The sequence below is a fragment of the Taudactylus pleione genome, unplaced genomic scaffold, assembly GCF_031769625.1.
Source record: "Taudactylus pleione unplaced genomic scaffold, aTauple2 ptg000195l, whole genome shotgun sequence".
Classification (NCBI taxonomy): Eukaryota; Metazoa; Chordata; class Amphibia; order Anura; family Myobatrachidae; genus Taudactylus; species Taudactylus pleione.
This window is the reverse complement of record NW_028284597.1, coordinates 6,566,217-6,638,305: the sequence shown is the minus strand read 5'-3', so window position 1 is coordinate 6,638,305 and position 72,089 is coordinate 6,566,217.

The window sequence follows — 72,089 nt, the reverse complement described above, 5'->3', positions numbered from 1 at the left end:
CAGTACATCGGTTATTGTAGCTGGCACCAAATCGTGTAACTATGCAGAATTCCTGGTAAATGCTGTGGAACAAATTCCCTTTATATACAAGAAACCTCCTAATTTATATGGGCCTTTTATGTTTTATGGGAGGATTTCTTATTTCTGTATTTTAAAATGGATTTGCACAGGACATTTTTTATGGCAGGATATAACATCCATATAATTAAATGACTGCCAGCTGAGTTGATTGAAAAAGATCTGCAGACTTATGCGTAGCCGTGTAAATATTCAGGGGGACTTTGATCCAATCTAAAAGGCAGGGTGAGTTATTATCCTTGAGGCTGGTTCAGGATTTACTAAACACGTGAGACAAGTGTGAGCTTTGTAGGTGAGGTCATGCCATTTGGAGTGTGAGGCCTTCCAAATAAGGAAGGAAACATAAAGGTGTTAAAAAGAAAAAATAGGAAATATGTGGGTAAAAGGATGTATTACTGTAAAAATCATATTTATTACTTTTATATTGTAAAAAGTCCTGATTTCTGGGGAAGGGAGATCGAAGTGTTAAGGCATTCTTCTGTATCATTGACGGTATGCAAATTTATCTTTAAAATCAACACAATGACTTTATTTGTGATAATCTATATACAGATGTGTCCTCATACATCTGGCGTCTTGACGCTTGGAGCCACTAAGATGCCACAAGTGTACTTTTGTATCTTGGGGGCGGATTCAATTAGAGGCGAAAAGTCGCAGCCGGTGAAATGCATTTGCCGCTGCAATCTTTTTGCCTTCATTGCATGGACGCAAAGTTTTTGTGTTCTTTCACAATGCGCGCTCCCGCTTTTCACCCTATTCAATTCCAAAACAGGAATGGGCGAAATTAGCAAAAAGGACTGCTTACTTTGGGGAAATCAGTCTGTACCCCATAAAAAGCCTAACTGACTCTGGAAATCAATATAGAAGTGTATTAATAGCCCTAATACAAGTATTTAGGGTACTAAAATTGAGTCAAAGGGCTGTTATTTGCATAAGTGTGGAAAAATGTTCTAAAGCAATTTCTTTTGTGAAAATTAATTGCTGTAGTTAAATTGGGGGTACATTTAAATTGGTGCTAGGATATTTTTGGCTCTCAAAAAACACCTCCTGCAATCCTAAAAACACCTGTCCCATACATACAGCACCCCAAAATACCTATCCCAGTACGTTATACCCATTTTCAAACACTTTTTACATTCTCATCCCAATAATTACATTACTTTTTTAGGGGGAATCAAGATAAATAATTTTTTGGCCTAATTAGTCATTAGGGGGAGTGTCCAAAAGGTTCTGAACCAAATCCCCACATTTTTAGTCAAAAATAGGGATTTTGCACATCTTTTCTCCTGCCTTTGGGTGGAGAAACTTTTTCGCCTGTTTTTGCCTATGGAGATTTCGCACATGCGGAAACATCCTGGAATTGAATAGGACGTTATGCGGGAATGTGGCGAAAACCACGCATCGGCGAACGCTTTTTGCTGATCAGGGAAACATTTACAATGCAATTACCATAGGGGTCAATTCACAGTTTTCTGTAGTTATTGGGGTCTGTTCAAAAAGTATACAGTTGCTGTAGTAGTATTATTATTATACTTTATTTTTATGGCACCACAAGGGTTCTGAAGCTCCTTACAAATGAACAAAAAAAGAAAACAGTGACTTATAGTACAAAATAATGCAGGACAAGGACATGGTTTATAAACATTGCGGCATCCACACTCATAACACTCAAATAAGCAGTGGAGACGGTAACAACCAAGGGTTAGGTGTCGTAAGGAATATGTACAGTAATTGTATTAGTAAGGGAAAAGAGAAGCAGAGGGCCCTGCTCGTGATAGCTTCCATTCTAAAGGAATCTTTTCTGTCTAAAAGGTGAAGCTGAAGTAAACTCTCTACTGGCTCCACACTGAATACTTTGGGGGAGAGTTAATAAAGCTTGGATAGAGATAAAATTGGAGATAAATAGCACCAGCCAATCAGCTCTTAACTGTCATTTTTTAAACACAGCCTGTAAAGTGACAGTTAACAGCTGATTGGTTGGTGCTATTTATCTCCAATTTTATCTCTCTCCAAGCTATATTAAATCTCCCCTTTGCTAATCATATATTTATTGTAATTATTCAGTTAGACAGCGCACACATATTCCGTAGTGCTTTATAGAGAAATGTTACTCATTCACCTCAGTCCATGCCCTAGTGGAGTTAAAAATCTATATCTCATGGACACACACTAAAGTTATTTTTTCTGGCAGAAGCCATCAGGGCTGGCACAAGGCCGATTCCAGCTAAGCGACCATACAGGGGCAATAGGGAGTGCAATGCCCGTGACAATCCCATAACATGCCCATGAGATGGTACTTTTTGGTGCCACCACTAAGGAACGCCCATCTCTTTGCCGCCCCATGTCTGGTGCCGTCTGTCCCAATCGCAACAGCTTCTTTGTGCGTACACTCTGTGTAACGCATGCATCATAGGGGTTTTCAGGACTGTTTGAGCCTGCGCAGCGGCAAATAATCGCTCAAGTACATGAACATCGGCATTGGGTTTGTATTGCCTGCACCCCTGAATCTGGTCCTCCGAGTCACTGAACCTTGGTCAATTGAAGCTGAGGATCAAAAGACTGTCAGAGTCCTCACTGGAGAAGCTCAGAGCACTATAATAAGGGTGCAGGAGAAGTACCCCTATGGTATGAGCAGTACTATGTAAAGTGCGGTCCCCCCTTTCTGTGCAGAGCAGTGGGATGCGAAACATAATTCTTCACAGATCCACAAGATGTGGCTTCCCGGCTGATTCAGAAGTTGTCACTCTATGCTACTCTCTCCTACAGGTTCTTCCAGCTTTAGCTACCTGCTCCTGGCTTCCAGGCTCAGCTATTGCTTAACTGGATCTATTCTTCCCCAGGAAAGCTGGGCAATGAATGAAGCAGCTCTGACATTAATGTAATATAGTTAATGTATTATATTAATTAATTAAAAATTTAATAAATTGGCTTACATCCATCAATGAGTCTCAACACTAAATTAATAACTACAATATGTTATAGAGAAACCTTCATTGCATTAATTGCCCCTACAATACATTTACAGTACTGTCAACCCCACAATATATGAATAGCTCCCGGTTTTAATCAAGAGTAAAAACATGACATTGTGTTACCTCCCACCACCACATTTAGTGAAAGGGTGTGGAAAGAAGGGGACGGACAGACTGCCAATCTAGGAGGGGGGGGGGGGCAGCCACTGGGAATTACAGCAATGGGGTTACAGTACTAAATAGCCAGCATACAGTAATTGTCTCCGAGATCAGATGCCGGGGAACGTCTTACTATGTTCTGTTGTGTTTACTGTATTTTCCTTCTTGTCTGTCTTCTCCACCAGTACAAACCCAGTAATCTCTAGAACTGGTCAAAAATTGAATATTGATAGTGCGTTCTGTGTCTTGTCCTTTTGGCATGCTGTATGCTAATCACACACAATTGGAGCTAATATCAGTCATACAGCCCAATGTAACAGCACGACTGATTAGAAAATAATCGCCATGACCAATAGTAGTGGATAATTTTCAGGTATGTTGGTCAATGTCAGAAGATAATGATTGCAGCAGGTCTCTGTGTACAGTTCAATGACACTAATATGCCACAGCCATTCATTGTCTTGTGTTGTTTGGCCACTTACACATGGGTCCATATTGCCCACCGATTCTCTCAATGTCATCCCATGTACGGCCAATCTCAGCAGGTTTCCAGCGCCGGGATTCTGACCGCCGGCATCCCGATCGCCGGGATGACGACTACATCCCATCTCATCAAATAAGCCTAGATATCATCTATCTTTCTAGCGGTCTACCAAGCAGGATTATTTCCTTGTATGTGTTATATTGTCTCCCACTTAATTCAGTGCAGAGAAATATGTTGTAGATTTATATATTAAGGTCAGCAGTAATGGCCTGTCTCTTCTCTTCTTTCACAATGTTATAAATGATATAGTTACATAGTATCATCCATTGAAATGTGTTATACAGGCGCTATACCTGCACTTGCTGGAGGTCACTGTGAAATCGTCCCCCCAGGAGGTTTTCTCTGGGCATACAACATTCTGAAAACAAAAGCAGGTGTGACAAATGGTGGCCACAGACTGTGACAGCCGTGGGAATTTAGACTAACAGTTGTTACTAACACCGCTGTTACAATGATTGCTTTCCCCTATACCTCTTGTTCATCACTTTGCATTTTAATAATTTAATGTGGCACTTCCGAGTTACGGGGAAGGGGGACTGGTTCTATGGTAATGAAGGTCAGCGCCTGCCTCTTGTTATAGGTTCTATGCAGTTGCAGGGAAGAAAAGAGACTTGTATTTTGGAGGGGAGAACACAGTGGGACTTCCTGGAATATGTTAGGGATGCTCACATCTTGTTCACCTTTTGCCTCTTCATTATTAAAATGACATTGAAGAAAGTGAGAGTTATGTGCGATGTTTGGAATGGCGCAGGCAATGCTTGTTAACTATTACAACACATGGTAACACAGGTCTAGGTTTATTTGTGTTAGCTGTAAGTACTTTGCACCCATGGTGAAGCATTGGACTGGAGAGCTTGTACTTTGATGCCCATGAGAATGGGGTTCAAAAAGACACGGGTAGCTGTACTAAGCCTTGGAGAGAGATAAAGTGGGGAGAGATAAAGTACCAAACAATCAACTCCTAACTGTAATTTTTCAAACACAGCCTGTAACAGTTATGAGCTGATTGTTTGGTACTTTGTCTCCATCTACTTTATCTCTCTCCAAAGTTTAGTACATCTCCCCCCACAGACTCGTGTCAGAATGGGTCTGTCTTCTGGACAGTGCTGACGCATGGTCACAGCTCTGGTTGATGAAGGTTCGATTGCAAGTTCATCGTGAAACATCCACAAACTGTTGTGTGTTCCAGCTAAAAGCTGGTGGTCTATATTTTCAGTCCCTACCACGTGGATAGAGAAGTGAAAAGAATGGCTCAGAAGCAGGGATCCCATTGGCTGTCACATCTATAGATAAACCATTACTGAACCTAAGGGGATGTAGTTATCAGACCAGCGGACGTCATGCCGTCAGTCTGAATCCCAACTCTGAAAGTCCGATACAGGATTTAAGATAGGCGTTGAAATACCAATGCCTATCTTAATCCTGATGCCGGAATCCAGAAGGACGCTAGCCCGAACTAGGAAAGCTGGGGCGTCCTTGGCGTTCGCCGCGGGGGGGGGAGTGTTAGGTTTAGGCAGGGGGTTAGGTACCACTAGGGGGGAGGGTTAGGCACCATTGGGGAGGGGGTTAGGTTTAGGCACAAAGGGAGGAGACTAGGGTTTAGGCACTAACAAGAAAGGGTTAGGGAGCGGGGTGGGGATGGTTAGGCTACAAAAATGGGGGGGTTAGGAGGAGAAGGGGGAAGGGTAAGCATACTTCCCCAACCTCTGTCGGGATACAAAGCATCAGGATGCCGCTGTTGGTATTATGACAGGAGGCGTCCCGACAGCCGTCTTTACATACCGATTCCACCTAAGGATAAAGCCAGCAGAACAAGGGGTATATATGTACGAGCCACCGTTCCTTTGGTTGGCTAAACAAATTCTAACCCAGGGGAGGGAACTGTTACTGAATCAGCCATTTTGTTCATATCAGAAACACTGATGATTTTCTATCCACATTACTTCAGATCCCTCCCAAGGGGCAGAGGACCTCATTCAGAGTTGGTCGTTGCGGCCGCACGGTCGTACACCACCGATGTTCGCTAAACTGCGCATGCGTAAAATTCGCTAGCTATTACGATCAGAAATTGCTCTCTCCTTCAACTTGGCCAGGTCGTTAGTTTGAGTGACAGGATGAGGCGTTTGTGGGTGGTAACAGGGGAAGGTGCTTGTGAACGGGGGAGTGGCGATCCGAACGCAGGCGTGCCTGACTATGCAAACGGCGTTTTATGGGAGTGCATAATTAACTAAGTAGTGTCATGGCACATGTGACATGAGAGGTTTTTACACTGACTTGATCGTAGTGCTTAAGAGAGGGTATGGTCAGCCTTAAGCTCTACGACCAGCTCCGATGGTTCCCGATGGTCTCGATTAATCCTTATATGTCCGGAGATGATGTGTAATGCGAACGAAAAGGGGGCGTATTTTTAGTCTTACGGCCGCATCCTCCCCTCGCTCGTTCAGCTAACCTTCCCATCTTAACGACGCAACTTGCGAGCGCTTCATTTGCATATCCGGACCCTTTTACCTTACGACCGTGCGGCCGCAACTACCGACTCTGAATGAGGTCCAGAGTTCCTATAAGAAGCCCATAGGCTCCTATTGGGTAACACCACCTGAAGGTGGCATTACCCATCGGGACAAAGTTTGGGGAATGCGCTAAAACTCCCAAAAACTGCATTTTCAGGGGTATTACCACATTTTTGGCCTTATTACATCCCGCCCGTTATCTTAATGTACAGTAAACTGTGCTTGTGTCCAAGTCACACTGTGCATGCATCAAGGTGCATTACTGTAGTCACGCCGCAGCGACTTTTTACTCGCAATGTGATTGACAGTCAGGTAACTTTGTGGGAGGTAATTCTGGCAAGTAGCAACTGTTTTCTGGGCCTGTCGGTAAGTATCCTAACCCTTCTTCTACCCCTACCCCTCCTTCCCTGGTGCCTAAACCTAACTTCCCCCCCTAGCGCCTGAACCTAACCCCCCTCCCCGCACATTAAACCTAACCCTCCCCCTAACCTGCTTCCTAACTGCGGGATGCTGGTGCTGGGAACTTGACAGGTGTAGGGATTCCGGTGCCGGAATTCTAAGCACCGGCAGGCCATGTGCCGAGATATTGACCAGATCCCATATCACCCACACGGTTTGGGTCTGAGTAAGGTAATGAACCTCTTATTTCTAGCTTACATGCCCTGCTTTGCTCAGGATATCTCAGTATTTGATATTTCTAATAAATAATCACATAGCATAAACAACATGGGCCTAATTCATATCTGCGCTCAGTCCGGCAAATATCCACCTGTATTCAAAGCAGACCACAATCATAGGCGCATTTATAATGGGTGCCCACTGCCGGGTGTGCTGTGAACACGGGCACTTGGGTACAGGGGGCCCCACACCACACACTGCTTGCAGCTCTCTATTAGGTCATCAGTAAGCAAGCAGTAGTGTCTGTCAGTAAATTTTAAATAGTCAGTAAAAATTATCAAAGTTTTGCAGCCTTGTCTTGTTAACAGTATAAACCAACGGGATAGTTCACTGTTCATAATTGTAAGTAACGTGTTTGCTCTCCTGATAATTGCTGTCTTTATACCATTACTTTGTATATTTGAAAATACTGCATTATCTGGATTGTGCATGATCACTCCGAGACCATACTCTGTACGCACCAATATCTTGTTAGCACAAAGCCGGGGAGTACTCTGCTACGCTAAAAATAACATTGTATGATTAACCTGCTCTCACATGACTTCTCAGGGCTCAGTTCTCACTGTTAATTATTATGGCATTGATTTATCCTAAACGTCTATCTGTGTCATGTACACCGGGGTATTCCTCACAGCGAATGGAAGGGACAAGCCCCTGTATGATGCCATGATTCCAGCTTCCAGGCAGGTGGAAGTGACACAATATCTATTGTTATTTAAGAACAACAGTTCCCAAACTCATTTTTATCTGAACAAAGTGGATGACCAGTTGTCAGTGACAACTGCCGGCGATCATAAAGCCATAACACTGATATTGATGGTCACCATTTTTATATGCTCGGTTTATATTGATTCCTTAAGTACAGTAAGGTGGCGATTAGGTAGCCGTGACCTGTCATCGAGGCGAGATACAGCCAGCCCTATAATTCATTACTGGCTGAAACTAGAACATCAGACCTATGAGCCAAACAATGAGTTTCTTTCTAATGATTAATTACCAGCAGCTGCATTATTTTCTCAAACGTAGCACAGTTTGTCTGTATTGAGGATATCTTTGTGCACAAGATTTAACCCGTGAAATGCTTGAGTCGACTTTCCCCTTCATGCTGTATGCAGTGCAATGCACCTGTTCCTGGCATGCACAGCCATAGATTATATCGGCGTGCTTAACACTGGATGAATTGAAACTGTTAAATCCCATAAGAGTTGCAATGCTAGACAGAAACATCAATATTGGTAGTCGTTGTATGCGCGCCTTCTCCAGCAATACATTGATGTCTTAGGTCACTCTCACATACTCGGCGCGTATTTCTCAGTAAGGGCTTTTAAAGTTGCCTCCATCACTGGAGAAAGCGGGTTTTAAGTGTTTGTAAGTATTTACAAGTCAGGAGTTCAAGGCAGTATGTAATAAAACACAAACACAAAAAAAGTATATTGATTTCTGTGATTTTTGACTGACAGACTCGGCAACTGAGGATAGCAGTGTAAACAGTAGTAAAAGGGGAATTACTTTTACTGTTTATAATGTATATCCTTTGGTTCTGTGCAACCCAACCTGTCGAGAGTGACAGGTGAGTTTCCTGATATCTGTATACATAGATCATTCCACCTGTGCAAATCTCAATAAGTTTGGAACTTATGTACAAATCGGGGGTGAACGTTCAATAAAGTGTTAAACTACATAAAAATAAATAGGAAACCAGTGCTACTGTAAACAATTATAAAACCAATGACGGTTTACCATATAAAAATAAACATTTATTAAAAGTCAGAATAAAATTCAACAAGTACATAACATTATAAGGCATAACCACTAATGGGGCCACTAATAGGTTTAAAAGAAAATAAAACATTTATAGAAAAACTGGCTCCTGTATCGACCAAAGTTTATATTAGGACTTTCTCTCCTATGTCCATATACGATCCCATTAAGCAGCAGGATATTACCATTAGGTGAAGTTCTGTGTCCAAACAGTCCTTGGCAGCTAGTGGTGCAGATGGATGGTTACACCAGGTTTCCAAAGCAGCCGGTGGTGCAAGTGGATGGGCTGGATGAGTACACCAGGTGTCCAAAGCAGCCGGTGGTGCAGGTGGATGGGCTGGATGAGTACACCAGGTGTCCAAAGCAGCCGGTGGTGCATGTGGATGGGCTGGATGAGTACACCAGGTGTCTAAAGCAGCCGGCGGTGCAGGTGGATGGACTGGATGGGTACACCAGGTGTCCAAAGCAGCCGGTGGTGCAGGTGGATGAGCTGAATGGGTACACCAGGTGTCCAAAGCAGCCGGTGGTGCAGGTGGATGAGCTGAATGGGTACACCAGGTGTCCAAAGCAGCCGGTGGTGCAGGTGGATGAGCTGAATGGGTACACCAGGTGTCCAAAGCAGCCGGTGGTGCAGGTGGATGAGCTGAATGGGTACACCAGGTGTCCAAAGCAGCCGGTGGTGCAGGTGGATGGGCTGGATGGGTACACCAGGTGTCCAAAATGCCGCATATTAGTCCAGGCAGAACACAGAGTCCAATAAGGTCTATTATAATTAGGGGTGAGCGGGTTCGGATTTCTGAAATCCGAACCAAGCCGAGCCCCCCCGATCCGAGTCCGATCCGAGTCAGGCTCGACTTTTCCCGCCTGACTCGGATCTGAAATCGAGGCAAAACGTCATCATCCCGCCTTCCGAGTCTCGCGGGTTTTGGATCCTATATAAGGTACCCGCGTCGGCGCCATTTTCTCACTCGGCTGTGGACAGTGAAGAGGGAGGGTGGGAGTTAGGGCTGTGTAGTGTAGTGTAGTGCTGCTGTTGTCCACTACTTCAAAGTCCATAGGGGCTGGCTGTGTTGTGCTGTGCTGCTGTTGTTAATAGGGGCTGTGTCCACTACTTCAAAGTACATAGGGGCTGGCTGGACTGTGTTGTGCAGTCAGTTCTCCATAGGGGCTGTGTCCACTCCAAAGTCCTGTGCAGTGTCCCAGTCCTAAAGGGGTGCTGTAGTGTTGTCCAGGGGGTGCTATGTCCATCAGGGGTGCTCCCCCCAAGTGCTAAAAAAATAATATATTTTCTGTGTTTGTGAATTGTGTGCGCAGTAGCCGCACGTGCATCAACAAAGTAGTGCCAAGCGTGCGCCTGTGTCATAAGTAAAGGGCCGGCTGGCTTGACCGTTAAGGGTGCTGTAACCCCCGAAAGTACACTCCAGTCCAAACCAAAAAAAAATTATTTTCTGTGTTTGTGAATTGTGTGCGCAGTAGCCGCACGTGCATCAACAAAGTAGTGGCAAGCGTGCGCCTGTGTCATAAGTAAAGGGCCGGCTGGCTTGACCGTTAAAGGGTGCTGTAACCCCCAAAGTACACTCCAGTCCAAACCAAAAAAAAATTATTTTCTGTGTTTAGCCGCACGTATATATCAAATCGATATAACATAAATGGAGGACCAAACTTTCTCCGATAAAAATAAAATAGAGAAAGATCAAGAACCACTTCCTCCTAGTGCTGAAGCTGCTGCCACTAGTCATGACATAGACGATAACATGCCATCAACGTCGTCTGCCAAGGCCGATGCCCAATGTCATAGTAGAGGGCACATACAATCCCAAATGGCAAAGTTCAGGAAAATGACCTTGAAAAAGACATTTAAATCAGCTGAAGAGAAACGTAAACTTGCCAATATGCCATTTACGACACGGAGTGGCAAGGAACGGCTAAGGTCGATCCCTAGTATGTTCATGACTAGTGGTTCAGCTTCACATGACGATGGAAGCCCTCCTCCCACTAAAAAAATCAAAAGAGTTAAGCTGGCAAAAGCACAGCGAAGAACTGTGCTTTCTAAGAAGATATCAGAAATCCCCAAGGAGAATCCAAGTGTGGTGGTGGTTGCGATGCCTGACCTTCCCAGCACTGGACGGGAAGAGGTGGCTCTTTCCACCATTTGCACGCCCCCTGCAAGTGCTGAAAGGAGCACCCACAGTCCACTTGCTGATATGCAAATTGAAGATGTCACTGTTGAAGTACAACAGGATGAGGATACTGGTGTAGCTGGCGCTGAGGAGGAAGTTGGCGAGGAGGATTCTGATGGTGATGTGGTTTGTTTAAATCAGGCTCCGGGGGAGACAGTTGTTGTCCGTGGGATGAAAAAGCCCATCACGGTCATGCCTTGGCAGAAGACCAAACATTCCACCTCTTTGGTCTGGCAATATTTCTATCCAAATCCGGACAACAACTGTCTTGCCATATGTACCATATGTAAAGGTGAAATAAGTAGGGGTAGGGACGTCATCCACCTAGGAACATCCTCCCTTATACGGCACCTGCAGTGCGTTCATAAAAAGTTACTGTCAAGTTCAGAAACTTTGGCTAAGACCGTAAGCAGTCCAGGGACACCTAAATCCCGTTGTCCTGTTGTATCCAAGCGCCTGCAAACCACACCGTCAACTCCCTCCTCGTCAATTTCCTCCTTAGTCAGGATCGGAAGTAGTCCTGCAGGCCATGTCACTGGCATGACTGACTCTCCTATCCGGGATTCCTCCGGAGGATCCTGCATTGCTACGCCTACTGCTGCCGCTGCTGCTGTTGCTGCTGCTGGGAGTCGTTCATCATCCCAGAGAGGAAGTAGGAACACCACTACTTTTACTAAACAATTGACCCTCCAACAGTCCTTAGCGAGGAGGATGAAGTACGACAGCAGTCATCCTGAAGCAAAACGTATAACTGAGGCCTTGACTGCTATGTTGGTGTTAGACGTGCATCCGGTATCCGCCATTAGTGCAGTGGGATTTAGACAATTGATGGAGGTAGTGTGTCCCCGGTTCCAAATCCCGTCTAGATTCCACTTCACTAGGCAGGCGATACCGAGACTGTACAGAAACGTCAGAAAAAGTGTCCTCAGTGTCCTGAAAAATGCTGTTGTACACAATGTCCACTTAACCACGGACATGTGGACAAGTGGAACAGGGCAGACTAAGGACTATATGACTGTGACAGCCCACTGGGTAGATGTATCACCTTACGCAGCAACAGCAGCAGGGTCACCAGTAGCAGCATCTCAGAAACGCCAGCTCGTTACAAGGCAGGCTACGCTGTGTATCACCGGTTTCAGTAAGAGGCACACCGCCGACAACCTCTTAGAGAAACTGAGGGAAATCATCGCCCAGTGGCTTACCCCACTTAGACTCTCCTGGGGATTTGTGATATCTGACAACGCCACCAATATTGTGCGGGCATTACATCTAGGCAAATTCCAGCATGTCCCATGTTTTGCTCACACAATAAACTTGGTGGTGCAGAATTTTCTGAAAAGCGACAGGGGCGTGCAGGAGACGCTTTGGGTGGCCCGAAAAATTTCTGGGCATTTTCGCCATTCAGCGACTGCGTGCCGAAGACTGGAGCGCCAGCAAACACTCTTGAACCTGCCCCGCCATCACCTGAAGCAAGAGGTTGTGACGCGGTGGAACTCAACCCTCTATATGCTTCAGAGGATGGAGGAGCAGCAAAAGGCCATACAAGCCTATACATCCACCTATGACATAGGCAAAGGAGGGGGTATGCACCTGACTCAAGCGCAGTGGAGAATGATTTCCGTGTTGTGCAAGGTTCTCCAGCCCTTCGAACTTGCCACACGTGAAGTCAGTTCAGACACTGTCAGCTTGAGTCAAGTCATTCCCCTCATCAGGCTTTTGCAGAAGCAGCTGGAGAAAGTGAAGGAGGAGCTAAGACGGAGCGATTCCGCTCGGCATGTGGGACTTGTGGATGAAGCCCTTCATTCGCTTTGCCAGGATTCCAGGGTGGTCAATCTGTTGAAATCAGACCACTACATTTTGGCCACCGTGCTCGATCCTAGGTTTAAAGCCTATGTGGTGTCTCTCTTTCCGGCCGACACAAGCCTGCAGAGGTGCAAAGACCTGCTGGTGAACACACTGTCAGCTGAAGCGGAACGTGACACGTCAACGGCTCCTTCTTCATTTTCTCCCGCAACTGGGGCTGCCAGGAAAAAACTTAGGTATCCTAAGCAACCCGCTGGCGGTGATGCAGGGCAGGCAGGACCAAGTTTGGACATCTGGTCCGGACTGAAGGACCTGGCAACAATTTCTGACATGTCTACTGTCACTGCATATGATACTGTCACCATTGACAGAATGGTGGAGGATTACATCGGTGACAGCATCAAAGTAGGCATGTCAGACAGTCCATACCTGTACTGGCAGGAAAAAGAGGCAATTTGGAGGCCCCTGTACAAACTGGCTCTATTTTACCTGAGTTGCCCCCCCTCCAGTGTGTACTCCGAAAGAGTGTTTAGTGCAGCCGGGAACCTTGTCAGCGAAAGGCGTAGGAGGTTGCTTCCACAGAATGTGGAGAAGATGATGTTCATCAAAATGCATTATCAGCTCTTCCAGGGAGACCAGCCTCCAGAATGTACAGAGGGACCTGTGGTGGTGGATTCAAGTGGGGACGAGTTAATACTTTGTGAGGATGAGGATGTACACACTGAAGAGGGTGAGGAATCGGTGGATGAGGAGGGTGAGGATGACATCTTGCCTCCGTAGAGCCAGTTTGTGCAGGGACACATTAATTGCCAGCTTGTTTTGTGAGGGCCCAAACGAACCAATCATTTCAGCCACAGTTGTGTGGCAGACCCTGGCGCTGAAATGATTGATTTGTTAAAGTGTGCATGTCCTGTTTATACAACATAAGGGTGGGTGGGAGGGCCCAAGGACAATTCCATCTTGCACTTCTTTTTTTTCTTTGCATTATGTACAGTTTGGGGCCTAGTTTTTCTAACTGCCATCCTGTCTGCCACTGCAGTGTCTCTCCTAGATGGGTCACGTGTTTGTGCCGCCCACTCGTGTCGCTTAGCATTGTCATCCAGCTACCTCGGTGCAACCTTTTGGACATAAAAACACTATTGTGAGGTGTGAGGTGTTCAGAATAGACTGGAAATGAGTGGAAATTAAGGTTATTGAGGTTAATAATAGCATAGGAGCAGAAAAACCTACAAATTCTGTGATTTTAGCTGTTTTTATGCTTTTTTAAAAAAAAATACAGATCCAAAACACAAAACCCAGAACCCAAAACACGGAAGGGTGGTTTTGGCAAAACCAATCCAGATCCAAAACACGAAGAAAGATCCAGATCCAAAACCAAAACACAAAATACGAAAAGTGGCCGGTGCACACCCCTAATTATAATGTGAGGAAGCCATACAGAAGGCTCAACGCATTTCACTAGGCTATATCACCCAGCTTTCTCATGTTTTGTTGCACTGCACATTGCACTTTGCGCGTAATCTATGGGTGAGCACGCGTTAACCCTTGGTTTACCACGTGGTTGAAAATGCTGATAAATTGAATAGCCCTGGGTAAGAAACCTGTGCAGCAAAGCCTGCGCCTAATTGAATTCCCTCAATTGTGTACCAATTACCTGTGCACCATTTCTCATCAATGTCCATCATTAGGTCTACTGATAATGATTAATTACTAAACTATCGAATCAGCCAGGTTTTCATCTCATACCAGAAATGTGAATAGGTGTTTCTATCATTTTCAGGCATACCAAGCAGAGAAAGAAAATAGCAATGTGCCTTTTGGTAAAAGCCTTTCTTTAGTTGAAACATATCAGGGGGTGAAAGGACCCAGGTGTCTCCCACTCCTTCCACAGTACAGCGAGTCCTAATTTGAATCTGAAGTATTGTTTGACATACTGTTACACCTTGCATTTACCATTGATCGCTAAATAAGATTGATTATCTTAAGGTGGGTACACACCTGACTGATATATCTGCAGATCGAGCGATCTGCAGATATATCTGCAGATGATGGTCGTTCATACACACTGAACGGCAATCATCTGCTTGTGCCCTCAGGTCCTGTCGGCCTGGGAGGCGGGACCCGGCGGCCAGTGGGTGTGTCAGGAGCGCATCCCGCCCCCCTCCTCGTGGCTGCCGCTGTGTGTGTACGGGCGATCTGCAGACCGCCCGTACATACTTGCAGATGGACAGATATGTGTGCAGACATATCTGTCCATCGGCTGTGTAGCACAGCCAATGCGATATGTCGGTGAATGGCGACATTCACCGACATATTTCAGGTACACACAGGCCGACGGGCAGAAGATACATTGGCTGATCAATTGATCGGCCAATGTATCTCTCAGTGTGTACCCAGCATTAGTTTCAAGACCTCTTTCTTTCAGTGAGTAAAATTATATTGTATACAAACATCTATCTATCTATCTATCTATCTATCTATCTATCTATCTATCAAGAAATGGGTTGGGTACGATATCCCAGCGGTGACCATCCCGAAGTCACAATACTGGCAATGGAATCTCGACGGTCAAAATCCAGATGAATTTTAGTGAATATTCTATCATTAACCCTAACCCATCCCTCCTGCAGCCTAACCTTAACTGTATTTTTTGGTAGTTTAACCCTAACCATCCCCTTTGGAAGTCTAACCCTAACCTACTACTACCGCATCCTAACCTTCCCCCTAGTGCCTAACCCTAACCCTTCCCCTAGTGCCTAACTCTAACCCTCCCCCCAGTGCCTAGCCCTAACCCTTCCCCTAGTGCCTAACCCTTACCCTGCCCCCAGTGCCTAACCCTAACCCTCCCCCCAGTGCCTAACCCTAACCTTCCCCCTAGTGCCTAACCCACCCCCTAGTGCCTAACCCCTAACTCTCCCCCTAGTGCCTGACCCTAACTCTCCCCCTAGTGCCTAACCCTCCCCCTAGTGCCTAACCCTAACCCTCCCCCCAGTGCCTAACCCTAACCCTCCTCCTAGTGCCTAACCCCAACCCTCCCCCTAGTGCCTAACCCTAACCCTCCCCCTAGTGCCTAACCCCTAACCCACCCCCTAGTGCCTAACCCTCCCTAGTGCCTGACCCTCCCCCTAGTGCCTAACCCTAACCATCCCCCTAGTGCCTAACCCCTAACCCTCCCCCTAGTGCCTAACCCTAACCCTCCCCCTAGTGCCTAACGCTAACCCTCTCCTAGTGCCTAACCCTAACCCTCCCCCCAGTGCCTAACCCTAACCCTCCTCCTAGTGCTTAACCCCAACCCTCCCCCTAGTACCTAACCCTAACCCTCCCCCTAGTGCCTAACCCTCCCTAGTGCCTGACCCTCCCCTTAGTGCCTAACGCTAACCATCCCCCTAGTGCCTAACCCCTAACCCTCCCCCTAGTGCCTAACCCTAACCCTCCCCCTAGTGCCTATCCCTAACCCTCCCCCTAGTGCCTAACCCTAACCCTTCCCTAGTGCCTAACCCTTCTCCTAACCCCATTATTTACTGTTGGGATGTCAGCGATCAGGCAGCAGGAATTCTGAGCACCAGCATCCAGGCAGCTGGGATTTCAACTATCTCCCCACAAAACAGTCTCACATGCAGTCATTCTTTACGTTCTCTCTGTGTTCCTGAACAAGCATTTATTTAGTTAACGTTCATTTGTTTAGCGCTAACATGTTTCCCAGCGCTGTACAGAGAATATTCACATGAGTCCCTGCCCCATTGGCGCTTACAGTATAAATTGAGTATTACACAAGCACTCAAAACACTAGGGTCCACTTTGTTAGAAGCGCATTAACCTTCTATCATGTGTTGGAAAGTGTGAGAAAACTGGTGCACCTGGGAAATCCCAGGAGAACATATAAACTGAGCATGGATAGTCCTGCCCGCAATCACACCATGGCCCTGCGTTGTGTGTTGTCAATGCTAACCACTGTGCCACCGTAACAAAACAAAAAAAGTACAGTAGCAATAGCTTACTAAATGTTTATTTCCCATTTTTTATATACTAAATATATCTAAAACAGTGTATTTAATACAATTCATAATACACACCCTTCCCCCATAAATTAATAAATAATTTTGTTTGCTGTAATAAATGTAATAGTATTATTTCTTTTATAATAGTTGCAAATTAGAAGATGCTTTTATATTTTGCATAACCTTTAGTTTGCGTGCATGAAGCCCTGATCATTCATCCTTATATGCTTCTCACATCCCAAAGCTTCATTTTATTTCCTGTTAGAATAAACATGTCTCTGTCATACGCATGAGAAAGTGACGAGGCCGGAGCAGAGCCGGAGTAAGACCCCTCCATTCCGGATGACAGTGGGAGCAGGAAGAGGCAGAGAGCGGCCATTGCTGTCTCTTGCTGAAGATAATGACGTGGTTTTGCCTTGGATGAAGGAATTTAATCAAAGCTTGAAGTGACGACTTGATATTACTGAAGTTACGGTGACTTATTTGAACTTTTCTGGCACAGTGACATTGATGCAGAAGTATTGCACTGGGACTGTTTTGGTGGTGTAATAACATCACACACAGATCACTGACTCAGAAAATATTTGGTACATTTTGCTCTGAAAAACTGTCCATCATTCCCATTAGGGGCGCTTGGGAACATTCTTTCTCTCTTTTTGGCATAAGACCCCTCTTTCCCTATCACCTTTGTCAAACAGGAAAACATGGGAATGGGTACTTTAATGCCGGCTGTTGGGATGCCTCCTGTCACAATACCGACAGCGGCATCCCAAGTATACTTACCCTCCCCCCTAACCCTAATCCTCCCTTCTTGTAGCCTAAACCTAACCTTCCCCACCCCGCACCCTAACCCTCCCTGTTAGTGCCTAAACCTAACCCTCCCCCCTTCGTGCCTAAACCTAACCCCCCCAGTGGTGCCTATCGATCCCCCTAGGGGTGCCTAACCCTAACCTCCCCCCCCCAAAACCTAAACCCGCTACGCTCCCTAAACTTAACCCTCCCCCCCGTGGCTAACTCTAAGGGCGCCCCGGACTTCCTTGTGGTTCAAGTTGAATGACGCCCATAGGCCTCTGTGGTGTGAGGTGCAAGGCAATACCAACTTAAATTCAAATTGGTCCATTGAACAACTTTTTTTTATTGAAGCTCCAAATACTGAGAGGCTAGGGGACAGAGCCGTAACTAGACTTTTGGGTGCCCTGTGCCAGTAAGAGCATTGGGCCCCCGTCCCCATCATTTTTCAAATAGGGACATAAGACACGCCCGAGAAAAAGAGATAAGGGAGTACAAGAGAAGGTTTATGATCCCGCACTAGTAATATAGTTATTAATGGCTCGTATTATAATGTTTGGTGCTGACACAGTAAATAAAGGGTTTTATGATGGATAGTATATCATGTTAAACATGATATAAACAGGTATAAAACATGTTTCATCATATTAATCCATCCCTATAACATTCGAGTGTAACCAGCGTTATTGTGAATAGAAACGCAGCCAGGCGAAACGCTCATTGGCGTTTCTATTCACTATTGAATCATGAATAAAATGCAATTGAGCAGATAAATAGGAACTGTTACTAAAGTAACTACTCTAAGACTGTTTTTCTTAAACTGATACATTGCGATCTAATTGTAACATAATTTGTCACATTACAGCTGCTGCAGCTAAACACTCTTTAAATTAATATCACTAACATAGGATAATGGATATAGGGGTCTATTTACTAAGCAGTGTTAGGAGACAGAGTGAAAAGTGATAAGGAAGTGATAAGGTGCCAGCCAATCAGCTCCCAACTGTCATCTCACAGGCTGTGTTGAAAAATGACAGTTGGGAGCTGATTGGCTGGCACCTTATCACTTTCTTATCACTTTTCACTCTGTCTCCTTACACTGCTTAGTAAATAGACCCCATAGACTGATAAGCCTATATACACATACACATATATTGTAACAGTGATATTATGAGGACAATGCAAATCATAATACACTGCAAACCAATCCCACAAAGGTATAAAGATATATAACCAGTGGTATTATATAAGTTTTAATACACTAAATTTCTTTATTTCATACACATCTTTTTATTATGCTTGAATCTTGATTGTATTTTAAATATTTCGCCAGATTGGTAACCCCTAAATGACAAAATTTTTATTAAAAACTAATAAAGACTAATATGTTTTAACTGTTGAATCAAGTGAATAACGCAGACTTACGTAATAGTGCACTGCAGCAAAGACTCTACTTTTCTCTTTGAAAGAGCTAGGGGAGGCCAGGAGCTGCTGGGGATAAAAGATCTGATCCAGAAGAGGAAGCTACAAGTGATAATGATAAAAAACATAAAATTGACAGTCCCGAACCGCACCCCCTCCCCTGGTGAATTAGCAACCTTGGAGAGAGATAAAGTACCAACCAATCAGCTTTTAAGTGTAATTTTTTGGTAATTTGTGAGAGATTTATCAAAGTTTGGAGAGAGATAAAGTACTAACCAATCAGATTCTAAATGTTACTTTACAGGCTGTTTCCCCCATTTATCAAAACACTTGCAGTGAAGTGATAATTAATGTTTTCTCTCACTTTTTTTTTACCATATGTTCCTTGTATATAACAAGGAGAAATGACTTGGCGAGCGGTATCGATATTTGCCTAGTTAGCGCTGCTTTTAACGCTGAAGCAGCGCTGACGAGATGTAAAGCTCAGAGTGTTGTCAGACTGTGGGGCCTATTCATCAACACTAATATAACGTTTTTAAGGACATTTTCCTTAAATAACGTTATTTTGGTATTCATGAACAGACTTAACACAGGAGATATCACAGGTATCTCCTTGCTAAGTTCCCCTGCGTTAATTTCCACACTCCCCATACATTAGTATGGGGATGTGGAAATTGTGGCATTCATCAAATTCCGAAAATTATAAATTTTCGGAATTTGATGCAGTTACTATTCGCCACTGTGAGGTGGCGAATAGCAGAATCCACTTACCTGTATCAGCGTGTGCAGGTCCCCCGACGAGTCCCTCCTGCGCTCTGCTCCGTCCTCAGGCTCCGGAGGCTGGTCTGTCATGTGTGCTCCCCAGCAGAGCACAAGAAAGTTTAGAAAAAGAAAATTTTTTTTTTCATTTTTCTTTTCTGTCATGTGGTCTGCTGGGAAACCACATGACAGACCAGCAGGACGGAGCCGGAGGCTGCTGCGCGGACAGGTAAGTCGGGTGGGGGAAGGTGAGCGGATGGGGGAGGGGGGTGGGGGGGGATCGGGGGGGTACGAAACTTAACGCATCTGTAGGCAGTGCTGCGCATGCGCTGGTTTTACAGATGTAACAGCGCATGCGCAGCACTGTTTCCAGATGAAAAGTATCTATTTCCTGAAAAGCTGTCACCGCAAAAATGACAGCTTTTCGGAATAGATACTTATGGAGAGGTGGAATGATGAATTCCACCTATAATTAGCTAGAACTCAATGAGAGTTCTAAAGCTAATTATCTCGAGAGAATTTTAATGTTTAATGAATAGGCCCCTGTGTATGTGCAGTCGGGACCTTTGGACCAGCACGTGCTCAGTCCATACTTCCGGACGCCAGCATACAGTTTTATCTAACCTTGTTCTCATTGTACCTGCTGTGACAGCACAGCAGATTGGGGGGGTTGAGGGGGGGCACTGATGGCTACTATTTATGTGTGGTGCGGAGTGGAGGGGTTGATGGCTATTATCTGTGGGTTTCTTAACAGAATGCAATACACAGCCCTGGGTGTTTCCATAGAAACCCGGGAGCCGCACTGCATGCTGGGCATACCTCCGGGTGCCGGAGAGGAGAGCGCTGGACACACACCGCCGGCACGCTGTTTATCAGCGCCAATGAGGTGATGAAGTAAAATAAGGAAAACGAGCGCAATTTGACAAATACATTCTCCAGCCATCTGCAATGAGGGAGCGAAGTGCTAATAGCGCTGCTTAAAAACAGCTATCAGCAATAATATATACAGGATTCTGTTATTTATCACAGAAAACAAGTTTTATAGACAAAAATTCATTGATAAATGGGGGCCTGTGTTTGAAAATGACAGTTAGGGGTAAATTTACTAAAGTGAGAGTTTTTCGAAGTGGAGATGTTGCCCATAGCAACCAATCAGATTCTAGCTATTATCTTCTGGAAGGTGCTAGTTAAATGTTAAGTAGAATCTGATTAGTTGCTATGGGCAACATCTCTACATGTAAAAACTCTCAATTTAGTAAATATAACCCCTTAGCATCTGATTGGTTGGTACTTTATCTGTCTCCAAGCTTTGATAAATCTCCCCAAAATTATCTTTCTCCACTTTATCTCTCTCCAAGGTTTGATACATACCCCCCACATACTGTACCGTAAGCAGTAATGATCTTCTATAAGGAAACACTGGCATATTATTAGAAATACAAGTGTACGGGAAGTATGTTATTTAGGAATTGGAAAAATTATCTTTATTATGCAGGATGAAAGATTTATGTCAGAGCAGTATTCTGCATGGTAGAACTCATTGACATTAGCACCTGTGCACAGATATAGTAAGAAGGAGACAGCTGGACGCGTGTGTATAATGTGTGAAGAATGTAGTTAGTTCCGATGTCATTGTGTACAATACAGATTAATAAAATCTTGCTGCGCACAATCTCTGCAAGCTGTCAGCTGCTGGAGCGTTTCCTTATCCAGGTTACTTTGTTTTATCTTTGTTCTTGTTGATCCCTGGCTACAGACACACTAGGCCAAAGAATACGCTTTATATCCAGTGCAGTTAGCAGTTAGCTTTGGTGGGCAAGACTGGAACATCTGCTGTTATAGTGATCATTGCTCTCTAGAGTAAACGCTTTCTCTGCACTCACCAAGCGCAGGATCCACTTGAAATGCAGCACGTTGTTTGGTAGATCAAACTTTTGTAAGAATATCATGTATAGAATACACAAGTGATGTTATATTGTATGTATAAACTCCTGTAAATAATATCTAGAGATGTGCGCGGACCCCCGTGTTTTGATTTTGGATCCGGATTGATCTTTGTGTTTTGGTTTAGCAAAACCACCCTCAAGTGTTTTGGTTTTGGTTATGTATTTAAGAAAAAAAAACCCAGCTAAAATTATGTAATTTTGACTTGTTTAAATGCAATCCAAAATCCGGGTTCCGAACCGCGGGAAGATCCAAACCGGGACTCGGTTTGACTCTGTACCCCAAAGTGATTCTGAACTCAGACTCGGTTTGACTCGGAACCCCTAAATTCGGTTGTTGGTGGTTCTCCGGGAACTGAACCTCAACATCTTTAATAATATCATGCAGTTATAAAGAGTCAAATCTGATGTCATTGCTGGTAATTGGAGAGTTTTATGTCATCACTTCCAATTATACATGTTAACATGAAATATTGCCCTCTGGAAGAGTTACAGGAGAGGACATGCAGCTGATCCTGAGGGTGCATTGCTGGCCTTTTCTTGTCATTAGGCCCTGCCCCCCCATGGCATAATTCCAAACTACTATGTGAGTCCTTGGGACTCCCGAAAACTTTGGGAGACATCCAGATGTTCCCAGAAAGAGTAGGCAAGCATGCTTCAATCTGGCATTCCTGGAAACGGGTGCGTGTCGGCCTCATCTTCCGGGAGTGGAAAGGCCAGGGGCTGTGGCCACGGACGCAGTTTCCTGGCCTAGCAAGGCAGCAAGCCTGAGTAAACTGAGGCTCATTCAACTGGCCGAGGCCGTCCACCATCACGACCAATGGCTGCTATGGTTATCCCAGCCTATGACCTCGGTCGCAGTGCTGGAATCGCAGATGCAGCATGAGGTGTCATATACTTCCTGCGGCATTTGCATATTTGCAAGGATGGAACTGCAAAGCTGCCTGCGTGCAGATTTGAAATTCCATCCTCTACTGAATTAGCCCCATAGTTTCAAGCAGTGTCATAGCTCTCAAACCCTTTTAACACTGCACATTGGACCCGGGTTATATCCGGGTCATCCCCTTTCACACTGCACCTGTGTCTGCCCTGCAAAATTAATAGAGTCATTAAAAGTGGACGTTATAAGCTAAGAAAAATTAGTCATGAAAAGTGGGTGCTTTCAATCCGCCAATGAGCACCTGGTATCCGGTCTAGACAGTAAAAAAGTCAACAATCTCTAGATAGACACCAGATGTTAGACAGGCAATAGGTCAACAGGGACAAAAGGTCACATAGTAAAGGTCAACATAGAAGAAGGTTGACAGGTACAAAAGGTCAACAAGATCAGAAGGTAAACACAAAAATGTTTTACATACAAATGGCCGGTACTTTTTTAGGGTTAGGGTTAGGCACTTACCCAGCCGGTTAGGCACTTACCCCAATGATTAGGGTTAGGCACCAGGAGGGAGGGTTATGGATAGGCACTTACCGGAGGGTTTAGGGTTAGGCACTAAAAGGGATGGTTTGGGTCAGGCACCTAGGAGGGAGGGTTACGCACCAAGGGGATGGTTAGAGTGAATATTAGGGTTAGAAAAAATAATGTGTCAACCATTTATGTGTCGACCATTTCCGTGTTGTCCTTATGACACTGTCGACCATCTGTACCTGTTGATCTTTCATGTCGACCTTTACTGTGCCGACCTTTGTACCTGTCGACCTTTTGTCCCTGTCGACCTATTGCATGTCTAACATCTGATGCATATCTAGACTAGGGGTGAGCGGGTTCGGATTTCTGAAATCCGAACCCCCCCAAGCCCCCCCGATCCGAGGCCGATCCGAGTCAGGCTCGACTTTTCCCACCTGACTCGGATCTGAAATCGAGGCAAAACGTCATCATCCCGCCTTCCGAGTCTCGCGGGTTTTGGATCCTATATAAGGTACCCGCGTCGGCGCCATTTTCTCAATCGGCTGTGGACAGTGAAGAGGGAGGGTGGGAGTTAGGGCTGGCTGGGCTGTGTAGTGTAGTGTAGTGCAGAGTAGTGTTGTGCTGTGCTGTGCTGTGCTGCACTGTGCAGCTGTTGTCCACTACTTCAAAGTCCATAGGGGCTGGCTGTGTTGTGCTGTGCTGCTGTTGTTAATAGGGGCTGTGTCCACTACTTCAAAGTCCATAGGGGCTGGCTGGACTGTGTTGTGCAGTCAGTTCTCCATAGGGGCTGTGTCCACTCCAAAGTCCTGTGCAGTGTCCCAGTCCTAAAGGGGTGCAGTAGTGTTGTCCAGGAGGTGCTCTGTCCATCAGGGGTGCTCCCCCCAAGTGCTAAAAAAATAATATTTTTTGTGAGTTTGTGAATTGTGTGTGCAGTAGCCGCACGTGCATCAACAAAGTAGTGCCAAGCGTGCGCCTGTGTCATAAGTAAAGGGCCGGCTGGCTTGACCGTTAAAGGGTGCTGTAACCCCCAAAGTACACTCCAGTCCAAAACAAAAAAATATATATTTTCTGTGTTTGTGAATTGTGTGCGCAGTAGCCGCACGTGCATCAACAAAGTAGTGCCAAGCGTGCGCCTGTGTCATAAGTAAAGGGCCAGCTGGCTTGAACGTTAAAGGGTGCTGTAACCCCCAAAGTACACTCCAAACCAAAAAAATATATATTTTCTGTGTTTGTGAATTGTGTGCGCAGTAGCCGCACGTGCATCAACAAAGTAGTGCCAAGCGTGCGCCTGTGTCATAAGTAAAGGGCCGGCTGGCTTGACCGTTAAAGGGTGCTGTAACCCCCAAAGTACACTCCAAACCAAATAACAAAATATTTTTTCTGTGTTTGTGAATTGTGTGCGCAGTAGCCGCACGTGCATCAACAAAGTAGTGCCAAGCGTGCGCCGGTGTCATAAGTAAAGGGCCGGCTGGCTTGACCGTTAAAGGGTGCTGTAACCCCCAAAGTACACTCCAGTCCAAACTAAAAAAATATATATTTTCTGTGTTTGTGAATTGTGTGCGCAGTAGCCGCACGTGCATCCACAAAGTAGTGCCAAGTGTGCGCCTGTGTCATAAGTAAAGGGCCGGCTGGCTTGACCGTTAAAGGGTGCTGTAACCCCCAAAGTACACTCCAAACCAAAAAAATATATATTTTCTGTGTTTGTGAATTGTGTGCGCAGTAGCCGCATGTGCATCAACAAAGTAGTGCCAAGCGCACAAGCGTGCGCCTGTGTCATAAGAAAAGGCCAGCTGGCATGACCGTTAAAGGGTGCTGTAACCCCCAAAGTACACTCCAAACCAAAAAAAAAATTATTTTCTGTGTTTGTGAATTGTGTGCGCAGTAGCCGCACGTGCATCAACAAAGTAGTGCCAAGCGTGCGCCTGTGTCATAAGTAAAGGGTCGGCTGGCTTGACCGTTAAAGGGTGCTGTAACCCCCAAAGTACACTCCAAACCAAAAAAATATATATTTTCTGTGTTTGTGAATTGTGTGCGCAGAAGCCGCACGTGCATCAACAAAGTAGTGCCAAGCGTGCGCCTGTGTCATAAGTAAAGGGCCGGCTGGCTTGACCGTTAAAGGGTGCTGTAACCCCCAAAGAACACTCCAAACCAAGTAACAAAATATTTTTTCTGTATTTGTGAATTGAGTGCGCAGTAGCCGCACGTGCATCAACAAAGTAGTGCCAAGCGTGCGCCTGTGTCATAAGTAAAGGGCCGGCTGGCTTGACCGTTAAAGGGTGCTGTAACCCCCAAAGTACACTCCAAACCCCAAAAAATAATATTTTCTGTGTTTGTGAATTGTGTGCGCAGTAGCCGCACGTGCATCAACAAAGTAGTGCCAAGCGTGCGCCTGTGTCATAAGTAAAGGGCCGGCTGGCTTGACCGTTAAAGGGTGCTGTAATCCCCAAAGTACACTCCAAACCAAAAAAAAAAATATTTTCTGTGTTTGTGAATTGTGTGCGCAGTAGCCGCACGTGCATCAACAAAGTAGTGCCAAGCGTGCGCCTGTGTCATAAGTAAAGGGCCGGCTGGCTTGACCATTAAAGGGTGCTGTAACCCCCAAAGTACACTCCAAACCAAAAAAATATATATTTTCTGTGTTTGTGAATTGTGTGCGCAGTAGCCGCACGTGCATCAACAAAGGAGCAGCGCCAAGCGTGCTCCTGTGTCCCATAAGTAAAGAGCCCGGCTGGCTCATTTCTTAAAGGGTGGTGTAACCCACAAAGTGCACTACTCTCCAGCAAAAATAAAAAAATATTTTCTGTGTTTAGCCGCACGTATATATCAAATCGATATAACATAAAAGGAGGACCAAACTTTCTCCGATTAAAATAAAATAGAGAAAGATCAAGAACCACTTCCTCCTAGTGCTGAAGCTGCTGCCACTAGTCATGACATAGACGATAACATGCCATCAACATCGTCTGCCAAGGCCGATGCCCAATGTCATAATAGAGGGCACATACAATCCCAAATGACAAAGTTCAGGAAAATGACCTTGAAAAAAACATTTAAATCAACTGAAGAGAAACGTAAACTTGCAAATATGCCATTTACGACACGGAGTGGCAAGGAACGGCTAAGGTCGATCCCTAGTATGTTCATGACTAGTGGTTCAGCTTCACATGACGATGGAAGCCCTCCTCCCACTAAAAAAATCAAAAGAGTTAAGCTGGCAAAAGCACAGCGAAGAACTGTGCTTTCTAAGAAGATATCACAAATCCCCAAGGAGAGTCCAAGTGTGGTGGTGGTTGCGATGCCTGACCTTCCCAGCACTGGACGGGAAGAGGTGGCTCTTTCCACCATTTGCACGCCCCCTGCAAGTGCTGAAAGGAGCACCCACAGTCCACTTGCTGATATGCAAATTGAAGATGTCACTGTTGAAGTACAACAGGATGAAGATACTGGTGTAGCTGGCGCTGAGGAGGAAGTTGGCGAGGAGGATTCTGATGGTGATGTGGTTTGTTTAAATCAGGCTCCGGGGGAGACAGTTGTTGTCCGTGGGATGAAAAAGCCCATCACGGTCATGCCTTGGCAGAAGACCAAACATTCCACCTCTTTGGTCTGGCAATATTTCTATCCAAATCCGGACAACAACTGTCTTGCCATATGTACCATATGAAAAGGTGAAATAAGTAGGGGTAGGGACGTCAACCACCTAGGAACATCCTCCCTTACACGGCACCTTCAGCGCGTTCATAAAAAGTTACTGTCAAGTTCAGAAACTTTGGCTAAGACCGTAAGCAGTCCAGGGACACCTAAATCCCGTTGTCCTGTTGTATCCAAGCGCCTGCATACAACACCGTCAACTCCCTCCTCATCAATTTCCTCCTTAGTCAGGATTGGAAGTAGTCCTGCAGGCCATATCACTGGCATGACTGACTCTCATATCCGGGATTCCTCCGGAGGATCCTGCATTGCTACGCCTACTGCTGCCGCTGCTGCTGTTGCAGCTGCTGGGAGTCGTTCATCATCCCAGAGAGGAAGTAGGAACACCACTACTTTTACTAAACAATTGACCCTCCAACAGTCCTTAGCGAGGAGGATGAAGTACGACAGCAGTCATCCTGAAGCAAAACGTATAACTGAGGCCTTGACTGCTATGTTGGTGTTAGACGTGCGTTCGGTATCCGCCATTAGTGCAGTGGGATTTAGACAATTGATGGAGGTAGTGTGTCCCCGGTTCCAAATCCCGTCTAGATTCCACTTCACTAGGCAGGCGATACCGAGACTGTACAGAAACATCAGAAAAAGTGTCCTCAGTGTCCTGAAAAATGCTGTTGTACACAATGTCCACTTAACCACGGACATGTGGACAAGTGGAACAGGGCAGACTAAGGACTATATGACTGTGACAGCCCACTGGGTAGATGTATCACCTTACGCAGCAACAGCAGCAGCGTCACCAGTAGCAGCATCTCAGAAACGCCAGCTCGTTCCAAGGCAGGCTACGCTGTATATCACCGGTTTCAGTAAGAGGCACACCGCCGACAACCTCTTAGAGAAACTGAGGGAAATCATCGCCCAGTGGCTTACCCCACTTAGACTCTCCTGGGGATTTGTGATATCTGACAACGCCACCAATATTGTGCGGGCATTACATCTGGGCAAATTCCAGCACGTCCCATGTTGTGCTCACACAATAAACTTGGTGGTGCAGAATTTTCTGAAAAGCGACAGGGGCGTGCAGGAGACGCTTTGGGTGGCCCGAAAAATTTCTGGCCACTTTCGCCATTCAGCGACTGCGTGCCGAAGACTGGAGCACCAGCAAACACTCTTGAACCTGCCCCGCCATCACCTGAAGCAAGAGGTTGTGACGCGGTGGAACTCAACCCTCTATATGCTTCAGAGGATGGAGGAGCAGCAAAAGGCCATACAAGCCTATACATCCACCTATGACATAGGCAAAGGAGGGGGTATGCACCTGACTCAAGCGCAGTGGAGAATGATTTCCGTGTTGTGCAAGGTTCTCCAGCCCTTCGAACTTGCCACACGTGAAGTCAGTTCAGACACTGCCAGCTTGAGTCAGGTCATTCCCCTCATCAGGCTTTTGCAGAAGCAGCTGGAGAAAGTGAAGGAGGAGCTAAGACGGAGCGATTCCGCTCGGCATGTGGGACTTGTGGATGAAGCCCTTCATTCGCTTTGCCAGGATTCCAGGGTGGTCAATCTGTTGAAATCAGACCACTACATTTTGGCCACCGTGCTTGATCCTAGGTTTAAAGCCTATGTGGTGTCTCTCTTTCCGGCCGACACAAGCCTGCAGAGGTGCAAAGACCTGCTGGTGAACACACTGTCAGCTGAAGCGGAACGTGACACGTCAACAGCTCCTTCTTCATTTTCTCCCGCAACTGGGGCTGCCAGGAAAAAACTTAGGTATCCTAAGCAACCCGCTGGCGGTGATGCAGGGCAGGCAGGACCAAGTTTGGACATCTGGTCCGGACTGAAGGACCTGGCAACAATTTCTGACATGTCTACTGTCACTGCATATGATACTGTCACCATTGACAGAATGGTGGAGGATTACATCGGTGACAGCATCAAAGTAGGCATGTCAGACAGTCCATACCTGTACTGGCAGGAAAAAGAGGCAATTTGGAGGCCCCTGTACAAACTGGCTCTATTTTACCTGAGTTGCCCCCCCTCCAGTGTGTACTCCGAAAGAGTGTTTAGTGCAGCCGGGAACCTTGTCAGCGAAAGGCGTAGGAGGTTGCTTCCACAGAATGTGGAGAAGATGATGTTCATCGAAATGAATTATCAGCTCTTCCAGGGAGACCAGCCTCCAGAACGTACAGAGGGACCTGTGGTGGTGGATTCCAGTGGGGACGAGTTAATACTCTGTGAGTATGAGGATGTACACACTGAAGAGGGTGAGGAATCGGTGGATGAGGAGGATGAGGATGACATCTTGCCTCCGTAGAGCCAGTTTGTGCAGGGACAGATTAATTGCCAGCTTGTTTTGTGGGGGCCCAAACGAACCAATCATTTCAGCCACAGTTGTGTGGCAGACCCTGGCGCTGAAATGATTGGTTTGTTAAAGTGTGCATGTCCTGTTTATACAACATAAGGGTGGGTGGGAGGGCTCAAGGACAATTCCATCTTGCACCTCTTTTTTTTCTTTGCATTATGTACAGTTTGGGGCCTAGTTTTTCAAACTGCCATCCTGTCTGCCACTGCAGTATCACGCCTAGATGGGTCACGTGTTTGTGCCGCCCACTCGTGTCGCTTAGCATAGTCATCCAGCTACCTCGGTGCAACCTTTTGGACATAAAAACACTATTGTGAGGTGTGAGGTGTTCAGAATAGACTGGAAATGAGTGGAAATTAAGGTTATTGAGGTTAATAATAGCATAGGAGCAGAAAAACCTACAAATTCTGTGATTTTAGCTGTTTTTATGCTTTTTTTTAAAAAAATACAGATCCAAAACACAAAACCCAGAACCCAAAACACGGAAGGGTGGTTTTGGCAAAACCAATCCAGATCCAAAACACGAAGAAAGATCCAGATCCAAAACCAAAACACAAAACACGAAAAGTGGCCAGTGCACACCCCTAATCTAGACATTGTCGATCTTATTACTATCTTTTATACTTTAACCTGAGCACCTTGTAAACATATTCTAGCTAGAATAACCCGGGTCACCACTTTCACATCGCAGTATATCCAGGTCAGCCCCGGGAATATCTCTGATCATGACCAGAGTCAATGACCTGTGACACACAACCCGGGTTTACCCTTTCACACCAAGGGGTAGTATTTTGATAGCAGTCCCAACGCTGGGACCCACTGGGGGTGATTTAATCGCTTGTTGGTGGCTATTTTTGGGGGGCGCCCAACAGAGCAATTTAATTGTTGCTCCATTAGGGCACGATAGCCGTCGGCACCAGCTTTTCTGTTTGCACGATCACAAGGGTGCGAGCAAAAATGTGCTATAAACTAGGGATGAGCGGCTTCGAAATTCCAAAATCCGAACCCCTCCGTGGCCCCCCCCCCTGATCCGAGCCAGAAACTGAGTCAGGCTCAGGTTTTCCCGCCTGGCTCGGAACTGAAATCGAGGCAAAACGTCATCATCCTGCTGTCGGATTTTCATGGGTTTTGGATTCTATAAAATGTCCCGCAATCGCCGTTATTTTTCATTCCGGCTGTGGAGCGTGCGTGCAGAGGGAGGGAGCTGGTAGCTAGTGTTGTGTGATACTGTTGTGTGATACATACTGGGCTGCCTGGCTACTGTGAAGAGGCTGGCTGGCTACTGTTGTCCATACATAGAGGCTGGCTGGCTACTGTTGTCCATATAGGGGCTGGCTGTTGTCCTGTCCATAGGGGCTGGCAGAGGGAGGGAGCCGGGAGCTGTTGGCTACTGTACTGTTGTGATAATAAATAAATATAATAAACTTAGTAGTACTCTACTTATATAGTTATATACATTACAATACTGGGCTGGCTGGCTACAGTGAAGAGGGAGGGAGCTGGGAGCTGTTGCTGACACTGGCTGGCTGGCTACTGTTGTCCATATACATAGGGGCTGGCTGGCTACTGTTGTCCATATACATAGGGGCTGGCTGGCTACTGTTGTCCATATAAATAGGGGCTGGCTGTTGTCCTGTCCATAGGGGCTGGCTGGCTGTACTGCTGTGTTCAGGGGGTGCTCGTCCTTCAGGGGTGCTCTCGTCACCTACCACCACCAGTGTTAAAAAAAATATATATATATTTTCTGTGTGCGTGCCGTGTTAGCCATCCTCACCTGTCATCAGCATAGGTGTGCAGGTGTGCTGTGCTCCTATCAAGGGGCTATTGCCCAAAAATACAAATCATTTTTACAGGGGCTGTCCTGTGTGGTGTGGTGTAGGCCACCTCCCTTCTTCAATTTTGTACAGGTGCTGTCCTGTGTGGTGCAGGGGTACGCTGCGCCTCAAAAAAAAAAACCTTTTACAGGGGCTGTCCTGTGTGTTGTGGTGTAAGCCGCTGCCCTTCTTTAATTTTGTACAGGTGCTGTCCTGTGTGGTGCAGGGGTACACTGCCCTTCAAAAAAAAACAACTTTTTACTGGGGTTATTCACTCCATAAAAATAATGGAGGATAAAATAGGGGAAGATCAAGAACCACTTCCTCCTAGTGCTGAAGCTGCTGCCACTAGTCATGATGATGAAATGCCATCAACGTTGTCTGCCAAGGCCGACGCCCAATGTCATAGTAGAGGGCATGTAAAATCCAAAAAGCCAAAGTTCAGTAAAATTACCTTAAAAAATAAATTTAAATCGTCTGAGGAGAAATGAAAACTTGCCAATATGCCATTTACGACACGGAGTGGCAAGGAATGGCTAAGGTCCTTCCCTATGTTCATGACTATTGCTTCAAATGACGATGGAAGCCCTCCTCCTCAAGCTAGAAAAATGAAACGAGTTAAACTGGCAAAAGCACAGCAAAGAACTGTGCGTTCTAAGAAGATATCACAAATCCCCAAGGAGAGTTCAAGTGTGGTGGCAGTTGCGATGCCTGACCTTCCCAACACTGGACGGGAAGAGGTGGCTCCTTCCACCATTTGCACGCACTCTGCAAGTGCTGGAAGGAGCACCCACAGTCCAGTTGTTGATATTTAAAGTGAAGATGTCACTGTTGAAGTACAAAAGGATGAGGATATTGGTGTAGCTGGTGCTGAGGAGGATTCTGATGGTGATGTGGTTTGTTTAAATCAGGCACAGGGGGAGACAGTTGTTATCTGTGGGAAGAAAAAGCCCATCACGGTCATACCTTGGCAGAAGACCAAACATTCCACCTCTTTGGTCTGGAAATATTTCAGTCCAAATCCGGACAACTACTGTCTTGCCATATGTTGCGTATGTAAAGGTATAATAAGTAGGGGTAAGGACGTTAACCACCTAGGAACATCCTCCCTTATATGTCACCAGCAGCGCATTAATGAAAAGTTACTGCCAAGTTCAGAAACTGTGGCTAAGACCATAAGCACTCCAGGGACACCTAGATCCCTTTGTCCTGTTGTATCCAAGCACCTGCAAACCACACCGTCAACTCCCTCCTCATCAATTTCCTCCTCAGTCAGGATTGGAAGTAGTCCTGCAGGCCATGTCACTGGCATCACTGACTCCTCTCCTATCCGGGATTCCTCCGGAGGATCCTGCATTGCTACGCCTACTGCTGCCGCTGCTGCTGTGAGTCGTTCATCATCCCAGAGAGGAAGTTGGTACACCACTGCTTCTTTTACTAAGCAATTGACCCTCCAACAGTCCTTAGCGAGGAGAATGAAGTATGACAGCAGTCATCCTGTTGCAAAGCGGATAACTGAGGTCTTGACAGCTATGTTGGTGTTAGACGTGCATCCGGTATCCGCCATTAGTGCAGTGGGATTTAGACAACTGATGGAGGTAGTGTGTCCCCGGTTCCAAATCCCGTCTAGATTCCACTTCACTAGGCAGGCGATACCGAGACTGTACAGAAACGTCAGAAAAAGTGTCCTCAGTGTCCTGAAAAATGCTGTTGTACACAATGTCCACTTAACCACGGACATGTGGACAAGTGGAACAGGGCAGACTAAGGACTATATGACTGTGACAGCCCACTGGGTAGATGTATCGCCTTACGCAGCAACAGCAGCAGCGTCACCAGTAGCAGCATCTCAGAAACGCCAGCTCGTTCCAAGGCAGGCTACGCTGTATATCACCGGTTTCAGTAAGAGGCACACCGCCGACAACCTCTTAGAGAAACTGAGGGAAATCATCGCCCAGTGGCTTACCCCACTTAGACTCTCCTGGGGATTTGTGATATCTGACAACGCCACCAATATTGTGCGGGCATTACATCTGGGCAAATTCCAGCACGTCCCATGTTGTGCTCACACAATAAACTTGGTGGTGCAGAATTTTCTGAAAAGCGACAGGGGCGTGCAGGAGACGCTTTGGGTGGCCAGAAAAATTTCTGGGCACTTTCGCCATTCAGCGACTGCGTGCCGAAGACTGGAGCGCCAGCAAACACTCTTGAACCTGCCCCGCCATCACCTGAAGCAAGAGGTTGTGACGCGGTGGAACTCAACCCTCTATATGCTTCAGAGGATGGAGGAGCAGCAAAAGGCCATACAAGCCTATACATCCACCTATGACATAGGCAAAGGAGGGGGTATGCACCTGACTCAAGCGCAGTGGAGAATGATTTCCGTGTTGTGCAAGGTTCTCCAGCCCTTCGAACTTGCCACACGTGAAGTCAGTTCAGACACTGTCAGCTTGAGTCAGGTCATTCCCCTCATCAGGCTTTTGCAGAAGCAGCTGGAGAAAGTGAAGGAGGAGCTAAGACGGAGCGATTCCGCTCGGCATGTGGGACTTGTGGATGAAGCCCTTCATTCGCTTTGCCAGGATTCCAGGGTGGTCAATCTGTTGAAATCAGACCACTACATTTTGGCCACCGTGCTCGATCCTAGGTTTAAAGCCTATGTGGTGTCTCTCTTTCCGGCCGACACAAGCCTGCAGAGGTGCAAAGACCTGCTGGTGAAAACACTGTCAGCTGAAGTAGAATGTGACACGTCAACAGTTCTTTCTTGATTTTCTCCCGCAACTGGGGCTGTCAGGAAACAACTTAAATATCCTAAGCAACCTTCTGGCATGTTGTGACATGCCTACTGTCACTGCATATGATACTGTCACCATTGACAGAATGGTAGAGGATTACATTGGTGACAGCATCCAAGTAGGTATGTCAGACAGTCCATACCTGCACTGGCAGGAAAAAGAGGCAATTTGGAGGCCCCTGTACAAACTGGCTCTATTTTACCTGAGTTGCCCCCCCTCCAGTGTGTACTCCGAAAGAGTGTTTAGTGCAGCCGGGAACCTTGTCAGCGAAAGGCATAGGAGGTTGCTTCCACAAAATGTGGAGAAGATGATGTTCATAAAAATGAATTATCAACTCTTCCAGGGAGACCAGCCTCCAGAAGGTACAGAGGGACTTGTGGTGGTGGATTCCAGTGGGGACAAATTAATATTCTGTGAGGATGGGGATGTACACAACACTGAGGAGGGTGAAGAATCGGTGGATGAGGACGACATCTTGCCTCCGTAGAGCCTGTTTGTGCAGGGACAGATTAATTGCCAGCTTGTTTTGTGGGGGCCCAAACGAACCAATCATTTCAGCCACAGTCGTGTGGCAGACCCTGGCGCTGAAATGATTGGTTTGTTAAAGTGTGCATGTCCTGTTTATACAACATAAGGGTGGGTGGGAGGGCCCAAGGACAATTCCATCTTGCACCTCTTTTTTTCTTTGCATTATGTACTGTTTGGGGCCGAGTTTTTCAAACTGCCATCCTGTATGTCATTGCAGTGTCACTCCTAGATGGGCCACGTGTTTGTGCCACCCACTTGTGTCGATTAGCATAGTCATCCAGCTACCTTGGTGCAACCTTTTGGACATAAAAACACTATTGTGAGGTGTTCAGAATAGACTGGAAATGAGTGGAAATTAAGGTTATTGAGGTTAATAATAGCATGGGAGCAGAAAAACCCACAAATTCTGTGATTTTAGCTGTTTTTATGCTTTTTTTCAAAAAAATACAGATCCAAAACACAGAACCCAGAACCCAAAACACGGAAGGGTGGTTTTGGCAAAACCAATCCAGATCCAAAACATGAAGAAAGATCCAGATCCAAAACACGAAAAGTGGCCGGTACACACCCCTAATATATATGGGTGCTGGGTGCTGAGTATCACAGGCATTAACTGCACATTGAAAGGGCACTCACTGACAGTCAATAAATGGATGGCTGTCAGTGAGTGCCCTTTCAATGTGTGACAGGAATCTGGATATATCACAATAAATAATGGAACTAAAAATACAGCTGCTCCTAATCATTGGCAACTATTGTCTGAGGACATTTAATGGTTAACAAGTCAATATATGATTTATATATTTTTTAAACTGGAAGCTGTACTTTCAGGAGCCTCCTGCTAATACTGGGAGGTTAGGCAATCCTGATATTAACCATAAAATGTTTTCAAACAATAGTATCCAATGATTATTGTTTGTTGAAAAGTGCTCAGAGGGGGCATCATTTCCATGCCCTGCATACCACAGGCCCTGTAGTGACCGCACCCTGCACCATAGTTGCCTACCCTCCCGATTTTAGCGGGAGGCTCCCGGTTTTTAATGAAGCCTGTCGCTCCCCTGCAAAGTGTACTTCAACTCCCGATTTGGGGGCGGGGCCCGTGGGGGGACGTCATGACGGCGCAACATTTTATTTAAAGGCCGGCCACCGCGGGGTTGTGGGTAGCGGTGGCCGGCGCTAGTGAGCAGTGCGCACACAGAGTGTGCTTGGGCGCGACTGCGGTGGCGGGCGGAGTCTTGTAGCAGCGCAGGTGTCGGGCATCTGTGAGCAGCCGCATGGAGACTCAGATGACACACCAGTGTCTGGCTCCAGCGGCAGTGGTCGTAGCAGCAGATCTCTCCCCCTCTCCTACCTGCACATGGGAGCCGCGGTGACTGAGACATGGTGGAGGAGTCCTGTTGGAGTTGCAGAGAGAAGCTCTGGTCTGGCGGAGACAGCGCTGTTCGGTGGAGAGGCTGGAGAAGTACCCGGTCCCAAGGTGAGTGCACTAACGTGTGTGAATGTATGTGTGAGTGTGTGAATGTGTGTATGCATGTGTGTGTAGGGCATCTAGTAATGTGAATCTGGTAGGGCAGAGATATATTAATGTCAGTGGGGGAGCTAGGGTCTCAGGACCTGATTCAGAGCCGCTCATAAGCAGCCGCTCGTTCGTTCCGAGCGATGTTTGCACAACTGCGCATGCGTACGGATCGTAATACGCATGCGCGAACCAGTCAGTGCGGCCGAAAATCGTTTGTTCGCTAAATAGCGAAAGCCTGCTATTTTGAGTGACAGGAGGAGGCGTATGTGGGTGGTAACAGGGGAAGGTGCTTGAAAACGGGGAGTGGAGATCCGAACGCAGGCGTGCTTAAAGGTCAAAACGGGCGTTTTATGGGTGTGCATAATTAATACAGCAGCGTCATTGACCACGCCACTGGGTTATTTTATTGTCAGAACTGCTCGCAAGATTGCGGTAGGAAAAACCAACCACAAGAATAGCGAGCAGTTCATACGCTGGTCGATGTACTCGATTAATCTAATAAATAGCGGACATGACGTAGGATGTGAGCGGCCAGGGGGTGTAGTTTCCCAAAAAACGACCGCAAGTTTTGTTCGCTCGTTCAGACATAGAGGCGTGAACAGACCGCAAAGAGCAAACGGTTCATTTGAATAGCCACCCCTTTTTTCTGAACGAGCGAGCGCAAATAGCGTCCGGCTCTGAATCAGGCCCTCAGTTTATAGGAATATATACACCCATAGGTGGAGCTAGACACGCCCTTTGGGGCAGGCCACGCCCCCTCAACGGTGCGCAGTGCATTCTGCTGCAATCTCCCTCAAAGTATTTTTCAAAAGTAGGCAAGTATGATATTAATAGACTTAAACAAATATCACATTGCATCTCATTCTCTCTTTACCAGTATGACAAACTGAGGCACTTGTGCTTTCTGCACAATTTCTTTAAATATGGAATGCAGGCTTCATGCCCAATCAGAAAGCAAAGTTTCAAGTCTTAAGGAGATGCAAAAATCTCATGTGATACTTCTGCTGAGAATGTTATTCTTTGGCTTCAGCCTTTGGCAAGATAATTCAAGATGACATGCAAGGCCTACCTAGTCCTAATATATGATGCATGCTAATTGCTGCCGAAGATATAATAAGCTTGCATTAACTTTAACAGTTTCTGTGCTGAAAAAGAAATTGTCCGATTAGTACCAGCAGCCTTACATACAGTAGTGCAGAGGCAGAGCTGATTACAGAGTTGGTACTGGCAATTAGTATCTGCGAATTTACAGTCTCGCATATTATAATGAAAGCAGGGGAGGAGCCCGGACCAGATTAATAGTCACATGGGTCTCGGGCTGAAAATGTTCAAGGGTCTATTGTGAGAAGCAAAGGAGGTGTGGCCAGTGCTGTGTGGGTGTGGCCAGTGCCATGTGGGAGTGTACACCCCCTACACCAGCAGCCCCAATATCTCCCTAAATATGTAAAAGTATAAAAATTACATCATTTTGGGCTCTATTTACTACAATCCGCATATTGAATGCGGATTGTAGTGTGATATTACCGAGTGAATTCGCATTGCGAATTCAGGTAATATCACAGGGATTTACTATAAATCCCTTGCAGGGACAGAGCTTGCGATAAAGCTCTGTCCCTGCGGATCCCATCCGCACTCTAGTCGCGGTATTTTCTGAAAAAATACCGCGACTAAGAGCACGCGCATGCGCCGACCGACCACCGCTACTACCCCCCCACCGATGGTAAGCCCCGCCCCCGGCACTAAGCCCCGCCCCCGTGATCGCGGACCCCCGCTACCCCCCCTCCCCCCCCCCCCGCGACCCCCCCTCCCTTCATTACACTTACCTGCATCCTCATGGCCTCCGGTGGTCTTCTCCGGGCTTCCCGATCAGGTGATCTCCCATACTGCACTGGGGCCCGATCACCTGATGACCGGGCCCCAGTGTGCTATGGGAGACCAGCTGACCGGAGAGGAGCCATCACCGGAGGCCCGATCACCGGTCCCTGGATTCAGGTAAGTGAAAAAAAAATTGTTTAATTTTTTTTTTCTTTTTTTTACAGCAATCAGCTTGTGGTCTCTTTAGACCACATAGCTGATTACTGGTACCGGCTCCCGCCTCTGCTCTCCCCGTTAGAGCAGAGTGGGAGCCCGGTAACCGGGGGAGACCCTGGATAACGCCACCTCCAGGTGGCGTTATTATCACAGGGCTTCCCCCGGTATTTTTTTACAATTTATTTTTAGTAACTTGCACACAGATCACATTTCCCATTACAATTATGGGAAATGCGATCTGCTTTACTAAAAATAAGTGATACTGGGGGTTGGAGTAGAATTTTACGAATTCTACTCCAATTGCCCTGTAATAAATACAGGTGAAACTAAAATAATGTGAAAAGGGTGTGAAAATACCCTTTTTCACTTTATTTTAGTAAAAATAATGTTAATAAATAGAGCCCTTTGTGAGAAAACAAAAATCCAATTTTAACAGCAATGTTTCATGGGCATCCGTTTTCCCAGGTGGAAGGAGCTTATGTAAAGATATTGAATTTATAAAATGCATATGACTGGGGCATGAGCCAAAAAGCTTTTTTGTTTTTGCTGTGTGTTTTATCTTAGAAGTAAGGTTACAATTTCCTCTTTTTTTTCTAAAAGAAGGGAAAGATCTTCTTCCTAACCCCATAGGTGGTCTCCAGCGTATATCTCCTTCCTGGGGGTCTATTCATCATCACTTAATTTCTACAAAAGCAGGTGAAAATTAGCATTTTCGCATACTTTTGTAGCAATTGAGGTTTGGGCCATTCATTATAAAGGTAATGCAGGAGATATCACTGATATCTCCTGCTTACCCAGGGCAGACTCTAGGAGGAGCCACACCCTGTGCAACAACGGGACTACACCTGTTACTCCTCACACGCAGCTAAGTCGCGTGTGTCTGAAAAGGGGGTGTGGGCTAATTTACATAGACCACACCTCCTAGATGACTTTATTTGGGGGCATGTCCTTATTGCCGCCTCCACTTTCACGTCAGACTGGGGGTAAGCCCAGCATTCCGTCAGCAGCTGGGCTGCCCCCAGCCGTCTCCCACCACTGAATGGTCAGATTAGGCAGTGCTAACTTGCACTGTGAAAGCAGTGAAGGTGATCGTGGAGACAACTGATGATTGTGGAGTCAGCTGTCTCCGCTCCGGAGCAATGTTGAATTACTCCGGTGATTTTGTATCCACCGCTGCTACTTGCAACGAGTTGGATGCTTAATTATCGAGGCCACCCAGCCCACGATAATTAACATAATGAATGGATCCCTGGGAGAGAAGATGCCTCAGCTTGTGGAATTCTCATTAGACTTTTAAAATTGTAATGGTCTTTTGTGTAACACTGTAACAATCCAAACATTTAAATTATATGGAGCTGGGCTCTCATGCCATATAGATACCACACCTTATTCAGTGTGAGACAGGGGGGAATGTGAGGGGATCGCTGAGAGAGAGGAGAATGTGTGGAAATCACAGAGAGAAATGTGTGTGGGGGGGATTGCAGCTGCCTGGTGCAATAAAGTAATTTTATTTCTCACTGAGACAAGGCACCCCTGACAGGAACCAGGCACCCCTGACAGGCACTGAGACTCCGCACCCCTGACAGGAACCAGCCGCAGTGTGAAGAAGAGCAGCCAGAAGACACAGGAGAAGGTAAGTGTCTGTGGGCTGGATGCAGGGGCTGTCTGGAGTAGAAGGGGTGCTGTCAAGAGAGACAGAAGGGGTGCTGTCTAGAGAGATAGAAAGGGTGCTTGCTGGGGAGACATTGTGGGGTTGGAGTTGTAGAAACACGGGAGGGGGGGGGGCTGCCTATTATGTTAGTCCCGGGCCCCACACTTTTTTACACCCGCCCTGCTTGTAGTCATGACATCTAGTCTTCAGATTACATACCAGCAACTTGTTGCTTATAGCTCGCAGTTTGTATACCATACTTTCAGCTTGTGTTATTAGCAGCGTAGCGATTTTACATAGGGGTGCCATTTATTTATATCCTAACTTTTATTAGCTACTTAGGGCCTGATATTGAGTTTCAGATCTGCATGTTTGCAGAGCATAGAGTATCTTGCGTCACAGGCAGATTATGAGAGGAGGGGGGCCTGTGTAGTCTGTGTGCTGGAACCCTCTATTGCTGGTGCATGTGTCAAGTAGACTCTGGTACTGTGCCAAAATCTACTGCGCACACGCAGATCCACGGGAAAATGGTGCTGGTGCCATTGTCACTGTGGTTTCCCTACTTTCTTTGAGAAAATGGCTCCGTCGCCATTTTCCTGATGATTTCTGTGGCAGCGGTGGAGAGGTAAGTATAGTCTATGGGTGCAGGGTGTGTGATCTGGGCCCCCCATGGACCCAGCACCCATTGTAGATACACCCAGGGGTGTAAATAAATAGATATTTGTGGGCTCCATAGCAACTGTTTGTAAGGTCCCTTATGTCACACCCAAGGGTCAAACTTCTATTTGGAGACGGAACCAGTTCCGCCTCCTCCGGCCCAGCTCAGTCCTGCACCGCAGGGAGGCTCCAATTGCTCCTTCCCCACAGCACCAGTGGTAGCCGTAGTCTGAAGGTCACTCATGAGCGTGGGGTTCCGGGCTCCTGCTGTGACCACTATGGAAGAGACGTCATGACGTATCTCCCATAGTTCCGAGGAGCAGCCTGTCGAACGGCCGCGGACGCAGGAACGGGGCTTAAGGTAAGTATTGTTTTTTTTGTTTAAGCAGCATTACGACATTACCATTGGGGGCACTACTATAGGGAGCATTACTATTGGGGGCATTACTACTGAGGGCATTACTATTGGGGGCACTACTACAGGGAGCAATTCTGTTGGGGGCATAACCATTGGGGGCACTACTACCGAGAGCATTACTATTGGGGGCATTACTACTGGGGGCACTACTACACGGGGCATTACTACTTTTGGCATTACTACAGGGGGCACTGCATAAGGGGCACCACTACTGTGGGCTCTGCATAAGGGGCACTACCACTGTGGGCACTGCATAAGGGGCACTACTACCGGGGGCACTGTATAAGGGGCACTACTACTGGGGGTACTGTATAAGGTGCACCACTCCTGCATTGGCAAACGCAGGATTTCCAGAGGGGGGTTTCCAAATGTTTAATTTTAGAGCCAGTGTGGCCTGTCAATGAAGAGGGCAGAATTTGTACTTAACCAGCTTTAATAAGCATCATACAAAGTGTATTGTGTGTAATAATTCCAGCATATACAGGACCAGTGATCACAGTAAGCCATTAGATGCTTCAGTAGGCCATCTTGCCTGAGCTGAATGTATTTATTTTAGATGTGGGCACCATTCCAGACTATTGGAGCAAGTCCGGGAGTCTGGAGGAGCAGAAGATCCACAGGTGGTGCCAATTATTTCATTTGTGATACTGAGAAGAACATGCAGCACTAGTAACAATCTATTATATTACTTTTTCTATTGCGGTCATGGTGTGGGCTGGGGAGGGGGGTTTCCAGGCAGACGAAAAAACCCCTGCATTTGCCTATGACTCCTAGGGGCCCTGCATAAGGGGCACTACCACTGTGGGCACTGCATAAGGGGCACTACTACTGGGAGCACTGTATAAGGGGCACTACTATTGGGGGTACTGTATAAGAGGCACCACTCCTGGGGGCACTGAATAAGGGGTATCTCTACTGTGGGCTCTGCCTAAGGGACACTACCACTGTGGGCACTGCATAAGGGGCACTGCCACTACTGTGGGCACTGCATAAGGGGCACTGCCACTACTGGGGGCACTGCATAAGGGGCACTACCACCACTGGGGGCACTGCATAAAGGGCACCACTACAGTGGACATTGCATAAGGGGCATTACTGCTGTGGGAATTGTATAAGGGGCACTGCTGCTGTTGGGATTATGTGTATTAGGGGCACTACTACTGTGGGCATTTTGTATAAGGGACACTACTGTGTGTCATAACATGAATAAGAGACACTACTATGTGGTGTAAGGTGTATAGGGCCACTTTAAGCACTGGTCCCACCCAATGATGAAAAATCTATATAACACAGGGAACTTTAACAGGAGAGGTGGACCCCCCCAGCTGTAGGCCCCTGCACCTATGGTAGTTACATCATTGGATACCCTATGTATTGTGTATCTTAGTAGTGCATATGCCCAGGAACCAAGCATGATACAGTGCGCTTCTTCTCTTGCAAGAGAAGGGGTGTAATGTGGCTGATGGTATTGCACACTATCAGGGCCGGATCCAGGTGTTCCAGCACCCTGTACGAGAAATGTTGGAGCACCCCCCCTTCAAATCTTTTGTTAATTTAAAAAGTTATTAAACTATGTCAATAAGACCGCGGACAGAAGACCGGCGCCGGAATCCTGACTTGAGTGACGATGCCGTGCCAGGATCCCTATCGTAAACACAGTGGGTGCCATTAGCTGTTAGCCGCAGGGGGGGTTAGGTTTAGACACCCTGGGGGGCAGGGGCGGATTCGGAATTTAAAGTGGCCCTGGAAAATATCTCAAAAAGAGGCCCCGTGTGCGCGCGCCAAAAAAATGGGCGTGTTCTCATGGCAAGGGGTGTGGTCTCACGTGAAATGCCATGCCCGCAAGCCATTCCCTGCCATTTTCATCATGCAGGGGGCATGCTCACCACTCAAGGAGCTGATGTGCATGCACATAGGGCCTGATTCAGACCCGGTCGCAAGCGCTGAACGCTCGCAACCGGGTCGATGGTGGCCCAGAGCACATGCGCATGATGGAGCCGGATCCATCGTGTGCATGCGCGAGACCCGGATATCGACGGGAAATCCGTCGCTCCGGGTCTCGGACCAAAGGTGGGCGGGCCAGGGGGGTGGCTGCCCAGACGGAGGCGTTCCCATGAGAACGCCTACCATTTGGGGGAGGCCCTACTGACATCACAAGTGATGTCATTGGGAGAGCTTTCAGCTCTGTTTGAGCCGAAAGCTCTATGGGGCTTGCGGCCATGAGACCCTACCACAAGGGTCTCATCGCAAGCCCGATGGTCACGATGGTCTTGACCATCGCGACCATCATCCTGGCCGCTCGCATTAGCTGTAGGTGGCAACCCACAGCAATGTGAGCGGCCAGGAGGCCGCTCCATAAAAAAAAAAAGATGCCCTGATTCAGAGCGAGTGCTCTGTCAGAGTGTCCGGCTCTGAATCAGGGACACACGGGGTCATTCAGACCCGGTCGTTAGTGCCGATGCGCTCGTACCGGGTCGATGGCCCCCCACAGAGCATGCGCACGACGGCGCCGGCGCCGTCGTGCGCATGCGTGAGACCCGCTACGACTGACAGCGCCGGTCGTATCGGGTCTCGATCCAAAGGGGGCGAGCTGTCGATGTTGATTGACAGCTCGCCCCATTTGGAAGGCGGGCCGGGGGGGTGGCAGCCCAAACGGGGGCATTCCCATGGGAACGCCTACCATTTGGGGGCGGCCCCACTGACATCACTAGTGATGTCAGTGGAGAGCTTCCGGCTCAGACAGAGCCAGAAGCTCTCCGGGGCTTACGACAAGGGAGACCCTACCCTAGGGTCTCGTCGTAAGCCCCGATGGTCGCGATGGTCTTGACCATCGCGACCATCACCTTAGGCGGTCGTAAGCAGGTGGGTGTTAACCCACAGCCTTACCACCGCAAAGGAGGACATCTTGAAAATTCAAGACGTCCTCCCCTCATTCAGACCGACCGCACGCTCTGTGCGACCGGCTCTGAATGAGGTCCACAGTCCCACTCTCAAGTGAATAAACACAACATGTGAATGAGTATCATCTTACCTATATGATTTCTCTGCAACGGGGAACCTCTGAAGACATTGATCCTGGACAGGCAGTGTCTTAAGTTGGTAGTCACTATTCATGCAGGAGATCACATGGTCTGGAAACCACCTGTTTGAGTAGCAATAAAGCCAATGTCACTATCATGCAGCAGTAGTTCAATTAGATAATACTTAAGGGCCTATTCATCTTCACTTAATTTCTACAAAAGCAAGTGAAAATTAACAGGCCATTCATCAAGAAGGTAAAGCAGGAGATATCACAGATATCACCTACTTACCTTCGTCTTGTGGAATGGCCCGCTGTCCCCATACACTAGTATCACAGATATCTCCTACTTACCTTCGTCTGGCGGAATGGCCCGCTGTCCCCATACACTAGTATCACAGATATCTCCTACTTACCTTCCTCTTGCGGAATCGCCCGCTGAACCCATACACTAGTATCACAGATCTCTCCTACTTACCTTCCTCTTGCAGAATGGCCCGCTGACCCCATACACTAGTATCACAGATCTCTCCTACTTACCTTCCTCTTGCAGAATGGCCCGCTGTCCCCATACACTAGTATCACAGATATCTCCTGCTTACCTTCCTCTGATGGAATGGCCCACTGTCCCCATACACTAGTATCACAGATATCTCCTGCTTACCCTCCTCTGGCGGAATGGCCCACTGGCCCTGATTCAGAGCCGGATGCTCTGACAGAGCACTCGCTCTGAATCAGGGCCGTCCCTTTTAGTTTTTAGAGCGGCCTCCTGGCTGCTCGTATAGCTGTGGGCGACAAGACCCTACCACAAGCCCTGGAGTGCTTTTGGCTCTATCAGAGCCGAAAGCACTCCCACTGACATCACTTGTGATGTCAGTGGGGCCGTCCCCAGACGGTAGGCGTTCCCATGGGAACGCCTCCGTCTGGGCAGCCATGCCCCTGGCACGCCCACCAAAGGGGGCATGCTGTCACTCACCATCGACAGCACGCCCCCTTTGTAGCGAGACCCATAGCAACGGCTTGCCTGTCGCTATCCGGGTCTCGCACATGCGCACGACGGAGCCGGCTCACTCATGTGCATACGCACTGGGCCAACATCGACCCGCTTGCGAGCGCTCAGCGCTTGCAAGCGGGTCTGAATTAGGCCCACTGTCCCCATACACTAGTATCACAGATATCTCCTACTTACCTTCCACTTGCGGAATGGCCCGCTGACCCCATACACTAGTATGGCGACAGAATTTATCAAGCTCCAAAAATACAATAATTTCGGAGCTTGACTGCAGGGAAACAAGTCCGGGTTGTGATGAGGGATCCTTTTGGATCCCTCTGCCCCTGTCCGGCTCCTTCTGCCGGACGTCAGGGCTCTTGTGCGCATGCGTGACATGTAGCTCACTCATGTGCACTTGTCTCACTGCTCCGAAAGGAGCAGTGAAACACTTTGAGGAGACATTCGATTTTTGGATCAGCTGTCTCCGTGCCGGAGCAATGATGACTTGCTCTCCCACTCACAGCGAGATGGAATGATAATTATCAGGGTCCGTTCGGACCCTGATAATTAACATAATGAGTAGGCCCCATAGTAACAAAAGTTTTTGGGCAGGACAACTGTGAGTTTTCCTTATCAAACAAATTTATATTAATAAAATATATTTGCTCATCTGGTAGCATTTGCATCAGTAACATGGTTTCATTTGAATTGTTGTCTTACTGAAGATTACTGTCCCCCAGTCTCTTCTTCTAATAATACCAGCAATCCTACCGTCCTCTATGTGTGTCTCCTGCACAATCGCCTTGGTGTCTCCAGCCCATCCCCCCTTATGTGTCTCTTCAGTGCTTTCCCGCTGTCTTCAACACCATCTCCCTGCATCTCCCCAGCGCCATTATCCTGCGCCTCTCCAGCGCCATCATCCTGCGCCTCCCAAGCGCCATCATCCTGCATCTCCCCAGCGCCATCATCCTGCGTCTCCCCAGCGCCAATATCCTGCGTCTCCCCAGCGCCATCATCCTGCGTTAGCACATAATAGCCCAGTCCCCAGATAAATCATCTCCCCTCAGCACTAAATAACCCCACTCCCCCCCAGACAGATCATTTGCCCTGGAACAGAATAACCCCCCTCCCCCCAAACAGACCATCATTTATTTCCCTCTTAGTACAGACTAGCTCCCCAGACAGAAATCCATTAGCCAGTGCAGCTCTGCAGGCAGCCTGTCAGTCTTCCAAATAAAATGTCCTGCAAGCAGGACTGACAGGCTGGCCACAGCAGGTGTCAATGACAGCACTGGCCTGCAAATTGCAAACAGAGTCACTCAGTGACTCTTGCCCTGTCTGAGTCTCCTGGCCACCCCCAACTTTCTCCACTCATGTCCCCTATGAGTCCTCTGTACAGTCCGGCTGGCAGGCAGCAGGTTGGGGCCCAATGAAGTGCAGAGATGGTGAGCGACCATCATCAGCACTGCTGTCTCCCCTGTGAATGATGTGATTGCTCTGTGCCTAGTTTATCAGAAAGATGTGCCTGACCTTTCCTGCCGGTCCTGGACCCGCTCTGCGGCTGCCTCCGTGTAGCGTGATGTCACTGGCCGACGTTTGTAGTGCACATTGTTCTTTTTCGGCTGGGTGGGACTTGGAGCCTCTCCTCTTCCCGCGATAACAGCCGTGGGCCGCACTAGTAGCTGTGACAGGCAGCCGGTGGGGAGAAGAGCAATCAGCTATCAAGTCGAGTCCATAGACGGAAAGACATGCCTTCCCTTACCCACTATAACTGAATACAATGAGATCCCTGATAATAGGTCTGTGGGCCTGATTCAGAGCCGCTCGTAAGCGGCCGCTCGTTCCTTCCGAGCGATGTTTGCCCAACTGCGCATGCGTACGGATCGTAATACGCATGCGCGAACCAGTCAGTGCGGCCGAAAATTGTTTGTTCTCTAAATAGCGAATGCCTGCTAATTTGAGTGACAGGAGGAGGCGTATGTGGGTGGTAACAGGGGAAGGTGAAAACGAGGAGTGGAGATCAGAACGCAGGCGTGCTTAAAGGTCAAAACGGGCGTTTTATGGGTGCGCATAATTAATACAGCAGCATCATTGACCACGTCACTGGGTTATTTTATAGTCAGAACTGCTCGCATGATTGCGGTAGGAAAAACCAACCACAAGAATAGCGAGCAGTTCATACGCTGGTCGATGTACTCGATTAATCTAATAAATAGCGGACATGACGTAGGATGCGTGCGGCCAGGGGGCGTAGTTTCCAAAAAAATTACCGCAAGTTTTGTTCGCTCATTCAGACATAGAGGCGTGAACAGACCGCAAAGAGCGAACGGTTCATTTGAATAGCCACCCCTTTTTTCAGAACGAATGACCGCAAATAGCGTCCGGCTCTGAATCAGGCCCTGAAATCCCTACACCAGACGCATCTATCCATCATGCACATTTGAAACGTATTGCACATCTGATACCAGAACTGGACCCACTAGCCCAGATAATTCTACTCATTGGGAGAGATATCTTACGAGTCCACAAAGCCAGAAGTCAGATTAATGGTCCACACAATGCTCCTTATGCTCAAAGATTAGACCTAGGATGGGTCATAATAGGAGAAGTATGTCTTGGAAATGTGCATAAACCAGCTACTGTCAATAGCATGCTTACCTGTACTTTAGAAAATGGGTGCCCTTCTCTATTTCAACCATGTCACAACCACTTCCTCATAAAGGAATTACCACACTGCACTGTCATAGACTCTCCTAGTGACAACCACATCTGTGACAGCTACCAAGAACATTTGGGGTGCACAGTCTTCCAAAGAACAAAAAGGGATGACCAAGTCGCAATGTCCATAGAGGACAATCTATTCCTGGAAATAAAGAAAAAGGGACTAGTCAAAGATGATGCCAACAGCTGGGTTGCACCTCTACCCTTTCAAACACACAGACAGCGCCTACCTAACAATAGAGAACAAGTATTTAAATGCTTCTCTTCACTAAAACGCAACTTCCACAGGAAACCAGAAATGAAAGATCACTTCTTCTCTTTCATGGACAACATATTTGAGAATGGTCATGCTGAGATAGCTCCCATTCTTAGATACAGACGAATGCTGGTACTTACCAATGTTTGGAGTATACCACCCAAAGAAACCAGGTCAGATCAGTCGTGTTTGATTCCAGCATCAAATTCAAAGGCATCTCCTTAAATTATGTTCTCCTGACAGGACCAGACCTTAACAACAAACTCCTTGGAGTACTCATACGTTTCCGTAAGGACTCTATTGCCTTCACAGCTGACATTCAACTAGGGGTGTGCACCGGCCACTTTTCGTGTTTTGTGTTTTGGTTTTGGATCTGGATCTTTCTTCGTGTTTTGGATCTGGATTGGTTTTGCCAAAACCACCCTTCCGTGTTTTGGGTTCTGGGTTTTGTGTTTTGGATCTGTATTTTTTTTTAAAAAAGCATAAAAACAGCTAAAATCACAGAATTTGTAGGTTTTTCTGCTCCTATGCTATTATTAACCTCAATAACCTTAATTTCCACTCATTTCCAGTCTATTCTGAACACCTCACACCTCACAATAGTGTTTTTATGTCCAAAAGGTTGCACCGAGGTAGCTGGATGACTATGCTAAGCGACACAAGTGGGCGGCACAAACACGTGACCCATCTAGGCGTGAAACTGCAGTGGCAGACAGGATCGCAGTTTGAAAAACTAGGCCCCAAACTGTACATAATGCAAAGAAAAAAAAGAGGTGCAAGATGGAATTGTCCTTGGGCCCTCCCACCCACCCTTATGTTGTATAAACAGGACATGCACACTTTAACAAACCAATCATTTCAGCGCCAGGGTCTGCCACACAACTGTGGCTGAAATGATTGGTTCGTTTGGGCCCCCACAAAACAAGCTGGCAATTAATGTGTCCCTGCACAAACTGGCTCTACGGAGGCAAGATGTCATCCTCATCCTCCTCATCCACCGATTCCTCACCCTCTTCAGTGTGTACATCCTCATCCTCACAAAGTATTAACTCGTCCCCACTTGAATCCACCACCACAGGTCCCTCTGTACCTTCTGGAGGCTGGTCTCCCTGGAAGAGCTGATAATTCATTTTGATGAACATCATCTTCTCCACATTCTGTGGAAGCAACCTCCTACGCCTTTCGCTGACAAGGTTCCCGGCTGCACTAAACACTCTTTCGGAGTACACACTGGAGGGGGGGCAACTCAGGTAAAATAGAGCCAGTTTGTACAGGGGCCTCCAAATTGCCTCTTTTTCCTGCCAGTACAGGTATGGACTGTCTGACATGCCTACTTGGATGCTGTCACCGATGTAATCCTCCACCATTCTGTCAATGGTGACAGTATCATATGTAGTGACAGTAGACATGTCAGAAATTGTTGCCAGGTCCTTCAGTCCAGACCAGATGTCCAAACTTGGTCCTGCCTGCCCTGCATCACCGCCAGCGGGTTGCTTAGGATACCTAAGTTTTTTCCTGGCAGCCCCAGTTGTGGGAGAAAATGAAGAAGGAGCCGTTGACGTGTCACGTTCCGCTTCAGCTGACAGTGTGTTCACCAGCAGGTCTTTGCACCTCTGCAGGCTTGTGTCGGCCGGAAAGAGAGACACCACATAGGCTTTAAACCTAGGATCGAGCACGGTGGCCAAAATGTAGTGGTCTGATTTCAACAGATTGACCACCCTGGAATCCTGGCAAAGCGAATGAAGGGCTTCATCCACAAGTCCCACATGCCGAGCGGAATCGCTCCGTCTTAGCTCCTCCTTCACTTTCTCCAGCTGCTTCTGCAAAAGCCTGATGAGGGGAATGACCTGACTCAAGCTGGCAGTGTCTGAACTGACTTCACGTGTGGCAAGTTCGAAGGGCTGGAGAACCTTGCACAACACGGAAATCATTCTCCACTGCGCTTGAGTCAGGTGCATACCCCCTCCTTTGCCTATGTCATAGGTGGATGTATAGGCTTGTATGGCCTTTTGCTGCTCCTCCATCCTCTGAAGCATATAGAGGGTTGAGTTCCACCGCGTCACAACCTCTTGCTTCAGGTGATGGCGGGGCAGGTTCAAGAGTGTTTGCTGGCGCTCCAGTCTTCGGCACGCAGTCGCTGAATGGCGAAAGTGGCCAGAAATTTTTCTGGCCACCCAAAGCGTCTCCTGCACGCCCCTGTCGCTTTTCTGAAAATTCTGCACCACCAAGTTTATTGTGTGAGCAAAACATGGGACGTGCTGGAATTTGCCCAGATGTAATGCCCGCACAATATTGGTGGCGTTGTCAAAAATCACAAATCCCCAGGAGAGTCTAAGTGGGGTAAGCCACTGGGCGATGATTTCCCTCAGTTTCTCTAAGAGGTTGTCGGCGGTGTGCCTCTTACTGAAACCGGTGATACACAGCGTAGCCTGCCTTGTAACGAGCTGGCGTTTCTGAGATGCTGCTACTGGTGACGCTGCTGCTGTTGCTGCGTAAGGTGATACATCTACCCAGTGGGCTGTCACAGTCATATAGTCCTTAGTCTGCCCTGTTCCACTTGTCCACATGTCCGTGGTTAAGTGGACATTGTGTACAACGGCATTTTTCAGGACACTGAGGACACTTTTTCTGACGTTTCTGTACAGTCTCGGTATCGCCTGCCTAGTGAAGTGGAATCTAGACGGGATTTGGAACCGGGGACACACTACCTCCATCAATTGTCTAAATCCCACTGCACTAATGGCGGATACCGGACGCACGTCTAACACCAACATAGCAGTCAAGGCCTCAGTTATACGTTTTGCTTCAGGATGACTGCTGTCGTACTTTATCCTCATCGCTAAGGACTGTTGGAGCGTCAATTGTTTAGTAAAAGTAGTGGTGTTCCTACTTCCTCTCTGGGATGATGAACGACTCCCAGCAGCAGCAGCGGCAGCAGTAGGCGTAGCAATGCAGGATCCTCCGGAGGAATCCCGGATAGGAGAGTCAGTCATGCCAGTGACATGGCCTGCAGGACTACTTCCGATCCTGACTAAGGAGGAAATTGATGAGGAGGGAGTTGACGGTGTGGTTTGCAGGTGCTTGGATACAACAGGACAACGGGATTTAGGTGTCCCTGGACTGCTTACGGTCTTAGCCAAAGTTTCTGAACTTGACAGTAACTTTTTATGAACGCGCTGCAGGTGCCATATAAGGGAGGATGTTCCTAGGTGGTTGACGTCCCTACCCCTACTTATTTCACCTTTACATATGGTACATATGGCAAGACAGTTGTTGTCCGGATTTGGATAGAAATATTGCCAGACCAAAGAGGTGGAATGTTTGGTCTTCTGCCCAGGCATGACCGTGATGGGCTTTTTCATCCCACGGACAACAACTGTCTCCCCCGGAGCCTGATTTAAACAAACCACATCACCATCAGAATCCTCCTCGCCAACTTCCTCCTCAGCGCCAGCTACACCAGTATCCTCATCCTGTTGTACTTCAACAGTGACATCTTCAATTTGCATATCAGCAAGTGGACTGTGGGTGCTCCTTTCAGCACTTGCAGGGGGCGTGCAAATGGTGGAAAGAGCCACCTCTTCCCGTCCAGTGCTGGGAAGGTCAGGCATCGCAACCACCACCACACTTGGACTCTCCTTGGGGATTTGTGATATCTTCTTAGAAAGCACAGATCTTCGCTGTGCTTTTGCCAGCTTAACTCTTTTGATTTTTTTAGTGGGAGGAGGGCTTCCATCGTCATGTGAAGCTGAACCACTAGTCATGAACATACTAGGGATCGACCTTAGCCGTTCCTTGCCACTCCGTGTCGTAAATGGCATATTGGCAAGTTTACGTTTCTCTTCAGATGATTTAAATGTTTTTTTCAAGGTCATTTTCCTGAACTTTGTCATTTGGGATTGTATGTGCCCTCTACTATGACATTGGGCATCGGCCTTGGCAGACGACGTTGATGGCATGTTATCGTCTATGTCATGACTAGTGGCAGCAGCTTCAGCACTAGGAGGAAGTGGTTCTTGATCTTTCTCTATTTTATTTTTATCGGAGAAAGTTTGGTCCTCCATTTATGTTATATCGATTTGATATATACGTGCGGCTAAACACAGAAAATATTTTTTTATTTTTGCTGGAGAGTAGTGCACTTTGTGGGTTACACCAGCCTTTAAGAAATGAGCCAGCCGGCTCTTTACTTATGGGACACAGGCGCACGCTTGGCGCTGCTCCTTTGTTGATGCACGTGCGGCTACTGCGCACACAATTCACCAACACAGAAATTTTTTTTTTTTTCGGTTTTGAGGGTACTTTGGGGGTTACAGCACACTTTAACGGTCAAGCCAGCCGGCCCTTTACTTATGACACAGGCGCACGCTTGGCACTACTTTGTTGATGCACGTGCGGCTACTGCGCACACAATTCACAAACACAGAAAATAATTTTTTTTTTGGTTTGGAGTGTACTTTGGGGGTTACAGCACCCTTTAACGGTCAAGCCAGCCGGCCCTTTACTTATGACACAGGCACACGCTTGGCACTACTTTGTTGATGCACGTGCGGCTACTGCGCACACAATTCACAAACACAGAAAATAATTTTTTTTTCTGGTTTGGACTGGAGTGTACTTTTGGGGGTTACAGCACCCTTTAACGGTCAAGCCAGCCGGCCCTTTACTTATGACACAGGCGCACGCTTGGCACTACTTTGTTGATGCACGTGCGGCTACTGCGCACACAATTCACAAACACAGAAAATATTTTTTTTTTTGGTTTGGACTGGAGTGTACTTTCGGGGGTTACAGCACCCTTTAACGGTCAAGCCAGCCGGCCCTTTACTTATGACACAGGCGCACGCTTGGCACTACTTTGTTGATGCACGTGCAGCTACTGCGCACACAATTCACAAACACAGAAAATAATTTTTTTTTTGGTTTGGACTAGAGTGTACTTTCGGGGGTTACAGCACCCTTTAATGGTCAAGCCAGCCGGCCCTTTACTTATGACACAGGCGCACGCTTGGCACTACTTTGTTGATGCACGTGCGGCTACTGCGCACACAATTCACAAACACAGAAAATAATTTTTTTTTTGGTTATGACTGGAGTGTACTTTTGGGAGTTACAGCACCCTTTAACGGTCAAGCCAGCCGGCCCTTTACTTAGGACACAGGCGCACGCTTGGCTCTACTTTGTTGATGCACGTGCGGCTACTGCGCACACAATTCACAAACACAGAAAATAATTTTTTTTTTGGTTTGGACTGGAGTGTACTTTTGGGGGTTACAGCACCCTTTAATGGTCAAGCCAGCTGGCCCTTTACTTATGACACAGGCGCACGCTTGGCACTACTTTGTTGATGCACGTGCGGCTACTGCGCACACAATTCACAAACACAGAAAATAATTTTTTTTTTGGTTTGGAGTGTACTTTGGGGGTTACAGCACCCTTTAACGGTCAAGCCAGCCGGCCCTTTACTTATGACACAGGCGCACGCTTGGCACTACTTTGTTGATGCACTTGCGGCTACTGCGCACACAATTCACAAACACAGAAAATATATATTTTTTTGGTTTGGACTGGAGTGTACTTTCGGGGGTTACAGCACCCTTTAACGGTCAAGCCAGCCGGCCCTTTACTTATGACACAGGCGCTCGCTTGGCACTACTTTGTTGATGCACGTGCGGCTCCTGCGCACACAATTCACAAACACAGAAAATTATTTTTTTTTTGGTTTGGAGTGTACTTTGGGGGTTACAGCACCCTTTAACGGTCAAGCCAGCCGGCCCTTTACTTATGACACAGGTGCACGCTTGGCACTACTTTGTTGATGCACTTGCGGCTACTGCGCACACAATTCACAAACACAGAAAATATTTTTTTTTTTGGTTTGGACTGGAGTGTACTTTCGGGGGATACAGCACCCTTTAACGGTCAAGCCAGCCGGCCCTTTACTTATGACACAGGCGCTCGCTTGGCACTACTTTGTTGATGCACGTGCGGCTACTGCGCACACAATTCACAAACACAGAAAATAATTTTTTTTTTGGTTTGAACTGGAGTGTACTTTCGGGGGTTACAGCACCCTTTAACGGTCAAGCCAGCCGGCCCTTTACTTATGACACAGGCGCACGCTTGGCACTACTTTGTTGATGCACGTGCGGCTACTGCGCACACAATTCACAAACACAGAAAATATTTTTTTTTGGGGTTTGGACTGGAGTGTACTTTTGGGGTTTACAGCACCCTTTAACGGTCAAGCCAGCCGGCCCTTTACTTATGACACAGGCGCACGCTTGGCACTACTTTGTTGATGCACGTGCGGCTACTGCGCACACAATTCACAAACACAGAAAATAATTTTTTTTTTGGTTTGGACTGGAGTGTACTTTCGGGGGTTACAGCAGCCTTTAACGGTCAAGCCAGCCGGCCCTTTACTTATGACACAGGCGCACGCTTGGCACTACTTTGTTGATGCACGTGCGGCTACTGCGCACACAATTCACAAACACAGAAAATAATTTTTTTTTTTGGTTTGGACTGGAGTGTACTTTTGGGGGATACAGCACCCTTTAACGGTCAAGCCAGCCGGCCCTTTACTTATGACACAGGCGCACGCTTGGCACTGCTTTGTTGATGCACGTGCGGCTACTGCGCACACAATTCACAAACACAGAAAATAATTTTTTTTTTGGTTTGGACTGGAGGGTACTTTCGGGGGTTACAGCACCCTTTAACGGTCAAGCCAGCCGGCCCTTTACTTATGACACAGGCGCACGCTTGGCACTACTTTGTTGATGCACGTGCGGCTACTGCGCACACAATTCACAAACACAGAAAATATATTTTTTTTTGGTTTGGACTGGAGTGTACTTTCGGGGGTTACAGCACCCTTTAACGGTCAAGCCAGCCGGCCCTTTACTTATGACACAGGTGCACGCTTGGCTCTATTTTGTTGATGCACGTGCGGCTACTGCGCACACAATTCACAAACACAGAAAATAATTTTTTTTTTGGTTTGGACTGGAGTGTACTTTTGGGGGTTACAGCACCCTTTAACCGTCAAGCCAGCTGGCCCTTTACTTATGACACAGGCGCACGCTTGGCACTACTTTGTTGATGCACGTGCGGCTACTGCGCAAACAATTCACAAACACAGAAAATAATTTTTTTTTTGGTTTGGAGTGTACTTTGGGGGTTACAGCACCCTTTAACGGTCAAGCCAGCCGGCCCTTTACTTATGACACAGGCGCACGCTTGGCACTACTTTGTTGATGCACGTGCGGCTACTGTGCACACAATTCACAAACACAGAAAATAATTTTTTTTTTGGTTTGGACTGGAGTGTACTTTGGGGGTTACAGCACCCTTTAACGGTCAAGCCAGCCGGCCCTTTACTTATGACACAGGCGCACGCTTGGCACTACTTTGTTGATGCACTTGCGGCTACTGCGCACACAATTCACAAACACAGAAAATAATTTTTTTTTTGGTTTGGACTGGAGTGTACTTTTGGGGGTTACAGCACCCTTTAACGGTCAAGCCAGCCGGCCCTTTACTTATGACACAGGCGCTCGCTTGGCACTACTTTGTTGATGCACGTGCGGCTACTGCGCACACAATTCACAAACACAGAAAATAATTTTTTTTTGGTTTGGACTGGAGTGTACTTTCGGGGGTTACAGCACCCTTTAATGGTCAAGCCAGCTGGCCCTTTACTTATGACACAGGCGCACGCTTGGCACTACTTTGTTGATGCACGTTCGGCTACTGCGCACACAATTCACAAACACAGAAAATATTTTTTTGGGGGGTTTGGACTGGAGTGTACTTTCGGGGGTTACAGCACCCTTTAACGGTCAAGCCAGCCGGCCCTTTACTTATGACACAGGCGCACGCTTGGCACTACTTTGTTGATGCACGTGCGGCTACTGTGCACACAATTCACAAACACAGAAAATAATTTTTTTTTTGGTTTGGACTGGAGTGTACTTTGGGGGTTACAGCACCCTTTAACGGTCAAGCCAGCCGGCCCTTTACTTATGACACAGGCGCACGCTTGGCACTACTTTGTTGATGCACTTGCGGCTACTGCGCACACAATTCACAAACACATAAAATAATTTTTTTTTTGGTTTGGACTGGAGTGTACTTTCGGGGGTTACAGCACCCTTTAACGGTCAAGCCAGCCGGCCCTTTACTTATGACACAGGCGCTCGCTTGGCACTACTTTGTTGATGCACGTGCGGCAACTGCGCACACAATTCACAAACACAGAAAATAATTTTTTTTTTGGTTTGGACTGGAGTGTACTTTCGGGGGTTACAGCACCCTTTAACGGTCAAGCCAGCCGGCCCTTTACTTATGACACAGGCGCACGCTTGGCACTACTTTGTTGATGCACGTGCGGCTACTGCGCACACAATTCACAAACACAGAAAATATTTTTGGGGGGGGTTTGGACTGGAGTGTACTTTTGGGGTTTACAGCACCCTTTAATGGTCAAGCCAGCCGGCTCTTTACTTATGACACAGGCGCACGCTTGGCACTACTTTGTTGATGCACGTGCGGCTACTGCGCACACAATTCACAAACACAGAAAATAATTTTTTTTTTGGTTTGGACTGGAGTGTACTTTCGGGGGTTACAGCACCCTTTAACGGTCAAGCCAGCCGGCCCTTTACTTATGACACAGGCGCATGCTTGGCACTACTTTGTTGATGCACGTGCGGCTACTGCGCACACAATTCACAAACACAGAAAATATATTATTTTTTTAGCACTTGGGGGGAGCACCCCTGATGGACAGAGCACCCCCTGGACAACACTACAGCACCCCTTTAGGACTGGGACACTGCACAGGACTTTGGAGTGGACACAGCCCCTATGGAGAACTGACTGCACAACACAGTCCAGCCAGCCCCTATGGACTTTGAAGTAGTGGACACAGCCCCTATTAACATCAGCAGCACAGCATAACACAGCCAGCCCCTATGGACTTTGAAGTAGTGGACAACAGCAGCACTACACTACACTAGACTACACAGCCCTAACTCCCACCCTCCCTCTTCACTGTCCACAGTCGAGTGAGAAAATGGCGCCGACGCGGGTACCTTATATAGGATCCAAAACCCGCGAGACTCGGAAGGCGGGATGATGACGTTTTGCCTCGATTTCAGATCCGAGTCAGGCGGGAAAAGTCGAGCCTGACTCGGATCGGACTCGGATCGGGGGGGGCTCGGGGGGGTTCGGATTTCAGAAATCCGAACCCGCTCACCTCTACATTCAACAAATGTTTCATTGCTTCCTCATGAGGGAAAGTGACAGGAATTTCCTAAGATTCCTTTGGTTCAGAGACAACGACCCCTCTAAAGATATTGCAGAGTACCGCATGAGGGTACACATCTTTGGTAACAGCCCTTCCCCTGCAGTTGCCATCTACGGACTCAGACGCTCAGCTCAAGAGGGCGATCTAGGGTATGGTTCTGATGTTAGACTACTTGTGGAAAAAGATTTCTATGTAGATGACTGTTTAAAATCTACAGTCAGGTGCATAAATATTGGGACATTGACAGAATTTTCCTATTTTGGCCTCTATTCACCACCACAATGGCTTTGAAATGAAACAAACAAGATGTGCTTTAACTGCAAACTTTCAGATTTAATTTGAGGGTAATTACATCCAAATCAGGTGAACGGTGTAGGAATTACAATGGTTTCTATATGTGCCTCCCACTTTTTAAGTTGTCAAAAGTAATTTAATATCAAATGAGAAAAATCCGTTAATAACGCTTGGAAGTCACCACGCTACTTCTTTAATTGTGCAGCACTATCACAATGAAGTCAGACACCAGGGATGACTGTTTACTGAAGATCTACGATCAGCTGGGTTCTGGTGTATTGGAGCGAAAAGGTGTGTAAGTAACACAATTTTCAAATGTATTACCTATCGCAGACTTTGTGGTACTTTTCAAACTCAGAAGATGGCTAATCTTCCAGTAGACAGACTTAGTACAGACCCTCCTTTCCAGTGGCGGGCTAGGCCGGGGGGGCAGGGTGCTATGTGCCCCCCATGCCGCAGCGTCATGCGGCCCGCGGGCAGTCTGTGTCACTGTGACACAGACTGCACCGCGTGTGTAGTGCTGACCGGACGGAGCTGGCTCCGGCAGCTGTGTGTTTGTTGTAAGCAGCAGCCAATGAGAGTCTGTCAGACTCTCATTAGCTGCTGCTGCGCCCACTGCTGGAGCCGCTCCATCTTCCGGTTCCCGCAGTGGGCAATGGGAAAAGCGTCATGATGTCATGACGTCTCTCCCATAATGCAGAGCGGCCCGGCCCGCGAGGACAGACGGAGGAGCGGATGGCGACGGCGGGAGCGGGGATTCAGGTAAGTGTTTTTTTTTTTTTTTACTACGTGTGTCTACTGGGGGGGAGGCTGGCACTACAATGGGGAGACCACTACTGGGGGCACCACAAGGGGGGAATCACTACTGGAGGCACTGCAAGGGGGGGACTACTACTAATGGGGGCAATACAAGGGGGGGACTACTACTACTGGGGGCACTACAAGGGGGGGGACTACTGGTGGCACTACAAAGGGGGAACCACTACTGGACTGGGGGCACTACAAGAGGGAGGGACTACTACTGGGGGCACTACAAAAGGGAGACCACTACTGGGGGTACTACAAGGAGGAGATCACTACTGGGGGCACTACAAGGGGGGACCACTACTGGGGATTATAACTGGGGGCACTTCAAGGGGGGGACTACTACTGGGGGCACTACAAGGGGGTGACTACTATTACAAGGGGGGACTACTACTACTAGGGGCACTACCAGGGGCTGGCTGGCAACTTTCAGCCTAGGGGGCAAACAAGAGCAAGTTGTCACGGCCAGGGTATTTCAGCATGGCGCTAGGCGAGTGTTACTTGTGAGGTCATTGTGGCGCGGGCTGTCTGGTGGCGGAGCTGGTGTCTGGCGGGGGGCTTTGGCTGCACGCGTTGTTGTGCGGGCCTGTTGTCACTCTGCGCTGGTAAGGCCTGGCGGCGTCTCCATTCCGTTTGGCATGGGCGCTGCCATCTTGCCTTCTGGCCATGTGATGCGGCTGGCCAATCCTGGTGAGTCACATGTTCCCTCCAGCCAGTAACAGCACGGCTTGGGGTATTTAGGAAGGGTCAGTGCCTTCCTTCTTGGCCAGTGCAACGTGTATCTCAGCCTAGCTGAGAGGGAGTTCTCTGTGCTTTCCTGTTCCTGTGAATCCGCTGTCTGCCAGTCTGCCTGTCAGCTCCTAGTTCCCACTGGACTACCCCGCTACCTCCATCACCCTTGCCCATACCTGAGTGCCTGAGCCTGCTGACATCCTGCACTTCAGTTCACTATCTGAAAACCTGGCTTGTTTATTTTCAGTTTCACTATCTGCAAACCTGGCTTGTTTATTTTCAGTTTCACTACCTGCACACCTGGACTGCTCTAATTGTTTCTACCTGGACATTAACCCTTTTGCTCCCACCACAGAACTCTTGTGCACATTTATATTTTCCTGGACTTTTATTTACTGCCACATTATATGTCCACTCAAGCACTTATTAAAAATCCTAGTTTTATTTACAAATCTGCTTCTGTGATCGCTCCTGCTACCACCCCGGGTCCACAAATAACCCAGAACGTAACAGTTTGCACTGGCCCCATGGAGCCGGCCACGGATCAGGAGTCAGGAGTGGATTTGTTCAGGTGCATTTCTGGTCGATTAGAAAATCTGGAAATCATGCAGCATCAGATGGCTAAATTTCTGCAAGAGATGTCCAAGTGACAGGATAGTTTGCAAACTTCCTTTTCTACCCCTGAAATACCAGCAACTACATCCGCATCAGCGTCTGGGAATCATACACATAGAATAGAGGAGGCAGATCATCTCCCCGCTTACGTCTTCCTTTACCAAATAAATTTGACGGCAATCCTAAACTCTGCCGAGGAAAGTTGACCTTCCGCATCAGCGTCTGGGAATCATACACATAGAATAGAGGAGGCAGATCATCTCCCCGCTTACGTCTTCCTTTACCAAATAAATTTGACGGCAATCCTAAACTCTGCCGAGGATTCCTAAATCAGTGTGACATACATTTTACCCTGCAGCCTGACAACTTTCCAACTGCAAGAACTAAAGTGGCTTATATAGTCTCTCTGTTATCCGGCCAGGCCTTGGAATGGGCTTCCCCACTCTGGGAGCGCTCAGATCCACTGCTGGATAATTACGCAGGCTTTGTGTCATCCTTCAGGAGGATTTTCGATGAACCTGGGCGTACTGTATCAGCATCATCAAACATCATGACACTGAGGCAAGGGGTCCGTCCTGTCAGTCAATATGCCGTACAATTTCAAATTTTAGCATCAGAGCTCAAATGGAATGAGGAAGCCCTCACCTCGGCCTTCTGGCATGGGTTGTCAGATCGACTAAAGGATGATCTAGTCACTCGAGAGCTTCCTACTAATCTGAACGACATGATTTCATTGTGTATCAAAGTTGACCTACGCTTCAGGGAACGTCAGGCTGAAAAAAACAGAACTGACCGGCAAAGGTCATTTACCCCCTCCATTTCTACCGGTCCCATTCCTTCTCCCACTGAAGAGGAGCCTATGCAGGTGAATCATACACACCTCTCCAAAGAAGAACGGCAGAGAAGAATGCAAAAGAACCTCTGTCTGTACTGCGGAGAGTCTGGTCACCTGCTGATCTCCTGTCCCCGTAAACCGGGAAATGCCAAATCCTAACTGACCCTGGAGACATCAAGTTAGGAGTTATGAACCCGTCTCCAAAAATTAAAGATTTCACGATTACCCTAGCCTTGGATCTTAAACCCAAACCTGTCTTTGCTACAGCTCTAATCGACTCAGGAGCAGCCGGAAATTTCATAACGTCTAGTTTCATTGATAAATTTCAGATACCTTGTTTGACTCTCAACCATGCTATCTCTCTGACCTCGATAGACGGACGCCCTCTGACTAACGGGATAGTTACCAAAGAGACTCAACCTGTATTGGTCCGAATTGGGGCACTTCATTCTGAGTCCTTAAAATTCCTGGTGATATCAGAGGCCTCTCAAGAAATTGTTCTTGGTCTACCCTGGTTACGTAAACATAATCCCAGGATTGATTGGAGTTCTATGCAGATTCTGTCATGGGGTATGGACTGTCAGAAATCTTGTCTTCCAAAAATTCGACCTGTGAGAAAGACAGTTTCATTAGTTTCTTCTGCCATTCCCAAGGAATATCAGATGTTTGCCAACGTTTTTTCTGAACAACAAGCAAATATCTTACCCCCTCATAGGGAGTGGGACTGTCCAATTAAATTGATACCTGATAAGATGCCACCTCGTGGTCATACCTATCCGCTGTCCTTGCCTGAGACTCAAGCCATGACCGAGTACATCCGGGACAATCTGGCAAAGGGGTTCATCCGCCCCTCTACTTCACCTGCCGGAGCTGGGTTTTTCTTCGTTGGCAAGAAGGACGGTGGTCTAAGACCATGTATCGATTATCGAGGCCTTAATGACATTACTGTAAAAAATCGATACCCTCTTCCCCTGATTACTGAGTTGTTTGATAGGGTCAAGGGCTCTGTCATTTTTTCTAAATTAGATCTAAGAGGTGCTTACAACCTCATTCGTATCCGAGCTGGTGATGAATGGAAGACCGCTTTTAATACCAGAGATGGACATTTCGAGTATTTGGTAATGCCTTTTGGATTATGTAACGCCCCTGTGTGTCTTTCAAAGTTTCGTTAATGAGATTTTCCGGGATCTGTTATATGTTTCGGTTGTTGTCTATCTGGATGACATACTGATTTTTTCACCCTCTGTGGCTAAACATCAAGAACATGTTAAGGAGGTCCTGACCAGTTTGAGAGAAAACCACCTTTACTGCAAACTGGAGAAGTGCGTCTTTGGAGTGCCCAGTGTACCTTTTCTCGGCTATGTAATATCTGGCTCCAGTTTAGAAATGGACCCCAAGAAGGTACAAGCAATTCTGGATTGGACCCGACCTCAGACACTGAAGGCCATCCAGAGATTGTTGGGCTTCGCCAATTATTATAGACGCTTCATTAAGGGATTTTCTACACTGCTGGCTCCCATTACAGCCTTGACCCGCAAAGATGCTAATCCTGCCCAATGGTCACCTGAGGCAGAGTCTGCCTTTCATCTTCTAAAACAGGCCTTCATCTCAGCACCAGTCCTTCGACAACCAGATCTGGACAGGCCTTTTTTGTTGGAAGTAGATGCATCATCTGAAGCTGTGGGAGCAGTCTTGTCTCAACGTTATGAGGACAACCGAGTCCATCCGTGTGGGTTCTTTTCTAGAAAATTCTCTCCTGCCGAAAGGAACTACGCCATAGGTGAGCAAGAACTACTAGCTGTAAAGTTGGCGTTGAAAGAATGGAGATATTTGCTAGAAGGCGCCAAGTTTCCATTTACTGTATTTACGGACCATAGAAATCTCCTATTTCTCAAAAACCTCCAATGTGTGAGTCCTCGTTTGGCCCGCTGGGCAATATTCTTTGTCAGGTTTCAGTTCACCCTGACCTTTCGGTCTGGAGCACTTAATCAGAAGGCTGATGCCCTATCGAGATCTCTCCTCTGTGATGATCAATCTGAAAATCAAAGCAATACCCCTGTCTTGGAATCAAGAGTTTTCGCCGCATTACAACTTCAGCCTCCTACGGGAAAATCATTTGTGTCCCCGGAATTAAGGAAGCAGCTTCTCACTTGGGCACATTCCTCTCGCTTCGCAGGGCACTCAGGCACTCGGAAGACCTTGGAGTTCCTGAAAAGACACTATTGGTGGCCTTCTATGAAGGCAGACATAATGGAGTTTATCTCTTCCTGCTCTTCCTGTGCCCAGCATAAATCATCACGACAAGCTCCAGCTGGGGAATTGCTTCCATTACCTACTCCATCACATCCATGGACGCATCTCTCCATGGATTTCGTCACAGACCTGCCAGTCTCTCAAGGTTTCAACACTATCTGGGTTGTAATAGACCGATTTTCTAAGATGGTCCACTATATACCGTTGAAGAAGTTACCTTCTGCCCCTGACCTGGCACAGTTGTTTGTCCAACACATATTTCGTCTACACGGCCTTCCTGCTGAAATTGTCTCTGACCATGGTGTGCAGTTTACTGCAAAATTCTGGAGGGCTTTGTGTTCTGTTCTTCAAGTGAAGTTAAACTTTTCCACGGCCTACCATCCGCAAAGCAACGGCTCCACCGAGAGAGTTAATCAAGATCTAGAGACTTTCTTAAGAATTTTTATGTCATCTTCCCAGGACAATTGGGTTGCCTTGCTGCCGTGGGCTGAGTTTGCACATAATGCTTCCTACCACTCGTCAACTAACCAAACACCATTTCAGGTTGTATATGGCCTTCATCCTCGTGTTCCCGAATTCCGAAGCCTGCCTGTTTTCGATGTTCCGGCTGTGGAGGACACGGTGCGGAATTTTGCTGCCATCTGGACTCAAGTACGGTCTGATTTGTTGAAGGCATCCTCTCGCTATAAGACCCAGGCCGATAAGAAGCGTAGAATAGTTCCACGCATGCAAGTTGGAAGCCAGGTCTGGTTATCCACCCGGAATCTTCGTCTGAGGGTTCCTTCTATGAAATTTGCACCACGCTTCATCGGTCCCTTCTCCATAACAGAAGTCATTAATCCAGTGGCCTATCGTCTACAGTTACCCCCATACCTAAAAATCCCTAATACCTTCCATATTTCCTTATTGAAGCCCCTGGTCCTGAATAAATTCCATAGTGCTCTACCTGCTTCTCCTCGAGTCCAGATGGAGAGAGGAGTTGAGTTTGAGGTCGCCCAGATCTTGGACTCTCGTCTACGCAGAGGTCATCTACAGTATTTGCTGGACTGGAAAGGTTACGGTCCAGAGGAACGTTGCTGGACCGATGCTCGTGATGTCCACGCTCCCACGCTCATCAGGAGATTCCATTCTGCCCATCCGGAGAAGCCTGGTGAGTGTCCAGAGGCCACCCCAAAAGGGGGGGGTACTGTCACGGCCAGGGTATTTCAGCATGGCGCTAGGCGAGTGTTACCTGTGAGGTCATTGTGGCGCGGGCTGTCTGGTGACGGAGCTGGTGTCTGGCGGGGGGCTTTGGCTGCACGCATTGTTGTGCGGGCCTGTTGTCACTCTGCGCTGGTAAGGCCTGGCGGCGTCTCCATTCCGTTTGGCATGGGCGCTGCCATCTTGCCTTCTGGCCATGTGATGCGGCTGGCCAATCCTGGTGAGTCACATGTTCCCTCCAGCCAGTAACAGCACGGCATGGGGTATTTAGGAAGGGTCAGTGCCTTCCTTCTTGGCCAGTGCAACGTGTATCTCAGCCTAGCTGAGAGGGAGTTCTCTGTGCTTTCCTGTTCCTGTGAATCCGCTGTCTGCCAGTCTGCCTGTCAGCTCCTAGTTCCCACTGGACTACCCCGCTACCTCCATCACCCTTGCCCATACCTGAGTGCCTGAGCCTGCTGACATCCTGCACTTCAGTTCACTATCTGAAAACCTGGCTTGTTTATTTTCAGTTTCACTATCTGCAAACCTGGCTTGTTTATTTTCAGTTTCACTACCTGCACACCTGGACTGCTCTAATTGTTTCTACCTGGACATTAACCCTTTTGCTCCCACCACAGAACTCTTGTGCACATTTATATTTTCCTGGACTTTTATTTACTGCCACATTATATGTCCACTCGAGCACTTATTAAAAATCCTAGTTTTATTTACAAATCAGCTTCTGTGATCGCTCCTGCTACCACCCCGGGTCCACAAATAACCCAGAACGTAACACAAGTGGCGCAGTTTTTTTACCAGTGAATAAAATTTTAAAAATGGGCATGACAATAATGTTGGGGGTGTGGTTTGTGTAATGTGGGTATGGTTTAAATAGCAAATTAAATCTGAAATTTTTTATGAGAAAGAGCTATAGTATAATCAAATATATCATATACCAGCCCCATATGACTAATGCTGGGTGTACACTGACAGATATATTGCCTGTTCTATTTAACAGGCAATATATTTGTAGAGCATGATCGGTGAGTGTGTAAAAATGATATGTCATTCACAGGCATATCGCATCTGCCCTGCAGCACAGTTGATGCCGCTATATCTTGCAGAGTTATTTACATGTGTACAGGTGACCTGCCGACCGCCCTTACCCTTGCTGCAGGGGTCTGCCAGTGATTGATATCTCAATTGGGTGGGCAAATTTAAATGCCCAACCAGTTGTGATGTCAGTGCAGACACATCGGCCTGAACGATTGGTAAGGTTCTATTCACTTACCAGTCGTTAGATAGGTCGACCTGTCAGCCAGGTGTGTGCACAGACATGAACATCAGGGCCAATTTAAGGCTGTTTATTATGGTGGCCAGATTTTTTCTTTAAAAAAAAAGTTTACACTGTGCTTGGGTCACAGTGGAAATAAGAGCCTCTTCATGGTAAAGTGCTATCCAGCTGTGGCCACTACCGTCTACCTGTGTCAACCCACCGTTCTGCCCTAGCCTCTGTTCAAGCCTCTCACTAACAAATATAAAATGAGCAGCAGCTTGTGTCTGTAGCATCTAATAATGCCTGTCCGGCGGATACTGGCCCAAAGCATTCAGTTTGCTCCATATCCTTCAGATAAAATCATCTGCTGTCCCGACTCTGGTATTTCGCAGTCACAGAGGTAAGTTGTACGTCTGGGTGTCCCTCTCCAGCTTGTGTGGATTGGGCTGCTGGAGGCATGTAGTGGGAGCCCTGGGTTCCACCTTCTATTGCGTGTGCCTCCCAGGGGCTGGGTTGAGTAGTTACGCCCGGCCCTTTGTTCCACCTCCCCTTTTTGCGTTGTGTGTGTCTGCTGTGGAAAAGGCGGGGTGCAAATCATCTATTACAAAACAAGCAGGGTGATTTCACAATCAACAAAATGGACAGTGGGTACACACACATATACATATATATGCAGTGGTCGAAGTGGGAATTTTGAAGTGGGGGTATGGATAATTTAGAAGTGGTGGCAGCGGTGTAAGTAGTAAAAACGTGCCAGTCGCAATATAAGTGTGCTTGGTCATGCGTCACAAGAGGCGTGTCAGCATGATACACCACCCGTTTCTTGTCACTCTGGGAGCATTCCTGTACATTCCATTACAAATACACCTTACCAAATTGGTGGTTTCTCGGCAACGGGGATTATCTGAAGACACTGATCCACCCTGGGTAGATAGTGTCTTCAGTCGGTATTCACTATTCATGTAGGAGATCACATGGTGTAAAAGATCCCTGTTTGTGTAGGAATATATAAGTTATAACCAATGTCATCATCATACAATAAAGGTTCAACCAGACTCGTGCCCAGTGTCACCTCCTGCACCCTGTATCCCCACCAGCCTACTGCCCCTTGTCTTTCCAGCTTCCTGCCACCTGCCCTGTCACTCCAACCACACACATTGTCCCCACAGGAAATAAAAATCACATGGTCTTTGTATAAAAATATAAAATACATACACATAGGCCCCCACAGGAAATAAAATAAAAACACATAGGCTTTGTACAAAAAAAAAATACACATTGGCAACGATAACAAAAAACACATAGGCCCCCACAGGAAATAAAAAAAAAAACACATAGGCCCCCACAGGAAATAAAAAAAAAAAACCACACAGGCCCCCACAGGAAATAAAAAAAAAACCACATAGGCCCTCACAGGAAATAAAAAAAAAACACATAGGCCCCCATAGGAAATAAAAGAAAATCACATAGACCCCACAGAAAATAAAATAAAAATACATAGGCACCAACAGGAAATAAGAGAAAAACACATAGGCTTTGTTTAAAAAAAAAAATACACATTGGCCCCCACAGAAAATAAAAGATAAAAACACATAGGCCCCCACAGAAAATAAAAGAAACATACATAGGCTTTGTTTAGAAAAAAAATACACATTGGCAACGATAGGAAAAAAATCACATAGACCCCCCATAGAAAATAAATAAAACACATAGGGGGAATTCATTTCTTCTGTCTGGCGTCAAAGCTAATGGGCAGATGATGGAGCAATTCAATTGCTGCTCCGTCAAGCGCCCATAAGCTGTGGGAGACACAAGTCTGTGGATAAAGTGCCCAAACGGCATGGGTGGTGGGGTACATAGGGGTGGTGGGGTGTACAGTTATAATAACTGATGATATTACTCACAAGTTGCATCAATCTGACTGAGACGATTATAGTGATTGGGTGGAGTGGGATCTTGAGGCATGATGAGCAGGGAGCAGTGTGGCAGCAGAGAGGAGGACGGGAGGGGGGGGGCGGGTCAGTAACTAAGAGACCTTGCCAGCAGGAAGAAGCTCCAGCACCTGCTTTGCTTGGTGCAGGCGGCACTGTAGGGCTCTGCATGTCAGCCTTGCTGCGGGTGGGCGACATCACAGGAAGGCTTCGGACTCGGAGCATCAGTATTGCTGGGGGTAGGCGGCACAGCAAGACTCCACAAATCCGCTTTGCCGGGGTGGGGTTACAGACGACACAGCAGGGATCCACAAGCCAGCATTGCTGCCAGTGGGAAGTTATTCCAGCGGGGCAGCACCTCTGCCCTTAACCTCAGCCCTGCAGTCTGTGTAATAAGTGTGTGGAAGCTGAGACTATAATATATATATATATATATATATATATATATACACACACAGACAGACAAAGACCAAGAGACACACACATAAATACATACATGCAACACAGACACACACATACATGCAACACAGACAGATGGACACATACATGCAACACAGACAGATGGATACATACAGACAGACACACACATGCAACACAGACACACATACATGCAACACAGACAGACACACACACATGCAACACAGACAGATAGACACACACATACAGACACAGCACACACATATTTGAAATAACAAAACAACACCCCCCTGACACACTAGAGGAGCAAGTGCAAACAGCAAGTGCTGGGCAGTTGTATTCACTTGTATGGGCATCAGAGCTGTTCACATTGAGGTTATAGAATCGATGGACACTTCAAACTTCATCAATGCCCTTAGACGCTTCATTGCAATCTTTAGCCCTGTAAAACACATCCGCTCTGACAGAGGTACTAACTTTGTTGGAGCAACCAAAGAATTACAACTTCACTCAAACATCAACACTAAAGGTGTAGAGATATACCTCAGTGAGCAAAGTTGTACATGGACTTTCAACCCGCCTCATTCTTCTCATAAGGGAGGTAAATGGGAAAGGATGATTGGCATCATACGCAGAATCCTTGATTCCATATTCCTACAAGTAGGTACTGCAAGACTTACGAGAGTTTAACAACTTTCATGGCTGAAGTCTCAGCTATCGTCAATGCCAGACCTTTGACTTCAGTTTCTATTGACCCAAAAGATCCGATTCTGCTTACTCCTGCTATTCTTCTTACTCAGAAGACCGGGACTATCTATGCTCCTTCTGGCGAGTTCACCAACAAAGACTTATTCAAACGACAATGGATACAAGTTCAAAGTCTAGCAAACACCTTTTGGGACAGGTGGAAAAGACAATATATCTCTACCCTGCAGCCAAGAACCAAGTGGCAAGTTACCAAACCCAACCTAAAACCTGGTGACATTGTGCTTGTCATAGATTGCCAGTCACAACGTAATGAGTGGCCTTTAAGTCTCGTCACCAAGACGTTCCCAAGCAAGGATGGGAAAGTTCGTAAGGTCGAGGTCAAGATCTGTAAGCAAGGAGAGACTAAGTTGTCTCTCAGACCAGTGTCTGAACTGTTCTTACTGTTACCTACTTAGAGTTTCAATTTGTGGTATATTATTAGTGATACCAGACGGGGAGTATCATGCCCGCAGCATAGGGTTTGTTGATCCATCTCACTTCTGTTACACTAATTCATTTTAGCAGCCCCACGTAGTGGTCAGGAGAGTAGCATCTTAAATCTGATCTATGTTGTCCTTCCTAAGATGCCTTAGCAGTCTAGCAATGCATTCTGGGCTAAAGGAGCTGTAAGCAGCCATTTCCAATTCTCACATGGTCCCAGGCAGGTATCACCTCATGTACTCAACCTGGTATAGCATCCGATGGTGAGTTTCTAAGCTTCAACTGTACCATCATAGATCTGCTTAGCCAGTTATGTATGTTAGCTGTACTGTCACACTGCAGCATATACCTTGCATACTTCATGCTGTTTGCATATTCCATGTTATGTATATGTTTGCCTTGCATTTCCATGTGCATATTGTAATTGCCTTTTATTGTTTACATTTACACTCGCTTATATGCATTTACCTGTGTACATTCATACAAGTTCCTCTATTGAATAATAAATTCTGTTCTTCAGACCACATCTGACTGGATTATTGGAAGATAGAGTATTGGTTATGCTGTCTGTTACAAATTTGTCAGACACTTAGTGAGGGGCAGAACATCCATGCTTAAGCACAGGTGACATATTTAATACCTCAGTCAGTTTGATCATACCATCTATGCAAAAGCATGGATACTACTTAAACTTGAACTGTTAGGGTGGCTTGAGGACAGAATTTGGGGTCCCCTGCCATAGACAAAAGCACAATCTGATGTTCCCTCATTTCATTAGCTATTTTATTTTTAGGTGACCAAATCCTACTAGCTGTCTAATCACCCCTTTGACTTGACCTACAAATTCATTTTATAATGAGATAAACTAGAGCAGAAACACTTCATATAAACTGCAATTTTCTCAATTTATTTTAAACCCTGAATATATATATATAGAAATCATTTAAAACAAGGAGCACCTTACATAGGAATCGTGCAGCTAACAATGCTATAGGAGACTGTATCCTCAAACGGCCTTCAGTAAACACCTTGGGGGTTTCTTACTTAATAAGACAATTTAGGCTGGATATATGTGCACCTGAAGGCAAATTTGTCATTAATAATTTTGCAACCTAGACACAGCAATGATCACCAGCTCCACGTGCAAGACAGGGACAAAAATATCAGCTGGTGCTTTTAAAAATAATCGCAATTGTTTGGTAATACAAAAGTGTACCTGTCACTTACACACAGAAGAGGCATCCATCAAATCCAGTCCAGATTAGTGACACTACTGAGACATGAGGCACTACGTTTAATGCCTCAGTGATATCACTAGGTCTTAGTGACTTGATGACTGTCTCTGCTATGTGTAAGGGATATATAGCCTAAAACAATTGCTTCCCTCCCTAGTTTTCTTTAGTTAAAAGTGCTATTCCATTTACATTAATACTTTTCAGTCGACAAATGAGAATGTAGTGAGTCCAGATTATTAATAATAATAAAAATAAAAAAAATTATATATATATATATATATATATATATATATAATTAGGTAGCCTATTTTTGAAGCACATAGGGTTTAATGGGTTATTTGCAGAGGACATTTACACAGTTGAGTATAAGGAGCAGTGACTCGGTAAGGAAGATAAGTCTATGAAAAATAAACGATCTAGCACGCTTTTCGTTACCCCACTAATGTCTTTCCATAAAATCATTGCCTCAATGTCAGAAGCATTGTATTTCTTAGAATGCATTATTTTGATGTCACATTCTCATGTCAAATCTACTGGGCTTTAAAAGGCACTTAAGATAGCGTGAGCTGGATGGTTCCAACGAGCTGTGCAGAGCCAGATATTACCCACTTGAAATTAAGCTATGTGTCTTGCTTCATTAAAATGATTCATCTTCACATTGAGATGCACAGGTTAATTGCAATTTATTACACTGACAAACACCGTGTACCGCTCTGAAGTGCCACATAGTGACTTCTCACTTACTACAGACAGGCTGTCAGATATTTTTCTATTAGTTAAAACTCCATATCAAATCATCCCACTGATAGGAAGAAGCCTGTATGTCTTGTAGATAAAATAAAATAAGAGAAAATTGTCATGTTTATGATATTATTAGATTAAATTACTCGTATCAGTACTGTAATTGTGTCATACAAGACAGTACATCTGTATTTCCCTTCTACAAGAACACTTTCCATGTATTTCCTAGAAGATGCCTTTGAGGTAGCTGGAAATTGATATTTAATAAAATGTAATAATATTTAATTATGGTCCATGGTTGGGACCAAAACGTAGATATGCTGTAACCCTGCCATATTTTGATTTCATAAAAGTGATTCTTTGAAGACTGGTGAGTGCACACCATTTAAATTTTTTTTGTGTGTGTGTATATATATATATATATATATATATATATATATTATACACCACCTTGATGAAGTCCAGAGTGGATGAAACGCGTTGAGAAACAGTCTTTCTTGCCTCATGCACTATTTGCATTCTGTCCAGCTAAGCACTCGTTTTTAATTATTTAATCTTATTTATTGTTGGTGTTTTTTAAGATAAATTATATCTGTGGCAATATTTTGTGCATAGCTGCTATTCATAGAAATTAATTATTCATCCTTAAGTTATTGTGTCCTATAGTAATTTATTGATATTGCACTATTTATTGCACCTTTTGTACATATATATAAAAATTTGCATTTGTTAGGGGACAGTTGTTATTATCTTAGAAATAAATTGCATATTTTTTACCTCAAATTATTGTATTCTATTATAATTTATTGATAATTCACTGGATATTGCACCGTTCGCACATATATATGATTTACACACTATCTGGTCTGTCTGAAACACGCTAGTCGCTGCCATCAATTACACTAATTACATAGATCTGCGCCAAAGCCGCTGATCTCTGATGGATACATATATAAATATATATATATCAGCTTTAGCGCGGATCTTCGCCGACAAGTTCGGATCTCAGAGTGAGTCAAAATGTCATGATTCACGGACAAAACATCATATTTTACGGACATCTGTGCCGAGATGACCGCGAAAGAGCCAAAACCGAACGTTTATTCTCTGATATATATGTATACGTATATAATATATATATATATATATATATATATATATATATATAGTTATGTTACAAAACTAAATAATCTAGATATTTTGTCCCTTGAAATAATTAGAACTGAAAGGCTATTTAGTCACTTGTAAGGGATTTTGGAAGGTAAATTACCAATTTACGTACACTTATCCCACTGGGAATTTTTTTATTATTTTACCAGTTTCCAATATATTTCTACTGTTCATGTTTTATATGTATGTAATTAGACTGACTGCAAGGGTAGTCTGGCTGTGGAATTCTCTGCCAAGTGAGGTGGTGATGACAGGCTCGCTAAATGGATTTAAGAATGAAGTGGATGCCTTTCTTACAAGAACTGGTATCAGCAGTTCTAAGTGGTGAATTACGCAGTTAGGGTGATTGATCCATGGAATTAATCTGATGGTCCTGTATGCCGTTAGGAAAGATTTTTTCTCCTTGTGAGATTGCATTAGCAGCCATCTCACTGAGGGGTATTTTCTTTTTCCTTCCTCTGAATCAACACAACTAAAATTCAGAATGACCGACTTTTTTTTTTTCTTTTTTTTTTTTTCACCCTCATCGGCAATATACTTCTGTATTTAAATCAATAAATGCCATCATTGGTTGGCAGCAATGTACTGTAGGTTGCAGCAAACTGGTCTTTGTTTGTTTACATAACACACTTGAAAGACAACATATACTGAAAGCTATGTAAGTCCTCTAAGTCTCCCATTGTTTTAACCTTACATTT